General features: G+C 50.8%; 3 protein-coding genes and 4 long non-coding RNA genes across 12 annotated transcripts; 2 read left to right on the plus strand and 5 right to left on the minus strand.

The window, feature by feature from the left end:
• Positions 1 to 2181: 2181 nt before the first annotated feature.
• LOC113596786 (uncharacterized) lies at positions 2182 to 17803 on the minus strand. The gene is made up of 3 exons (XR_003417623.2): positions 16923 to 17803; positions 4849 to 4939; positions 2182 to 3442 (listed from the first exon to the last, which is right to left on the minus strand). It is a non-coding gene; the product is annotated as an uncharacterized LOC113596786 (long non-coding RNA).
• A 2232-nt stretch (positions 17804 to 20035) lies between these two features.
• On the plus strand, positions 20036 to 21203 carry LOC128311717 (interferon-induced transmembrane protein 1-like). Its single transcript, XM_053202678.1, has 2 exons — positions 20036 to 20336; positions 20842 to 21203. The coding sequence occupies exons 1-2, from the start codon at positions 20154 to 20156 to the stop codon at positions 21034 to 21036; spliced, it is 378 nt and encodes a 125-aa protein (XP_053058653.1). The 5' UTR covers positions 20036 to 20153; the 3' UTR covers positions 21037 to 21203.
• A 2551-nt stretch (positions 21204 to 23754) lies between these two features.
• LOC128311718 (uncharacterized) lies at positions 23755 to 24427 on the minus strand. The gene is made up of 2 exons (XR_008290200.1): positions 24230 to 24427; positions 23755 to 24169 (listed from the first exon to the last, which is right to left on the minus strand). It is a non-coding gene; the product is annotated as an uncharacterized LOC128311718 (long non-coding RNA).
• A 1266-nt stretch (positions 24428 to 25693) lies between these two features.
• On the minus strand, positions 25694 to 31076 carry LOC113597885 (uncharacterized). Of its 6 annotated transcripts, none has more exons than XR_003418629.2 (4): positions 28847 to 29563; positions 28565 to 28735; positions 28136 to 28417; positions 25694 to 28012 (listed from the first exon to the last, which is right to left on the minus strand). It is a non-coding gene; the product is annotated as an uncharacterized LOC113597885 (long non-coding RNA). The 6 variants fall into 6 exon arrangements; XR_008290205.1 differs by having other exon boundaries at positions 25694 to 26267; positions 27825 to 28417; XR_008290203.1 differs by lacking the exon at positions 28847 to 29563 and adding an exon at positions 30798 to 31076 and having other exon boundaries at positions 25694 to 28417.
• Positions 29675 to 31358, plus strand: LOC106987952 (proline-rich transmembrane protein 2-like). The gene is made up of 3 exons (XM_053202679.1): positions 29675 to 29902; positions 30194 to 30568; positions 31072 to 31358. The coding sequence occupies exons 1-3, from the start codon at positions 29675 to 29677 to the stop codon at positions 31261 to 31263; spliced, it is 795 nt and encodes a 264-aa protein (XP_053058654.1). The 3' UTR covers positions 31264 to 31358.
• Positions 31359 to 36242: 4884 nt separating this feature from the next.
• Positions 36243 to 37431, minus strand: LOC128311719 (interferon-induced transmembrane protein 1-like). Its single transcript, XM_053202680.1, has 2 exons — positions 37176 to 37431; positions 36243 to 36604 (listed from the first exon to the last, which is right to left on the minus strand). The coding sequence occupies exons 1-2, from the start codon at positions 37359 to 37361 to the stop codon at positions 36410 to 36412; spliced, it is 381 nt and encodes a 126-aa protein (XP_053058655.1). The 5' UTR covers positions 37362 to 37431; the 3' UTR covers positions 36243 to 36409.
• Positions 37432 to 59819: 22388 nt separating this feature from the next.
• On the minus strand, positions 59820 to 65147 carry LOC113596795 (uncharacterized). The gene is made up of 3 exons (XR_008290206.1): positions 64973 to 65147; positions 64231 to 64580; positions 59820 to 60161 (listed from the first exon to the last, which is right to left on the minus strand). It is a non-coding gene; the product is annotated as an uncharacterized LOC113596795 (long non-coding RNA).
• Positions 65148 to 69346: the final 4199 nt, after the last annotated feature.

Here is a 69346-nt window from a genome sequence, read left to right on the forward strand (position 1 = left end):
GTTGAAGGAGAGTTGACACGCAATGTTAACTGGTTTCAGGTGTACAACATAGTGATTCCACAAGCCTGTCCGTTATGCTGGGCTCAGCACAAGTGTAGCTGCCATTTGCCACCACACAACATATGACAACGTCATTGACTGTATCCCCTATCCTATGCTTTTCATCCTCGTGACTCACTCATTCTATAAGTGGAAGCCTGTACCCCCCACCTCCCTTCCCTCTTCTTGCTCACCCCCACCTCCCTTCCTTCTGACAATCATCAGTTTGTTCTCTGTATTTATGAGTCTGTTTCTGCTCTTTGCTTATTTGTTCATTTGTATGTTATCTTATTTTATTATTTTATTTCTTTAAAGATTTTCTTTTATTTGGGTGCCTGGGTCGCTCAGTCAGTTAAGTGTCCCACTTTGGCTCAGGTCATGATCTGGTGGTTCATGAGTTGGAGTCTGGGGTTGGGCTGTGTGCTGACGGCTCAGAGCCTGGAGCCTGCTTCGGATTCTGTGTCTCCCTCTCTCTCTGCCCCTCCCCTGCTCACGCTCTATCTCTCAAAAAATGAATGAAACAAATATTTTTTTATTTATTTTTTTAAAATGTTTATTTATTTTGAGAGAGAGAGCAGGGGAGGGGCAGAGAGAGAGGGAAAGAGAGAATCCCAAGCAGGCTCTGCTCTGTCAGTACAGGGCTTGACACAAACTCTCACAAACTGTGAGATAATGACCTGAGCTGAAATCGAGAGTCAGAGGCTTAACCAACTGAGCCACCCAGGTGCCCCTCCTTTGTTTTTCAGCTGCTACATGTAAGTGAAATTGAAATCAGATGCTATTTGTCTTTGTCTGGCTTATTTCATTTGTATAATACCCTCTAGATCACCCATGTTCACAGATGGCAAGATTTCTTTTTTCTTATGGCTGTGGAATGTTCCATCATCTATACACACCACATCTTCCTTATCCATTCACCTACAGATGGACACTTGGGCTGCTTCCATAACTTGGCTACTGTAAATAATGCTGCAATGAACGTAGGGGTGCATGTATCTTTTTGAATTAGTGTTTTCATTTTCTTTGGGTTAGTACCCAGTGGGATCCCAGGGGACTTACTGGATCACATGCTATTACTGTTTTAATTACTTACTAGTAATTAATAGTAATTAATTACTATTTTGAGGAATATAATAATCGCTTTTTACTTCTTAAACTATCATTACATTTCTGGGAGAAATCCCATTTGGTCTCAGTGTATACTCTTTCTGATATGTTGCTGGATTCAGAGTGCTAGAAATTCATTGAGTATTTTCCATCTATAGTCATAAGGGACATATCAGTTATATCTTAGTGCAGAGCCTGCTTCAGATCCCCTGTCTCCCTCTCTGCCTCTACCCCACTTGTGCTTTGTCTCTCTCTCTTGCTCTCTCAAAAGTGAATAAAAACATTTAAAAATTAAAAAAAAAAAACTGAGCAGCTAAGACTTGTGCATGTCAGTGTAAACACCAGCCAAAACACATAAAAGCAACAAAATGGGGGCTAAGAAGGACAAAAAAAAAAAAGACAAAAAGAATGACAGATGACAAACTGGCAGAATGTTATGGCATGAGGGCACATGGAAGCCAAGTTCTAAAGGGGTCTTGACCCAAATCAAAACTCTCAGTGGGCCCCCAGGCCGTCCCAACAGACTGCTTCCACTCCTCAGGCCAGGAAAGGGAATAGAAGTAAACGGTGATTGGCTCATCCTTGCACTGGATCAGTGGCCTTGTGGGTAAGAGCCATCGCGTAGTGGGGCCAGCCAGGTGGGGACGTGGGCCACCAGGTCACCTGGCGGCAGAGTTGCCCACGTGAGCAGGGTTGTACAAGACCTGCCAAGTCAGAGCTCTGAGTGGGCCCAGCACCAATGCATTAGAGGATGGAGCGGAACATTCCAGACCAAACAGTTTACCCCATGTCATCTACCCACCAATGCCCGACACCCATCCTTCTGCTCCCACCCGGGATCTAGGGGCAAGCACAAAGATGTCAATGTGTTGGTCCCTGAATATGAGTCTTCTATGGTCTGATGAATGTCCTGTAGCGAAGTGTGTTGCATTTAGCTCCTACCAACTTGTAAGAGCTGATTGTTAAATATCAAGGGATTTTTTTTGTCCCAATTAAAACACAGTTGTTGTTAAAATTAAATCATGCGGGAAAATTGTTAGGAACTCCAAAATCTATCGCCCCACTGAATCAATGAATAAACTGCCAAGGTCAACTGAATTTTTTTATTGTGGTAAAGTGTATATAACATAAAATGTACCGTATTTACGTTTAAAATTTTAACTTTGGTTAAGCATACAGCTAAGTGTCTCTACCTACAGGCTAATTATCCAAAATGCAGGTGAACACGGGAGGAGGCGTACCAGCAGAATCGGCAAAAACAGACTCTCTGTGAGATTTCGCTATTTTTCTCCTTCCCACTCATTGGTGCTTGGGGAAGCTGGGGCTCCGGGAGCCCGCCCTGTGCCCAGTGGCAGTCTGAGATCTTCACCTCCACCCAGGAACCAGAGGAGCTTCCAGCTGGCGGCTCTGGGAACTCGGGGGGTAGAGCCGCCTCATGCTAAGGCCACACGGTACTCAGGATTAAAATGCTTCCACGGGTTCAATTACATCAGCTCATCTGGAGCACAGAGGAGAGAATGTAGGAGCCAGCTTCATGTCAAGGCCCAAACAAAACGGGAAACACCTCAGATCTTAGCAGTCCAAGGCCTCTTCCGCACGCTGAGAAAATGTAGGTGAAACACGCCTGTGCTCTCCTTGTGGATGGAAATGTGAGGAAGCCCAGCTATTCCCTCTCCAAGTGACTGCTCGACGCCCGTGGGTCATGGCTCCTGTGGGTCCTTCTTCACATTGGGTCCAGATCCCGTCAGGAGGGAGGCTGAAGCTCCTTCAGCCCTTCACAGTTGGATCAGTTCCCGTGTGGACCCTCGTTTCTCTCAGCTCCGGCCGGAGCCACTGTGTCCACAAACACCACCTGAGCCCTTTCCGCGCTACGTGCAGCCTGCTCGCTGCTGCTGACACAGACTCCCCACGCCCACAAGTGCCGTCCCCTGGCCCGCGGTCTGGGCACACAGGGCTGAGCACTGCAGGTGTGAGGGCAGGGATGAGAGCGGGGCCTGGGAGTTGCTCTGGTGCCCAGATTGTTCCCATGCTTGTCCCCGGGGCCTTTCTCAGGCCCATGTCGGTCCCGTCTGAGGCTTGAAGGGTCTCCCAGCCTCTCCTGCCCCAGCCCCAGTGTGGGGCTTAAGTGTGGCCCCACGCTGTGCTGTGTAGTAAACTGCTCCCTTAACATGGCCACTCCTCAGACGTTGTCCTGTGGGCCACAGCAGCCTTCCTACCTGGAAACACCTCAGAAACTCTTCTCACCATGTGGCTTTTCCGTTGGTGTAGGATTAGTCGATCTATGCACTAGTCAGGGCTGAAGGATGGGAAAAAGGAAAAAAATGACTGAAACCAGCTCCTAAGCCAAAGTCTAAACTGTCGCATAATACAATTCTTTGTCTTTAGAAAACCCTTCTCTTTAGCCCCCATGATGTTATTTTTGACTGATTCTCCACTAAGCTTCAGTAAACAGGAGGGACAGAGTGGACTTGACCCTATCCAAGTAGACCTGGAGGTTGCACTGGTAGGTGGCAAATGACATTAGCAGAGAGCCTCCAGCAAGGAGCAGGCAGCATGTCACGCAGGACCCCGGTCGGTGCTCAGGGTCCACCAGTGGCCCAAGGACACATCTGGCAGAAGCACGTGGACAGAGGCCTGACCACGTGCCCCTCAGTCCTCGGCTGGTGGCCTTCCTGATGGGAGTCCACTCTGGGAAGAGAAAACGCCGACGAGGGTTTATACAACAAAGTGGCGTTCATTCCATAATTGCCAGACATGGCGATGGCAGGACCGTGGGACAGAAAGGCCAGAGGACCCTTGGGGCTCGAGTGAGCTGCCAACCAGCTGGCCCGAGCCTCATGGCCCGGGGTACCTAGTTGGGTGCTCTGTCCCGGACATTAGGCCCGGCTACAGGGCACGCTTTGGCCAATGAAAAATCAAAAGATGTGAAGTGAGCAGTGTTTTGAAAGTGTTTATGCATGGGGTTTGCCCTCTTGCAACTCTGCTGTGGCCACAAACATGCTTTAGGAAGGCGGCTTGCCCCCGGCCGGCACCAACCCTAAGGCAAAGCCATGACTACTGACCTACGGTGTGGTACACCAGAAGTGAATGTGTCTTCCTGCGCTACTGAGGCTTTTGTTAAGTGGCATTATTTTGCAATAGCTAAAATCATATTTAAAAATACAGGCTAAAATGAAACGATACACATAATGTGAAAAGGCAGACCATAAGGAACATAACCCAAAATAATAATAATTATATTAAATGTAAATTGAGGGAGTACTCCATTTAAAAGTCGAGGGGCACCTGGGTGGCTCAGTCAGTTGAGCATCCGACTTGGGCTCAGGTCAAGATCTCTCGGCTCGTGGGTTCGAGCCCCACGTCGGGCTCTGTGCTGACAGCTCGGAGCCTGGAGCCTGCTTCGGACTCTGTGTCTCCCTCTCTGTCCCTCCCCCACTTGTACTCTGTCTCTCTCTGCCTCTCAAAAATAAATAAATGTAAAAAATAAAATAAAAAAATTATTATACTAATACTGGACAACATAGACTTTAAGGGGAGAAGCATTACAAGGGGATATTTCAGGATGGGAAAAAAAAAAAAACAACCCAGCCCAAGACATATCATATTCTAAGTGCAAAGGTATTGAAAGCAGCTAGATAAACAACCAATACACCTTATCTATAGAAAAGACAACATTAAAAGAAGAAAAAAAAATCCGTTTACCTGGAGTATTCCACATATAGTGAAATTATTCCTCGAAAGTGAAGGTGAAATGTATTTTCTCAAACAAAAACAAGGAATTTGTTAGCAGACCCTGTAAGAAACGTTAAAAGAAAATTTTCAGGCAGAAATAAAACTATATAGGTTAGAAATTTTAATCTCCATGAAGAAAGTACCTCAGAGAAGGAATAAACAAAGGTAAAATAAAACATTAATTCTTGTTCTTAGTTGAGTGAAAATTGAGAGTAGCTACTGTTGGGGGGGGCATCTGGTGGCTCAGGCAGTTGAGCATCTGACTCTTGGTTTCGGCTCTGCTCTTGATCTTGCAGCTCGTGAATTCGAGCCCCACATGGGGCTCCGTGCTGATGGTGTAGGGCCTGCTTGGGATTCTCTCTCTCCCCGTCTCTCTACCCTTCCCCTGCTCACGTGCACGCTCTCTCTCAAAATAAATGAATAAACTTAAAACCAAGAGTAGCTCCTAGGTTACGGTGACCATGGTGACAATAGTTGGTTATTATTGCATAAACAAGGCAAAATGAATGATGGCAATATTTTGAGGGATGGGAGGGAGGAGATAGGAACACATCGTATGAGTTCCCTGCACCATCAGTGAAGTAGTACCTGTTATTTGAAGGTGGACACGGTTACAAACGTATAGAGGGTGCTTTCAGCTAGAATGCTTAAAACACACTTTCCACTCCAAATCCTCTCTGCCGTAAAAGAAGGAGCAAAAGCAAAACTTGTAAGAATAAAACTTTTTAGAACTCTGGAAATTAGCAAAATGTTTGCACTATCTGGGTATGATTTAATCAAGAAAAAACTGAATCTGGGGCACCTGGGAGGCTCAGTCAGTTAGGTGTCCAACTTCAGCTCAGGCCACAATCTCACAGTTTGTGGGTTCAAGCCCCCACATCGAGCTCTGTGCTGACAGGGCAGAGCTTGCTTGGGATTCTCTCTCCCTCTCTCTCTGCCCCTCCCATGCTAGTGCACTTTCCCTCTCCCTCTCAAAATAAATAAATAAACAAAAATAAAAGAAAATCTGAATCTTTATAAGAACAGTGAACTTTGTGGTGTTTTAACTCTCCATAATCCCGTCAACCACTCCTACCAACCCTTTGGTAACTTAAAACTGCTGACCCTAAAAATAAAACTAGCAGTATTTTACCAGCAAAATAGCAGAGAATTGCGATCTAAGACAGCTAGTTATGTCAAAACCACAAGCAAGGTGCCCTTCTTCCTCTGGGAATGCCAAGGGCCGCCCAGAGTGGGGGTGGTGGCGAGAGCTCCCCCTGCTGGCCAGGTTAGTGAGGTTGCCTTTGCCCAGTTTCACAAAATCCAACAGCCCCCAAACCTCCCAGGTGACCATAGCACCTGGAAAGAAGTCTGGAGTTTCTTTCCAGAGACTTGGCACTATTTGAGCACTGTGATGACGCCCTGGGATACACTAGTCACAGTGGTCTTCTCTTCTGGCCTAACTCAGAGTTTGCACAGTGTGAACACATTTTCTCCCTGGACGTTTGTTTAAAAACTTCAGGAGCAATCAATTGTTTAACATCATGGCTGCTTGAGGCAGCACAGAGTATTAGGGGGCAGACAGTAAGGTAACCAGAGAGCTTCAGAGGAGAAGCTGGGGGACGAGATGTCTCTAGGAGATCTTTTGAAAACTTCCAACAATTCTAAAGTGGGCAAAGAACTTGAACCAACACTTCTCCCCAGAAGATAAACAAATGACCAGCAAGCACATGAAAAGATATTCAGCATCACTGCTCACTAAGGAAATGCAAATCAAAACTACCATGAGATACCACCTCATACCCATTAGGATGACTTTTACCAGTAAAACTGAAAATAGCATGTGTTGATGAGGATGTGAAAGAACAAGAACTTTCATGCCCTGTGGGTGGGAATGTAAAGTGGTACCCCTGCATTAACCCTAACATAGAGTCACCATGTGACCCAGCAGTTCCAGCCCTACGTAATTACCCAAGAGGAAGCTTATACACCCGTGACAATGGCAGCATTATCCTAAAGGTGGAGACAACAACCCAAATGCCCAACAACAGATGAAGGGATAAACAAATCATGATACATATACCCACTGGAATATTATTCAGCATAAAAAGGGACAAATCCTGACACGTACTACAACTTGGATGGACCTCAAAAACATGATGCTCGACACAAAAGGTTGCATATTGTATGATTTCTTTTATATGCTGTCTCTGGAACAGGCAACTCCATGGAGACCTTTCTAGCAGGTTAGTCGTTATCAGGGGATGGGAGAAAAGGGGAGTGGATACTGAATACTTAATGGGTATAAGATGTTTTTCTGGAGTTGATGAAAAGTTTTGAAACTAGAGAGAGGTGGTGGTTACACAACATTGTGAATACACTAAATGCTGCTAGATTGTTCACTTTCAAAGGTTATTGTATGTTATGTGAATTTCACCTCAATGGGGAAAAAAAACAGAAAGAAATCAACAAAATCTCCAACATATTCCAAGGATTTTAGAAGCCAGGAACATGGGTAGGGTTATGTTCATGTTCAAGAAAGACCTGGCAGAGTTCCGCACTCTCACCTGTGTTCAAGGAGGAAGTGAAGGTGGAGCCAGGCAGGCCCCAGCATGCTCCCAGGGCCCCTGACAAAGACAGGGGCCCTACTGGCTCCAGAAGTGTGAGAAATCTCTGTCCAAACATTACCTCACCACAGATTTCATCAGGGATATCTGTGGTCATAGAGGACAAAGCAAATAGACTTAACAGAATTGCTTCAGACAATAGTACCAACAGCAATAATAACAACAAAAAGGGGGAGATAGCCCCCCTGGGGAAGGGGTGAATCTGGTTTCTGAAGTTACCACATTATATTAGTTTAAAAGTCCAATTTTTGTGAAAAAGAAATAATAAAATCCAGTTTTCAACCAAAGCATCACGATAAATGCAAATAAACAAGAAACTATGGCTGATACACAGGGGAAAAAAAGTAGTCAATAGAAACTGTCTCTGAGCGGGGTGCCTGGGTGGCTCAGTTAGTTAACCATCTGACTTTGGCTATAAGGTCATGATATCACAGTTTGTGGGTTTGAGCCCCACATCAGGCTCTGTGATGACAGCTCAGAGCCTGGAGCCTGCTTCAGATTCTGTGCCTCCCCATCTCTCTGCCCATCCCCTGCTCATGCTATCTCTCTCTCTCAAAAATAAATAAACATTAAAAAAATATTTAGGGGCACCTTGGTAGCTCAGTTGGTTAAACATCTGACTTTGGCTCAGGTCATGATCTCCCGGTTTGTGGGTTCGAGCCCTGGGTTGGGCTCTGTGCTGACAGCTCAGAGCCTGGAGTCTGCTTTGGACTCTGTGTCTCCTCTCTCTGTCCCTCCACTGCTTGCTCTCTGTCTCTCTCTCAAAATAAACACTTAAAAAATTAAAAGAAAATATTTTAAAAAAGAAAGAAACTGTCTCTGAGGAACTCCACATATTGTAATTACTAAAAAAAAGACTATAAATCAGCTATCTGAAATCTGTTTAAAGAACTACAAGAAACCATATCAAACAAAGTAAAGTATGGGCAGGAACTCTCACCAAATAGAAAATATCAGTAAAGAGATACAAGTCATCAAAAAAGAAACAAATAGAAATTATGGAGTGGAAAAGTATCCTCCAAAATGAAAATTTCACAGAACAGGTCAGCAGCATAATAGAGGCAGTAGACAAAGAGTCAGTGAACTTGAAAGTAAGTCAATGGAGATTATCCAGCCTGAGAAACAGGAAGAAGGAGGGAAGGAGAAAGAGAAGGAAAAGGAGAAGGAGAAGAGAAGGAGAAGGAGAAGAAAAAGGGGAGGAGGGAGGAGGAGGGGGAGGAGAAGGAGGAGGGGAAGAAGGGAGGAAGAGGGGGACAGGGCAGGAGGAGGGGAGGGGGAGGAGGAGGAGACGGAGGAGGGGAAGAAGGAGGAGAGGGAGGAGGGGAAGAAGGAGGAGAGAGATGGGGAGGAGGAGGAGGAGGAGAAGGAAGAAGAGGAGTAGAAGGAGGAGGGGGAGGAGGGAGATGGGGAGGAGAAGGAGAAAGAGAAAGAGGGGAGGATGGGGGGAAGGAGGAGGAGGAGGGAGATGGGGAGGAGGAGAAGGAGGAGGGCTCCGTAAAGCATACTAACACATGCATAAGGGTATACCCTAAGGAAAGGAGTGATAGAAGAGAGGCAGAAGTAAGGACTGAACACTTACCAAATGTGGTAAAAAACATATCCAATAAGTGCAACAAGCCCACAAAGGGCAAGTGCAAAGAAATCTGGCCTGGACACAACACAATCAACTCCTGAGAGAAAAATCAGAGAATTTTGAAAGCCCCAAGAAAGAAGTAACCCATCCTGTATAAGGATCCCCAGGAAGACCAGAAGTGATGTCCCACCCAAACAACAGGGACCGGCAGGCAGTGGCATGATGCATCACAGTCAATCAAGAATTCTATGTCCAGCCAAAGTAGCCACACAAGTGAAGGAGAATTCAGACATTTCCATATAAACAAAACCAGAAAGAATTCTAGGCTAGCAGAACTGGCCTACAAAAATACTAAAAGGAGTTCTTTAGGCTGAAATTAAAGAACAGTAGACACTAACTCAAATTCACAGGAAGAAGTATAGGCATCCATAGAAGTAACTGTATTTGGAAATGTAAAAAAACGGTATAAATGTATTTTTGTTTATTTTTTTTTCTGATTTAAAAGGCACTTTCATTAAGAAACATGATAACCTCTGGGACACAGAAAAGGCGGTCATAAGAGGAAAGTATATAGCAATCCAAGCCTTTCTAAAGAAGGAAGAAAGATCTCAGCTATACAACCTAACCTTACACCTTAAGGAGCTGGAAAAAGAACAGCAAATAAAACCCAAAACCAGCAGAAAACAGGAAATAATAAAGATTAGAGCCGAAATTAATGCTATCGAAACCAAAAAAACAGTAGAACAGATCAATGAAACCAGAAGCTGGTTCTTTGAAAGAATTAACAAAATTGATAAACCACTAGCCAGTTTGATCAAAAAGAAAAAGGAAAGGACCCAAATAAATAAAATCAAGAATGAAAGAAGAGAGATCACAACCAACACAGCAGAAATAAAAACAATAATAAGGGAATATTATGAGCAATTATATGCCAATAAAATGGGCAATCTGGAAGAAATGGACAAATTCCTAGAAACATATACACTACCAAAACTGAAACAGGAAGAAATAGAAAATTTGAACAGACCCATAACCAGTAAGGAAATCAAATTAGTAATCAAAAATCTGCCAAAAAAACAAGAGCCCAGGGCCAGATGGCTTTCCAGGGGAATTCTACCAAATATTTAAGGAAGAGTTAACACCTACTCTCTTGAAACTGTTCCAAAAAATAGAAACAGAAGGAAAACTTCCAAACTCTTTCTATGAAGCCAGCATTACCTTGATCCCAAAACCAGACAGAGACCCCACTAAAAAGGAGAACTATAGACCAATTTCCCTGAATGAACATGCATGCAAAATCCTCAACAAGATATTATTAGCCAACCGGTTCCAACAATACATTAAAAAAAATTATTCACCACAACCAAGTGGGATATATACCTTGGAATGCAGGGATGGTTCAATATCCACAAAACAATTAACGTGATTCATCACATCAATAAAAGAAAGGACAAAAACCTCATGATCTTCTCAATAGATGCAGAGAAAGCATTTGACAAAATACAGCATCCTTTCTTTATAAAAACCCTAAGAAAGTAGGGATAGAAGGAGCATACCTCGAGATCATAAAAGCCATATATGAAAGACCCAACGCTAATATCATCCTCAATGGGGAAAAACTGAAGTCTTTCCCCCTAAGGTCAGGAACAAGACAGGGATGTCCACTCTCACCACTGTTATGCAACATAGTATTGGAAGTCTTAGACGCTGCAATCAGACAACACAAAGAAATAAAAGGTATCCAAATCGTCCAGGAGGAGGTCAAACTTTCACTCTTCGCAGATAACATTATACTCTACATGGAAAACCCAAAAGATCCCACCAAAAAACTGCTAGAATTGATTAATGAGTTCAGCAAAGTTGCAGGATATAAAATCAATGCACAGAAACCTGTTGCATTCCTATACACCAACAATGAAGCGACAGAAAGAGAAATCAAGGAATCGACCCCATTTACATTTGCACCAAAAACCATAAAATACCTAGGAATAAATCTAACCAAAGAGGTGAAAAATCTATACACTGAAAACTATAGAAAGCTTATGAAAGAAATTGAAGAAGACACAAAAAAATGGAAAAAGATTCCATGCTCCTGGATAGGAAGAACAAATATTGTTAAAATGTCAATACCACCCAAAGCAATCCACATATTCAATGCAATCCCTATCAAAATAACACCAGCATTCTTCACACAGCTAGAACAAACAATCTTAAAATTTGTATGGAACCAGAAAAGACCCCGAATAGCCAAAGCAATCTTGAAAAAGAAAACCAAACCAGGAGGCACCACTGTAATCATCAAGACAGTATGGTACTGGCACAAGAACAGACACTCAGGTCAATGGAACACAATACAGAACCCAGAAACATATGGCCAACTAATCTTTGACAAAGCAGGAAAGAATATCCGGTGGAATAAAGCCAGTCTGTTCAGCAAGTGGTGCTGGGAAAACTGGACAGCGACATTCAGAAGAATGAACCTGGACCACTTTCTTACACCATACACAAAAATAAACTCAAAATGGATGAAAGACCTAAATGTAAGACAGGAAGCCATCAAAATTCTAGGGGAGAAAGCAGGCAAAAACCTCTTTGATCTTGGCCACAGCAACTTCTTACTCAACACGTCTCCGGAGGCAAGGGAAACAAAAGCAAAAGTGAACTACTGAGACCTCATCAAAATAAAAAGCTTCTGCACAGCCAAGGAAACAATCAGCAAAACAAAAAGGTAACCAACAGAATGGGAGAAGATATTTGCAAATGACATATCAGATAAAGGGTTACTATCCAAAATCTATAAAGAACTTATCAAACTCAACACCCAAAACACAAATAATCCAGTGAAGAAATGGGCAAAAGACATGAATAGACACTTCTCCAAAGAAGACATCCAGATGGCCAGCCGACATATGAAAACATGCTCAACATCACTCATCATCAGGGAAATACAAATCAAAACCACAATGATATACCACCTCACACCTGTCAGAATGGCCAGCATTAACAACTCAGGCAACAACAGATGTTGACAAGGATGCGGAGAAAGAGGATCTCTTTTGCATTGTTGGTGGGAATGCAAGCTGATGCAGCCACTCTAGAAAACAGTATAGAGGTTCCTCAAAAAACTAAAAATAGAACTACCCTATGACCCAGCAATTGCACTACTAGGCATTTATCCAAGGGATACAGGTGTGCTGTTTCGAAGGGACACAGGCACCCCAATGTTTATAGCAGCGCTATCGACAATAGCCAAAGTATGGAAAGAGCCCAAATGTCCATCGACAGATGAATGGATAAAGAAGGTGTGGTATATATAGACAATGGAGTATTACTCGGCAATCAAAAAGAATGAAATCTTGCCATTGGCAACTACGTGGATGGAACTGGAGGGTATTATGCTAAGTGAAATTAGAGAAAGACAAAAATCATATGGCTTCACTCATATGAGGACTTTAAGAGACAAAACCGATGAACATGAGGGAAGGGAAACAAAAAGAATATCAAAACAGGGAGGGGGACAAAACAGAAGAGACTCATAAATATGGAGAACAAACTGAGGGTTACTGAAGGGGTTGTAGGAGGGGGGATGGGCTAAATGGGTAAGGGGCACTAAGGAATCTACTCCTGAAATCATTGTTGCACTATGTGCTAACTAATTTGGATGTAAATTTTAAAAAAAGAAAAAAGAAAAGAAAAGAAACATGATAAATCTGGTGTTTATATCAGATAACATTATATGCAATGAATAAAGATATCATGTGTGTGATGAAAATGTCACAAAAGGTGAAGGACTGAATGCAGGTGGAGGGGGGTAAAAGTTTTGGATATTATTGAAATTAAGTGGGATTATTTCAAGCCAGTTTATTATAAATTAAAATGCTAATATTAATCCCCACAGCAACCACTAAGAAAGTAACTTGCAAAAAATATAGTAAAAAAAAAAAAGTGTGGGGGAAAGGAAATTAAAAGACAAATGATCTATTTTATACAAATAAGGCTATTACTGGGGCGCCTAGGTTGCTCAGTCGGTTAAGTGTCCGACTTCGGCTCAGGTCATGATCTCATGAGTGACGGGTTTGAGCCCCACGTCGGGCTCTGTGCTGACAGCTCGGAGCCTGGAGCCTGCTTCGGATTCTGTGTCTCCCTCTCTCTCTGCCCCTCCCCTGCTCATGCTCTGTCTCTCTTTGTCTCTCAAAAATAAATAAATGTTTAAAAAAATTAACAAATAAGGCTATTACTGAGTAATAAGAAAAATAGAAAATAAGACACAGGGACGCCTGGGTGGCTCAGTCTGTTGAGCATCTGACTTCATCTCAGGTCATGATTTCACATTCAGGGGTTCAAGCTCCACATCAGGCTCTGTGCTGACAGCTCAGAGCCTGGAGCCTGCTTCGGATTCTGTGTCCCCTTCTCTCTCTGCCCCTCCCCTGTTCGTGCTCTGTCAATCTCTGTCTCTCCAAAAAAATAAAATAAAACGTTTTAAAAAAAGAAAATAAGACATAGTACACATAGAAAAACTGGCAATTTCAAGTCACACTTACCTTAGTGATCATATTAAATGTAAATGGGTAAATGCTCAATCAAAAGACAGAATGGTGAAAAAGGTTAGAAAAACATATGTGCCAAGTCATGCCCCACCCAATCCCTAAGCCACCGCAAACATCTCGAGCAGCCTACTTGCTCTGCTCTATCAAACCATTTTTGGACCTGCTGGGGACCACCCCATTCTCCCCATAATTCATCATTATGGGAGAGATACACCTTGGCCCAGCCTCTTGGTGGATGTGTGGACTCATCACATTCAACATTTGAATCAGAAGTTTTGGCGTATGGGGGGACCATTCTGATACTGTTGGGCTAGCCTCTCACAAGTACACACCTACTAGACTTAACATAAGAAAACACATTTTTCTTATGGGCACACGAAATATTCTCCAGCTGGAACACATTAGGTCATAAAACAATTCTCCATAGATGCAAAAGGATTGAAATTGTACAAAATATATTATCTGACCACAATGAAATATAATTACAATTCTATAGCAGAAGATAAATAGGGAAATTCACAAATGTGTAAGTTAGACAACATATCCGGGGTAATAAATCACAAGACAGACTAGAAAGTACTTTGAGATGCATGAAAATGAAACCCAAATGTACAGACATTTTGGGAGGCAGGACGAGCAACTTCTGGGGGGAACTCCTCTAGGCAGAGACTACCGCTTCCAGAGGAGAAGGATGTCAGATCTATACATGGCCTTTCACCTTAAGAAAGTAAGGGGTAAAAGAGCAAAAGGAAAGGAAAGCTGGCAGAAGGAAGGAAATGGTAAAGGTTAGAGCAGGCATAAAGAAAATCAAGAAAACCAGGGAACCCAGGCAGCTCAGTTGGTTGAGCATCCGAATTTGGCTCTGGTCATGATCTCATGGTTCGTGGGTTCAAGCCCCGCGTCAGACTCTGTGCTGACAGCTCAGAGCCTGGAGTCTGCTTCGGATTCTGTCTCCCGCTCTCTCTGCCCCTGCCCCACTTGTGCTCTGTCTCTCTCTCCAAAATAAATAAATATTAAAAAGAAGAAAGAAAGAAAGCCAACAAAACCCAAAGTGGATCGTTGAAAAGATCAACAAAATTGACAAACCTTCAGCTAGATGCACGAAGGAGAAAAAAGTCTCAGATTTCTAAAACCAGACATGCAAGTAGGGACATTACAACCGATCTCCAGAAATAAAGGAATTATGGGAACGCTATGAACAGTTGTTCACCAACAAGGTGGATAATCTAGATGAAATGGAGTCCCACGAACACACAATCTACAAACTGACTCAAAGGGACATGGAGTACAACTCAGCAGGAAAAAGACAAATGACCCCTTTCAAAGTGGCAAAGGCTTGGAATAGACCCTTCTCCAGGGAGAACGGACAAGTGCCAGTGAGCACATGAGAAGATGTTGAGCCTGTTAAGTCACATGGTAACACAAGTAAACATCACAATGAGATGCCATTTTTTATTAGGATGAGAACTTAAGTTTGCCTTTGACTTTTGATGGATTGACGATGATGTGTCTAGGGTGTGAGTCTCTTTGGGGTCATTCTTTGAATTTGTGTAGCTTCTTGGACATGTGGACTAATGTGGATTTCTTTCATCAAATTATGTAAGTTTTGAGCCACCCTTTCTTCAAATGCTTGCTCTGTGCTTTCTCTCGCCTCTGCCCTGGGATCCCTTCATGCCCATGTTGTACCGAAGATTCTGTCCCACAGCCTCTGAGGACCAGTTCATTCGTCTTTATTATTTCTCTTTCTGTGCTTCAGGCAGGATAATCCCAACTACCTGCCTTCATGCTCATTCATTCTTTCTCCTTATGGGTCCAATGTGCTCTCGCCCCCACCGGCTGACTTTTCATGTCACTTATAGCACTTTCCAATGTCAGAATTTCCATTTGGGTCTTTTAAAAATGTTTTCTCTTTACATAGTCTCTGTTTAGTAAAACACTATTCTCATATTTCCCTTTAACTTATTAGACAAGAGTTCTTTGGGGTTTCTCAGTCATATTTTATTCATTAAAAAAAATTTTAGCGTTTAGTTTTAAGGGAGAGAGATACAGAGCGAGTGGGGGAGGGGCAGAGAGAGAGGGAGACACAGAATCTGAAGCAGGCTCTGAGCTGTCAGCAGAGAGCCCAACGTGGGGCTCAAACTCACGAACCGTGGTATCATGACCTGAGCCAAAACTGGATGCTCAACCAACCGAGCCACCCAGGCACTGCATCTTTATATTTTAAATCTTTGTTGAGTTACCCAATGTCTCAGAGACATTGTCTCAGGGCCCCTCAGAGACAGCTTCTGCTGAATGCTTCCCTCAGCATGTAGGCCGCGTATTCATGCTTCTTTGAATATCTGACAATTTCAGTTTGAAAACAGGACGTTTGGGTTTTTTTTTATGTTTATTTAGTTTTGAGAGACAGAGAGAGAGCACAAGCAGGGGAGGGACAGAGAGGGGTACAGAGGATCTGAAGCAGGTCGATGTTGACAGCAGGGAGCCTAACGCAGGGCTCGAACCCATGACCGTGAGATCATGACCTGAGCTGAAGTCGGAGGAGGCTCAGCTGACTGAGCCCCCCAGATGCCCCTAAAAGCAGACATTTTCAGTAACATAATGTGGCAGCCCTGGTTATCAGGCCCTCTGCGCAGCAGGCTTTGTGGCCCACACTCTTGTCGATGTCACAGTTGCTGTTTAGAGATGTTCTTGCACTGACTGGGGAGGCCTTTGCTTCTGTGCTGAGTGTAGACACTGAGTTTCTGTGCAGTTACTCTGGTGGTGAGCTAATGTGTGCACAAAGATTAAATGCCTGCAACCAATAAATCTCCCAGTGTTTGCCGAAGGGTTTGGGGGCTGCGGGAGACACACCTTCAATTCTCTAGCAATTCATAAGCCCTCCCTGGTTTTCACTTCCCGCTCATGCAGGACTTCAAGGTCAGCCTGAGGTGCGAAATAGTGTGTGTGTGTGTGTGTGTGTGTGTGTGTGTGTGTGTATGATTAAAATTTATAATCCCTACAGAAAAGGATGTCCCGAGAGAGATGCTAAGCTAACATGGCAAAATATTAAAGAAGTGAATGGGAATGACTCACGGGTGAATGAGTACAAGGAAGACCCCAGGCCCCAACAGGAAATGCCTCTGTCACCCTCCATGTCTGCCCCAAGGCTGAGCTTTGTGCTCAGGGGGTCCGGAGTGTCCACAGCCCGGCATCCACCTGGCCACCTTGCAGAGGAGGTCTGTCCCTGGAGCTGCATCTCAGGAAGGCTGGGCAGCATTGTCTGACTCCAGGAGAACGTACCCACTGCAACCCCTTCCCCGGGACTAGCAGACCCAGTACCGGTAGAAGCCACTGGCTGTGATGGAGAGTCCGGAGGCAGGAAGGTGGCAGATGGCGTCTGTAAGGCTTTCATCGGCCTGGGCCAGTTTCCACCAGTTTCATGCAAATCAACCATTTTGGAAATCTCTGAGATGTTCACAGGCAGCTGTAACCACTGGACAGAAAAAGCTGATGATTTCCAGAACAAGGTCCGTGATTCCTAGAGAGCCCCACCTACAGGATGGAAATTCTCACCAGATTCTGAAATCTAACCTGAGGACGAAGATCCCCAGGTACACCGCAGGGAAGGGTCAGGGCGGCCTCAGCCTCTGTCTCAGAATCTGGGGAGAGGAAGCATGCCCCCCCCACCCCCACAGGGCGGCCCTCCCTTCACTGGGCCCAGGAGTCTGCAGCCGCAGCTCAGGGCGGCCACCAGACCACAGAGAAATGCCTCTGATAAACTCCCGGGGGAAAGGCTTCCAGCATGGCAGCAGGAGCTGGCATACTCGCCAGGGAAACTGCTGGTAATTGTTCAAAATAACCACGTAAAACCTCTGGCAACGGCCCTAAAGATAGGCAGCAAGTGAACAAAGATCTATTCGAGAACATCTATGAAAATGTAGACAGAAAGGTAAACCTGTGCCATAGCAACCAAGAATAGACCCTCCCTCTCCTTCCCTCTCCCCACCAGGTCCTAAGGAGCAGACTTTTCTGGAGCAGCCAGGCACAGGGTTCTTTACCTGGCACTCAGCCGGAGGGAGGAGGAGGAGGAGGACTTCATGGCCTCTTATCCGGCCCAGCTGCCTGAGGCGGAGCCCCAGTTGGGTCAAGTGGGAGACTGGGGCTCCCTTCTTCTGCCCAGCTCCCAATTATGGAACAGAGGCTCTTCCTGGGGCTTGAAGCACTGAGAACATGAGCCCCCGATTGTCCTTGCTTTGGGTCATGAGATAGAGGCTCTCCATGCCAGGAGAGGAAGCTGCTTTCCCTCCAGTGAGCACTCAGCTCCTAGATGGCTGGTGGGGGAGGGGGTCCCTCAGATAGAAGCCGACCTTTGTTCCCACCTGCAGCTCCAGGGAACAGGCTCAAAATCTAGCTGAGGAAGAGGAGCAAGCCATAAACAGACACTAAACATTAAACAAGCAAATAGCAGTCCTGGAAGGTGGGGGCTGGTACCCAGGGCTACCACCACATACTGTCTGAACTGTACTGGTTCCAACAGACACTGAGGAGGTGAGCAAAGAAACGTGAAAATATGGCCCATACCCCAGAGAGAGAGTAGGTAGCAGGGATTGCGTGTGACAGAATCAAATGTTGGCTTTAACAGGAAAAGACTCAAAACAGCCCTTACAAATATCACAGAGCTAAAGGAAAGATGCTTTAGGAGGTGAAGAAAGGTGCGAGGCAACATTATACAAAACAGAGAACACCAATGAAAAGGTATAAATTATTTTTTAAAAATATGAAAAATCAGTAGCTGAAAAGGGCAGTAACTGAAGTTTAAAAATCCAACACAAACAGACGTGTGGTCTGTGGTGACGAAAAGACCCTGGAGGTTTTCTTGAGGTTTTCACTCTGGGCTTCACAACAGGAAATAAGATGCAGAAACTGGAAACCAAGATCTCGCCTTGGCTGTTTCAGAAATCGCAGCCACAGCCCCCAAACTGTAGGCACAGGTGAGAAGAGGCACAGGTCACTTACCAGAACCCCCCAAGGTACTGACTCCCCGGGGGGACTGAGGACCAAGTCGAGGGAGTAAAACTCCTACAGCTCCAGGGGGCTGAGAAAACCACATTCTCAGAGTGAAGAGTACAGAAAAGCCCCTGATGCTTCTGGCGGGGAAGAGAACATGAACATTTTAAAATACGCCCAGAGTATTCTGTCCTCCTTAGCAAAGACCTGGCCTCAGGGAGAGCCTAACCAACGTGGAGAAGAGAAATACCCCTCCAAGCCCTGCTGCTCCTTCCCACCTACACGGGAAAAGAAAGGTCACAGGCGGGGGGCAGCCTCCTAAAAACCTGAGACCTGGTCACGGGGGCGGCGTGGGGGGCGGGATGCCTCCCCCACAGCAAGCACGGGCATCCTGGACACTGGGGCTGAACACTGGGAAGCCGACAGCCTTGTGGGGGACGTGCACCGATGGGAATCCTTGTACCCGCAGCTGTGAGATAGAACCGTGCAGCCAGTAGGGAAAACACTATGGCAGAGTTCTTCAGATAATGAAACAGAATCCACTACTGAGCACTGAATGAATGAAACACTCATTATTAATAGTAGCCAAATAGCAGAGACAGTTTAAATGTCCAGCAAGTTACTACTGGATGCAAAATGTGGTATATCCATATGACAGAGTATTACTTGGCCATCAAAAGGAAAGAGGTAGTGACAGATGCTAAAACAAAATTCAGCTTCAAAACAATATTTGAAGTGGAAGAAGGCATTCAGAGAACCACACATTACACAAAGCCATACACATGACACTCCAGACGAGGAAAATCAAGAGAGATGCCAAAGAGATCACTGAATGCCAGGAGCTGGGACAGGAGGAAATCAGGAAGGACTGAATGATCCATATGGGATTCGGTTTCTGTGTTACAAAAATGTTCTGTGATTAACTATGAGTAATGTTTGCACATCAAGAGTGTACAAGAAGCCACTAAATGATACCGTAAAATGGGGAAAGCAGCAAGTTCTGTTATGCGTTTTACATGAATAAATATACAAGGGGCGCCTGGGTGGCTCAGTCGGTTAAGCGTCCGACTTCGGCTCAGGTCCTGATCTCGAAGTCTGTGAGTTCGAGCCCTGCGACAGGCTCTGGGCTGACAGCTCGGAGCCTGGAACCTGCTTCGGATTCTGTCTCCCTCGCTCTCTGCCCCTCCCCCACTCATGCTCTGTCTCTCTCTCTCCTTCAAAAATAAATAAAAACATTCAAAAAATTTTTAATCAAGTAATATAGAATACGAGTTACATAAATTATAGTAACAGAAAGTAAAGACGAGGTAAACACAGCTCTTCGTCCCACCATGCTCTGGTGGAAACTGACACTCAGTAGCTGGCCGACTTCCTTAGTGCCCGCCAGTTTCACCCACATGCAAAACAGGAAAGAGAAACTTCTGAGAAATTAAATGTACCCTGGAGAAGGAGGGGCCCTAAGCACCCTATCAGGGTGCACACCACACCTGCTCCCTCTCTGCATCAGAAACTCATTTCCCAACGCTTGTTCACCTGGGACGGCTGCTCATTCCAAAGCTGGAGATGTTAAAGGACAATAAGGTGGACATCCTGGAGGGGCCCCAGAGCCCAGCTCCCATGGCCACCACCGTGATCAACATCCAGACTGAGACGTCCGTGCCCGACCACATCGTCTGGTCCCTGTTCAACACAATCTTCATGAACTGGTGCTGCCTGGGCTTCGTGGCCTTTGCCTACTCCGTGAAGGTGGGTGTGTGGGTTGGGGGGGTTCTCCCAGAAAGTACAGGTGAGCCTGGGGAGGTCCGCCTGCCCCGAGGGCATGTGGTGGGGGGGGATGGGGAGTCCATGCGTGGTAGCAGTGAGGCTGCAGGAGGGGCCCGGGGATGGCCAGGAGTGGCCTTTGTCCCCAGTTCCCAAGGACATCCCTCAGACTGAGATGTGGCTCCAGGGCTCTCCCAGAAAGAACAAAGGAACTCACCAGAAGCCGCCTCTCAGTGGGAGAGGCCAGTGACTAGACCTATGCAGAGGGAGGGGGCACCCTGGGGTCTCCAGGAGAGGCTGAGAGTCTGAAGAAGGAGCTGGAGGCCCCAGCAGGGACGGGACCCAAGGGGCACTGTCCTGCTCAGGCTCTGGGAAAGGGGGGTGGGTCCCCAACCAGGGCGAAGGGCATGTGGAGGCTGCTGTGGACGGGGACCAGCCTGGCTCTCGCCAGGACCCGCCCCTGATCCCCCTCTCCATCTCCTCTCCCCAGTCTAGGGACCGGAAGATGGTGGGTGACGTGATCGGGGCCCAGACCTATGCCTCCACCGCCAAGTGCCTGAACATCTGGGCCCTGGTCCTGGGCATCCTTCTGACCATTGGATTCATTGTTCTTCTGGTGATTGCCTACTTGACGGCCTACAGTATCATTTTAAGGGTTATGCAGAATAGCAGAGGCCACCACTAGCTGCTCATGGCAGGAGACACCAGTCCTCCAGCATCCATTGTGGCTGTGCTTCCCATGCTTCCTGGGCTGTTGTGTTGGGCCCGTCCCTCAGCACCCACCCCTGTACCCTGTGCTTAAGCAGACTTCCCTGACCACAACTGAACTCAATAAAGTACCCTTGTGTGTGACGGTGCGGTGACGTCCCCTGGGGGGGGGCCCTGCCGGGAGTCGCCAGCCTGCCCCTGAGACCGAGCCCACCGCCCCCCTTGCCCAGCTGTGCAGCTCTGGCTGGGGCAGGGCATGTCCTCAGCTGGTGCTGGTTTCTGGCCTCCTGCTGGGAACAACAGCTGCACCGGGGTCCTAGGATCGGGGACCCTGGCGCGAGGAGGTCCCGTGTGCAGAGCACCCTTGGGCCTGAGGGTGAGGGTCCCTCCCCAGGTGTGTGGCAGGGTGGTGCTGGAGAGAACGGGAACGGGCAGCTCGGGCCCTCTGGGATGGCCGTGGGGTTTGGCACCTGTGGGCGCAGCGGACGGAGCCGCGGGCTCCCAGCCCCTCCTGGGAGTTCTAGACTTCGCTGCACTCGGCAAGCCCCCCAGCTCTGTCTTTGCTCCTCTGGGGCTGGGGGTGGGGACAGAGCTCTCCACCGTGGGCTGACTGCAGAAGCCGATCATCAGACCTGGCGAGGAGGCCCCATGGACAGGAAGCCTGAGGGGAAGGACTCACTCCCTCAACCCAAACGGAACCGGCCCTGCAGGGGGAGCGACTGCCCCTGCAGGGGGAGCGACTGCCCGGTGCCCCAGGAAGGGTCTCCCAGCCGCTGGGGCCTCAGGCCTTGGTGTGAGCTTTTGCCAGAGCCCAGGCTGCACCTGGGAACCCGGAGGCCATCCTCAGCCCTGCAGGAAGAGCTTGCCCCAGGCAGGCATTCCTGTCCCAGACCCCAGAGGGACTGGGTGGGGTCGCACTGTGGTGGCCAAGCCCCCAGGCCCTGCACAGCCACCCCGGAGAGGCTGGCTGGCGAGTCCCGGTGGCCACAGGCGGGGGTCAGGGAGGGAGCCCCTCGTCTCCGTGTGCTTTGCCCGCTGGGACAGCCAGGCTCGCCTGGGTTCCTGCAGTGGGGCCAGGTCAGTCCCTGCGGCTCCCCTCCCGTTGACGTCTGCAGCTCTTCACACTGGGTTCCCGGTTCAGTCCCCGCACAAGGTCCACACCCCCGGTGTCCACCTGTGCACACCCTGTCCCTGGGCGGGACTCTGGTTGGGGTGCCCTGGGTGAGCCGTGAAGCGCGCAGGGGTCCCAGGGGTGTGAGCGGCAGTGGGACGGCCCCAGGCAGGTGGGGGGTGGAGAGGGGACGCTGGTGGATCCGGCCCTCTGGGTCCCAGAAGGGCTTGCTCCAGATGGCCCAGGGGCCAGCCAGCGTCAGGGGAAGGGCCGGCCATGTGCTTCAGGCCCCCATTCCCCAGCCGGATGGGCTGCGTGGGTCTCACATTGCCAGATCAGGCAGCTCTCAAAAAGGACGGTCATATTGGGCATAACCCCATCTGAGCTGCAGTGACCTGGGTCTACGGTCCTGCTAGACAGGTGACCCTCTCTTGTAGCCAACAAACACTCTTGATGTCCAGCTTTTGCAAATCACAGGTGAGGGCCGAGGCATCATGCAGTAAGGTCCTGGGTACTGACCGTGGGCTTGCAGGGGCCCAGCGCTGCACAGCCCTGGTCCTCAGAGCCCCCCTCCAGCTCTGGCACCGACCTGGCCAAGGCGTCCTGGGTCTCCTGGAGGTGGGCGGTGCTTGGGTGGGGGTGGGCAGTGGGAGGTGGGGGTGGTGTTGGCTGGCCAGCTGGTGGGGTAGAGGGAGATGGGCGGGGCCGCGCAGGTGGGAGGCATCCCAAGTTTTTCCAAAGAGCACTTGGGAGGGAATATTCTCTTCCGGCTTTTCGTGGACTGATCCCAGGAGGGAGACAGACTGGCAGGACTCCTGAGATGCCCTGTTCAGTCCTGACTGGGGATGAGGGTAGGGAGGACAGATGTGCTCCCAGAAGCTCCCAGCCACGAACCCCTGGGTCCCTTGGTGGAGGAGCCACGCATGTGGACAGTGAGGCCTTCCATGCCGGGAGCCGATCCATCCAACCTTCCTGATGGCACAGCCCGGGCAGCCGGCGGAAGGGCAACGCACAGCGACCCTCCGAATGGGAAGCTACTGGTATCCCTCCTCTTACTCATCATGGCCATCCCCATGGTCCAATTGGCACTGATGATTCAAAAGAAACCCATGGGGGCAAACTCGGGGATATTTTCTGGGGATGGCCCCCAGGACAAAAAAGAAACCTTATATCCAGCCGGTGCCACCCCCGCCTGCCCGTCGTCCCCTACCTAAAGGAAGGATAGCCCCGTATGTTTCCCAGCCAGGGAGGGGGGCACACGGGTTCGAAAGCCCCACTCCGGCAACAAAGCAATGTCTCTATGGCTACGAGTTGCTCCAACCCCTAGGCCCACTTGGCCCCCAGGAGGCATTCCAGATGGTAACTGGACCCGGTGGGTTAAGGTACAGAATGGTTCATTAGTTCCCAGGTATACGTTGTCTCTCTGGGAGCGCATAAGGCGTGGGTTCCCAGCCCTCTTGGCTCCCTCCAGGCACCCCAGACCAAAGCGAATACTTTTGTTCCTTCTACCGCAAACAGTTCAAAGGAACAATTAAGAAGTCATGTCCCTGTAAACGTTCCACTCGAGGTGTTGAGAGCTAGATGACCCTTCACAAAAATAGCAAAGCAAATGCTTTATAGACTATAAATAAACGTAGATACATAATGAAAATAATATGAAGAAATTGCTCGATAAGCAAAGGCCAGGAGGGAACGTTACAAGAAAATAACCATGAGGTTCCTTGATGGGCGATTACAGAAAGGAACGTGTTTAGAATTAGGTAAAGCCGAGAAGCGTAGGTGACGCACGCTACAAGGAAATCGCTAACAAATATAATGCCAGGCTTGCCACAGTAAGGCGGCCAGTCGGACACACTGCTGTCGTGTCCATTTGTTATTCTCGCCGAAGCCGTTCATCCTTCGGGAACCCCTGGACCTGCTGGGGCTGGACTCCGGCACCTTCCGGAAGGCTTGGGTCTGGTGTGGGGGAATGAAGGTAAGCCCTTGATGGGTTTTTTTCCTTCCTGCCTACCTGCCTTCCTTCCTCTCTTCCTTCCTGCCTTCCTTCCTTCCTGCCTACCTGCCTTCCTTCCTCTCTTCCTTCCTGCCTTCCTTTCTTCCTCCCTTTCTGCCTTCCTGCCTTTTTTCCTTCCTTCTTTCCTGTCTTTGTTCCATCCTTCCTTCCTTCCTCCTTTCCTTCCTTCCTTCCTTATCCTTCCTTCCTCCCTTCCTGCCTTTCTGCCTTCCTGCCTGCCTTCTTTCCTTCCTCCCTTCCTGCCTTCCTTCCTTCCTCCATTCCTTCCCTCCTCCTTTCCTTCCTTCCCTGCTACCTTCCTTCCTTCGTTTCTGCCTTCATTCCTTCCTTCCTTCCTGCCTTCCTTCCCTCCTCCTTTCCTTCCTGCCTGCTTGCCTTCCTTCCTCCCTTCCTGCCTGCCTTCCTCCCTTCTATGTAATAATACAAGTGTCTGACTCAGTCATTTATTGCAGAGGTTCCCATTTCGAAGATGGCTGTCTCCAGTGAACACACTGAGAGCACGCAAACAACATGATGTGCATGGCCAGCTGCGACACATCTTGATTGGTTCTGATAATGGACTATTTGGGCTGCTTGTCTTTTCTTTTCCTGTGCTTTAACTTCCTGGGGTTCTGTTTTGGCAGCTCACATGCGCTCTCTCCTTCTCCCTCTTCCCTTCCCCCTCTACATCCCCCTCCCTCCAACCCACACCCTGAACTTGTTTTGTGGCCACACCTGTGCTGTGTGATTTCCAGGCCTGATATTTTTAAAGTTTTTCAGAGTTTCCTGAGAGTCATAGCTGGAGGGTTTCTTGCAATCCTAGGAACCACCAGGGCAGGTCCAGGCACAACACTGGTTGTTAAAAAGCTGAGACCCAACAAAGCAGGTAGACGGTGGGGAGAGCCCAGGGCTGAGGGAAAGTCTCCAGGCCCCCCCCCCCCCCCCGCCGCCACACCCCTCAATAGGGAAGTGGGATAGCAGCTGACCCGGCCTGACTCAAGTGCCAGGACAGGAAGCTCCCCCTACCTCCTCAGCGTCAAGCCCTGCCCTCGTGTAACCTGACACTCTGTCCCTCATCCACCCTCCTGGTACCCAGCCAGTTTACAACTTTTGAAAGCTAGGAAATAGAAACTTTGGAGAAATCGAAACTGCCAGGGGAGGGAGGAGTCAGAGCACCCTTCAGCATCCGGACCGCAGCCGCTCATCTCGGATGGTGAACCCCAAAACTCTTGCCTCTCTGGTAACTGCCTAAAAGAACCCATGTTGAAGGTTTTTCACAGAATGAGAGCATTTACCGAGGATGAATGTTATCTGAGTGACCCCTCTGTATACCAGGGCAAACATATCTACACTTACTGCCCTTCTCTTGAAGCCAAAGCCCCTAACCCTAACCCTCACCCACACCTTGACCCTCACCCCTAACCCTGACCCTGACCCTGACCCTGACCCTGACCCTAACCCATTCCCGTGCTCTAGATGGCATAGACCTTCCTGTTTTTGAACCTTTCGTGTATGTGGGGTTTCTAAACATACAAAATTAAATTTTATTTTCTCCTGTTAATCGTTCTCATGTCAACTTAGCCAAAATAGTTTTTGAAGGGTAGAGGGAAGTTTTTCCACGCTGATGCTGAGTGTCTGCCCCACAGAAGCCTCTGCCTTCTCCAAAGGGTCCCAGAAGAGAGAATGTTGGGAGCTCCGGCACATGCGGGGATACAAAGGGCCTCTCTGATCTGGAACGTTCCACTGTGTCCTCTAATGCATTGGTACTGGGCCCACTCAGAGCTCTGACTTGGTGATCTTATACAACCCTGCTTACGTGGGCGGGTCTGCCACCAGGTCAGCTGATGTCCATGTCCGCACCTGGCTGGCCCCACCACAAAGGTTCTCACGCAGAAGGCCAATGACACCAAAATCGTTGTCAGAGGGAAGGGAGGTGGGGGGTACAGGCTTCCACTTATGGAATGAGTGAGTCACGAGGATGAAAAGCACAGGATAGGGGATACAGTCAATGACGTTGTCATATGTTGTGTGGTGACAGATGGCAGCTACACTTGTGCTGAGCCCAGCATAATGGACAGGCTTGTGGAATCACTATGTTGTACACCTGAAACCAGTTAACATTGCGTGTCAACTCTCCTTCAACTTAAAAAAATCAATCAGTATAATACTCCATATTAAAAGAATGAAGAAAAAACACCATGTGATCATCTCAGTTCCTGCAGAAAAAGTATTTGACAAAATCCAACAACCTTTCATGATAACACACACACACACACACACACACACACACACACACACACCTAGAAATAGAAGGGAAATTCGTCAACCTGATAAAGGACGTCTATGGACAACTCACAGCTGATGTTACACTCCATGATGAAAGACTGAAAGCTTTCCCCCTAAGATCCAGAACGAGGCGATAATGTGTGCTCACTCCACGTGCAGCCGACATTGGACTAAAGGTTCCAATCAGGGCAACAAGGCAAGAAAATGAAAAGTGGGGGCATCCAGATTGAAAAGGAAAAACTAAAACTATCTCTACATGCAGATGACATGACCTTATAATAGACAATCTTAACAAAATCACTAAAAAAATTGAAGAGATTAGCAAAATTGCAGGGGACAAAAGCAACACATGCAAATCACCAACAACGAGCAACCCTATGATGTAACCAAGGAAACAGTTCCATTTACAACAGCATCATAACCCTAAGATGCTTGGTAAGAAATTTACCCACAGACTTGCAAGACTGGTGTGCTGGAAGCTACAGATGATTGCTGAGAGGAATTAAAGAGGCATAAATAAACAAAAGCCAACCCACGTGCACACCCCTGAATTCTTGATATGGTTAATATGGCAATACTGCCCAAATTTATCTACAGTTTTGATGTAATCACCATCAAAATTCCCACTGCGTTCTTTGTTGTTCTTTTTTTTTTTTTTCTTTCCAGAAATGGTCAAGTGGATCCTAAAATTCACATGGAATCATCAGGCCAAGACAATCTGGACAAATCAGAACAAAGATGGAGGCCTGCACTTGGTGATTTCAAAACTTCCTATGAAGCCGTAGTAATCCAGACAGTGTGGCACTGGCGTGAGGACAGGCATACAGGCCAACGGAATACAATTTAGAGTCCAGTAATAACCCTGTACTTTATGGTCAACTGACATTCAACAAGGGGGCCAATACCTTTCCAAAATGGCGCTGGGCAACTGACATCCATGCGGAACGGAATGGAGATGGACCTTTATCTTGCGAAGTATACAAACATTAACTCAAAATGTTTCAAAGACCCAATATAAGAGCTAAAACTACAAAACGGTTACACAGACAAAACGGTTCGATTAGGCAACGGGCTTCTTAAACATGAGACAAGCAACAAACAAAAATGGATAGATCGCACGTCGTCAGTGAATTAACACGTTTGTGCCTCAGAAGACTCTCTCAAGAAAGTGAGAAGGCGACCAGAAAACTCGGAGAGAATTCTTGCAATTCCCATATCCGATAAGGGACTGGTGTTCAGAATGTAAAAGAACTGTTACAATTCAACCAGGAGACAAACAGCCCGATGAGTAAAAGGACAAAGGCTTGACCAGACGTTCTGCAGGCCCATGAACGACCCCCAAGCAGGTGAGAAGGGTTCTCGTGGCAGCGCTCACCAAGGACACGCGCCAGACCACAAGGACACAGCACTGACAGTCAATGGAGCGGCCCTAACTTGTTTACGGTACCCCCAAGGGTTGGTGAGGACAGGAGAAGTAGAAGCTGTCATACATGCTGTGGAAAGAGTCTGGCAGCTCCTCAGAAAGTTCTGACATGACTCAGTCCTTCCACGCCTGGGAATGCACTGAAGGGCGGAAAAACGTGTTCACACAAAACTTGCACACAAGTGTTTCCAACAGCATTATTCATAAGAACCAAAAATGTCTGTAAATTGATGACTGAAGAAGCAAATACATGGTACCCTTACCATACAAGACCTGTCACCTATCAGAAGGAAGGCAGTTCTGATTTGTGTGGCCACGTGGGTGAGCACTGAAAGCATGAGCTCAGTGAGATAAGGCCAACGAGAAGGCCACGGCCTGTAGGCTTACAGGCCTACACGGAATGCGTGACAGAAGGGAAATCCAACCACACAGAAGGCGGAGAGGCCCTTCTAGGAAGTAAGGTTCAGCAGATGTGGGCACTGCATCATGGGTACCTGGTTTCGTTTGCTACGGGGAAAACACTCAGGGCCACGTGGTTGTGAGAGCTACACAGACCGAGAAATAGGAAAAGCCACATAAATTGTGCACTTTTGATGGGTAAAATGGCAAACTTTTGTGTTATGCAAATATTACCTGATTAAAAATTAAATCATATACCCTTTAAATTAAATAAATGAAAATAAATGAGGCACCTGGGTGGCTCAGCCGGTTAAGCATCCGACTTCAGCTCAGGTCATGATCTCATGGTTCGTGGGTTCGAGCCCCATGTGGCGCTCTGTGCTGACAGCTCGGAGCCCGGAGCAGCTTCGGATTCTGTGTCTCCCTCTCTCTCTACCCCTCTCCTGCTCACACTTTGTGTCTCTCTGTCTCAAAAATAAACAAACATTAAAAATTTTTTTAAATGGACAAATGAGAGTCAAAATACATATGATTAGGCAGAACACATCCCTCGGCAAGCTGTCAGCACGTTTTACCTTCGTGCACGAGAGGGGACGGAGAGGGGACGTCTTTAGCAGCCACGTGGAGGGAAGGGACACACAGGTGAGCTACTGCCTGCCGTCTCCGCTCCACAAGCAGGGGCAGCGTGTGGGTGGCTCCGAATGACCTCGGTGGGGGTTGCATCCCACAGACACCGGCCAGGGCAGCACATCAGGGCTCAGACTGGTGGCACCCCGCTGGGGCCTGCAGGCATCAATCCGTCCCAGCCCCTCACTGACCTCACCCCACGCGGGGCCCCGGGGCCAGCTTCTCTCCCTCTCCGCCCTCTGACTGCCCATGTGCACACGGGCTCGCTTAGTGGGGACAGCCCTGAGGGCAGTGGAGCCTCACAGGGCCCTCGACAGGCAGGGTTCAACGCAGGTGTGGGTTCCAGGGGACACCAGACGTGGTAAGTGCAGGAAGCAGCTGACACACGGGGAGGGGACCCAGGGAGGGGCCCCAGTGCCCGAGACCCAGACTTGAGGCTGGTCTGGGGGCCTGGACGCCACGGGGCCTCCAGGGTGAAGGCAAGAGCTCCTGGGAGGCCAGGGCCTGGCCATCGGCACCCACAGCGCGCGGGCCAGGACCACAGGCAGTGAGAGAGCAACTTGACCCTTTACTCTTAGAAAGAGCCGTGTCCTGGCGACAAAGCTGACCTGAGTCTGTCCTGAGAAGGGGGGCATGGGCCTGACAGTGGAAGAAGATGACCGGGACTTCCTACCATGACCCCCCAGACAACACCTATGTGACATGATGGGGCAGGAGGGAGGGAGGAAGGATGGGGCGTTCAGGAAAGCTGGCCCTGTGCTCCCAGCAGCTGCCAAATGGCCCGGATCCTCCTTTCTCCCACCACAGCCGGCTCCCGGTTTCCGGCACCCTTGGGAGATGCTAGAGGCTCCCTCCAGGGCAGGCGACACAGGCTGCTGGGTCCTGACCTGCCAGCGCCCCCCCCACCCCACCCCCCGCCCTGCCGCCCCACCGCTGGAACGTGGACTTCAGAGCCAGGAAAAGTCAACAGAGTCCAGACAGAGAGGAGGCCTGTGACTGCTGAGGTGTGGGCTTTGGGGCTTCGGGGACTCTCTCTGGGGGCTGCAGTGTGGAGTCCTTATGGGAGCCTGCAGAAGGCTTGGGGCTGGGGTGGGGGCAGGGTGGGGAGACTCACATCTGAGGAAAAGTCCCCAGGGCCCACACACACCCCTGACAGAGGCTGTGGTAGGGGAGCGGAGACAGGACCCAGGACCCGACGTGAGAGCCGGGACAGGAAGCCCTCCTGAGACCACAGCCCTTCCTCCCGCCCCGCCCTGGTGTAACCTGACACCCAGTGCTTGGTCACGCCCTCCTAGTGCCCAACCAATTCCCAATTCCCCAAACACCATGAAAAAGAAATCTTTGAAGAAATCGAAACTACCCGGGAGGGGAGAGCCCTGAGCAGCCCCAGCATCCGGACCGCAGCATCTCCGTCTCGCACCATGAACCGCAATGCCCAGCCCTTCCTTCCTGGCACCCACGCTGGTGTCCCCCCAACTTATGAGATGCTCAAGGAGGAGCATGAGGTGGCGGTACTCGGGGGGCCCCAGAGCCCAGCTCCCATGGCCACCACCGTGATCAACATCCAGACTGAGACGTCCGTGCCCGACCACATCGTCTGGTCCCTGTTCAACACAATCTTCATGAACTGGTGCTGCCTGGGCTTCGTGGCCTTTGCCTACTCCGTGAAGGTGGGTGTGTGGGTTGGGGGGGTTCTCCCAGAAAGTGCAGGTGAGCCTGCGGAGGTCCGCCTGCCCCGAGGGCATGTGGGGGGGGATGGGGAGTCCTTGCGTGGTAGCAGTGAGGCTGCAGGAGGGACCCGGGGACGGCGAAGAGTGGCCTTTGTCCCCAGTTCCCAAGGACATCCCTCAGACTGAGATGTGGCTCCAGGGCTCTCCCAGAAAGAACAAAGGAACTCACCGGAAGCTGCCTCTCAGTGGGAGAGGCCCGTGACTGGACCTACGCAGAGGGAGGGGGCGCCCTGGGGTCTCCAGGAGAGGCTGAGAGTCTGAAGAAGGAGCTGGAGGCCCCAGCAGGGACGGGACCCAAGGGCCCTGAGCCCTGCTCAGGCTCTGGGAAAGGGGGGTGGGTCCCCGACCGGGACGAAGGGCATGTGGAGGCTGCTGTGGACGGGGACCAGCCTGGCTCTCGCCAGGACCCGCCCCTGATCCCCCTCTCCATCTCCTCTCCCCAGTCTAGGGACCGGAAGATGGTGGGTGACGTGATCGGGGCCCAGACCTATGCCTCCACCGCCAAGTGCCTGAACATCTGGGCTCTGGTCTTGGGCCTCCTTCTCACCCTTACGTTCATCATTCTTTTCTTCACTGGCTCACTGGTGGTTTTCCAAGCAATTTCAGAAATGATGAAAGGTTATGGAGGGTACTAGCAGTTGTCCATGGCCTGAGGCCGTCACTCCTGTCACAGCATTTTGTATACACGTCAGTCTACAACTGAATTCAATAAAGCGTGTGTGTGTGTGTGTGTGTGTGTGGGTGGGTGCTGTGTTTGTACCTGGGAGGGGCCCCATTGAGACTGTTCAGCCTGCCCCTAGGCCCATGTCCCCCACTGCCCCCCTGCACCCAGCCCTGTGTCCTTTGTGTGGTCCCAGGCACATCCTCGGGCCTTGTGGGTATCTGGCTTCAGGCTGGGGGCAACTAATAGACAATAGTTGTATGTAGGGGCCCCTACTTCCCAGAGGTCTGAGCCCTAAGCAGAACGGGTTCATTTGTGGCAAGGCGGCACTGAGGCCAGAACGTTCTTAGCTTCCAGGAATGTGCTGGCTGGGGAGAGTCGCAGGGCGCCTGATACAGGGAGTCCACAGTCCACTTCTGGAGCTTCAGCCCCAGCCGGCCGTGCCCTCGCCCTGACTGGAAGTCAGCTCCCTAACCCCCTCTGTCATGACCTCCACATTGTGGGCAATGTGCGTGGCCCGGTGCCTACCCAGCCCACACCAGCTGGACAAGTGAGGTGGAACTGGGGTGGTGATAGCCTCCCCTTTCCTCCCTTGTACACCCAGACCCCAGCTGGGGCTCACCCACACCTCTGCCCCTGCTCCCACAGTGCCCTAACTCGAGGATGCACCAGGCCGGTTGGGGTACCCTGGGTGGAGGAGGGCACCTGGGTAGATCTGCCCCTCCGGGGTGGGGAAAGACTTGCTTCGGCCGGCAAGGGGTAGGCCCCAAATCCCTGCCCAAAGGGCAGGGCGACTGTGACCTTCCCTGACCCCAGAGCCCGGAAAGGGATCCAAGGCCTTGGCCAGGAGCTGCCCAGACCCTCTTGTGCCGTGAGCACATCTGTCCTTCCTACCCTCATCCCCCCTCAGGACTGAATCTGGGCACTTCAGGAGCCCTGGCCGTCCAGCTTCCTCCTGAGATCACTCCATGCAAGGCCAGAATAGAATATTCCCTCCCAGGTGCTCTGTGGAAACACTTGGGATGCGTACCCCACCAGCCGGCCCCGTCACCCCCACCCCCCACCTCCCCACCTCCCAGCACAGCCCAACATGGGGTAGGGCCCCTCAAGTTGTTCTCTCGCCGCCTGCGGTCCTGGCCCGCGCGCTGTGGGTGCCGATGGCTGGGCCCTGGCCTCCCAGGAGCTCTTGCCTTCACCCTGGAGGCCCCGTGGCGTCCAGGCCCCCAGACCAGCCTCAAGTCTGGGTCTCGGGCACTGGGGCCCCTCCCTGGGTCCCCTCCCCGTGTGTCAGCTGCTTCCTGCACTTACCACGTCTGGTGTCCCCTGGAACCCACACCTGCGTTGAACCCTGCCTGTCGAGGGCCCTGTGAGGCTCCACTGCCCTCAGGGCTGTCCCCACTAAGCGAGCCCGTGTGCACATGGGCAGTCAGAGGGCGGAGAGGGAGAGAAGCTGGCCCCGGGGCCCCGCGTGGGGTGAGGTCAGTGAGGGGCTGGGACGGATTGATGCCTGCAGGCCGCAGCGGGGTGCCACCAGTCTGAGCCCTGATGTGCTGCCCTGGCCGGTGTCTGTGGGATGCAACCCCCACCGAGGTCATTCGGAGCCACCCACACGCTGCCCCTGCTTGTGGAGCGGAGACGGCGGGCAGTAGCTCGCCTGTGTGTCCCTTTCCACCACGTGGCTGCTAAAGACGTCGCCTCTCGTGCACGAAGATAAGACATGCTGACAGCTTGCCAATCTGTTTTCAGAATGATGGCTTTCGTGGTACGTAATTTATGTGATTGATAATGACAAGATTTAATCTTAGTTGTGGAGCCCCTCTCCTACAGGGCATCTCTCAGGCTACCGAGCCTGGATTTCATCCTGAAAGTGACATGTAACCTGTGTGCCCAGTTGTGCATCCACATCCACAGACCTCTATCCAAGCCCCCGGTCCCACCTTCCCCTCCGTCTCCAGCTGCCCCTGGAGCACTGGGACACTTTCTCCATGTCTATTCTATGAGCGTCCACTTCTCCCCACACCCACAGGGTGGCCAGTGCCTGCCTGCAGCTGTGCTCCCAGGAACCATTCCCTTCCCGTGGATCCTCAGGACACCCTTGAGCGAGGGGGTAGGTAGAGCATTAGACCGCAGGACACCCTGGGTGGGTGTGGGTACAAGCCCCAGCTCTGTCCAGATCTCTGCTCACACCGAGCTGACCCCTGGAGCACCGGGCTGGGAAATCTTCCTTTTCCATCATCTGGTTCACAGGGGCTCTCCCCGCAGCCCTGGTGGGAGCAGAGGGACAGGCGTGCACAGCAGTGGTGGGTGACACGGGGGTGCAAACTGCCCGTTTGATCTGGAACGTTCCACCTCCACCCTCTCACGCATCCCTGCTGACTTGGCGGGGCTGAGACAGCCCTGCTCGTGGTAGGCAGGTCTGCCACCTGGTGGCCCGTGTCCGTCTTTAGAGATCTGGGCAGGTCACTGTCCACACATCCCAGCCCTGAGGACGACTGGGTCTACATCTGGCACAGCAGCTGACACGGGGCTCCCGCCGGGCCGGTCTGCAGCACTCCACTGTCTCTGCCAAGGTCCTGGGTCTGGGGGTCAGACTGGTGAATGAAATGGGGCTCTGGTGGGGGCCAGCACCGCTGCACCCGTTAGGTTCGAGGGTGGCACTGATTTCTGCTGCCCTTCGGGATGAGACACTGTTCTTTATTTCTCTCCCGGCGGGGGGGGGGGGGCAATTGCAGACGTCTCCACCTGGCTGGCCCCACCACCATGTCTCTGACCCTGAGGGCCACTGATCCAATGTGAGGATGAGCCAACCACCCTTTCTTTCTTTTCCGGTAACTCGTCTGAGGAGTGGAAACTGCCTCCGTCCTGGGGAGTTCCAGGGGCCCCCCTGAGAGTTTGATTTGGGCCTGGAGCCCCTGATTCTTTGGACCCGATGTGCCCGACCTGAAAAAGAGGCCAGGATGAGGCTTTGGCTGTTGAGATACTTACCTGGGCCCTGAGTCCAACAGTATTTAAGAAGTGCGAGTCTCATGTCTTCAGGGTCCGGTACAAAGAACCCAGCCTGTGCTGCCGTGCGGACGCTCTGAGGGATGTGCTTTGGCCCAGGAACCTCGGGCGGCATCATCCTTCCCCCGGGGTTCCACGCTCTTTCACTCCCTGGATCTGTTCTGAGACCAGCTCACAGTGCGGGCTCAGGGACCTGCTTTCCCATCCCAGCCCCCTTGGCTGGAAGAAGCTGAGGAACATCGTTTGCCTGTCCTTCTCATGGCCACCGGGCCATCCCAGCAGGCAGTTATTAAGCCCACTTGACCTTCACATCCTACCGTCATTGCTGTTTCCCTGTCAGCCATGTCCCACCGTCCACAGCACTGAGTGACACGGCTGGCCCTCCTCACCCTCCATCTGTGACAGCGGTGTCCTACCGTCCTGCCTGGCACAGCCATATGGTGGCTTCTCCAGCTTCACCTGCTCTGTCCTGGGATTCAGGACTAAGTCTGGGCAGGAAAGTGGGAGACCGGGAATGAACTGAGGAGGCTCCAGGGAACGTGGGGTGTGAGGCCCAGTAGGTGCAGGGACAAGCAGGAGAGCTCTGAGCAGGACAGGCAGGAACTGGAGGTCGGGATACAAATGCGCATAGCTGGCCAGGTTCCACCCACTGCGTGTCCCAAAGGCTGAGCCCCCTGTCCAGCTGGGCAGGGGCCTGGGGCACGTGGCCGGCCTTTCCCCTGACCCTGGCTGGCCCCTGGGCCATCTGGAGCAAGGCCTTCTGGGACCCAGAGGGCCGGATCCACCAGCGTCCCCTCTCCACCCCCCACCTGCCTGGGGCCGTCCCACTGCCGCTCACACCCCTGGGACCCCTGCGCGCTTCACGGCTCACCCAGGGCACCCCAACCAGAGTCCCGCCCAGGGACAGGGTGTGCACAGGTGGACACCGGGGGTGTGGACCTTGTGCGGGGACTGAACCGGGAACCCAGTGTGAAGAGCTGCAGACGTCAACGGGAGGGGAGCCGCAGGGACTGACCTGGCCCCACTGCAGGAACCCAGGCGAGCCTGGCTGTCCCAGCGGGCAAAGCGCACGGAGACGAGGGGCTCCCTCCCTGACCCCCGCCTGTGGCCACCGGGACTCGCCAGCCAGCCTCTCCGGGGTGGCTGTGCAGGGCCTGGGGGCTTGGCCACCACAGTGCGACCCCACCCAGTCCCTCTGGGGTCTGGGACAGGAATGCCTGCCTGGGGCAAGCTCTTCCTGCAGGGCTGAGGATGGCCTCCGGGTTCCCAGGTGCAGCCTGGGCTCTGGCAAAAGCTCACACCAAGGCCTGAGGCCCCAGCGGCTGGGAGACCCTTCCTGGGGCACCGGGCAGTCGCTCCCCCTGCAGGGGCAGTCGCTCCCCCTGCAGGGCCGGTTCCGTTTGGGTTGAGGGAGTGAGTCCTTCCCCTCAGGCTTCCTGTCCATGGGGCCTCCTCGCCAGGTCTGATGATCGGCTTCTGCAGTCAGCCCACGGTGGAGAGCTCTGTCCCCACCCCCAGCCCCAGAGGAGCAAAGACAGAGCTGGGGGGCTTGCCGAGTGCAGCGAAGTCTAGAACTCCCAGGAGGGGCTGGGAGCCCGCGGCTCCGTCCGCTGCGCCCACAGGTGCCAAACCCCACGGCCATCCCAGAGGGCCCGAGCTGCCCGTTCCCGTTCTCTCCAGCACCACCCTGCCACACACCTGGGGAGGGACCCTCACCCTCAGGCCCAAGGGTGCTCTGCACACGGGACCTCCTCGCGCCAGGGTCCCCGATCCTAGGACCCCGGTGCAGCTGTTGTTCCCAGCAGGAGGCCAGAAACCAGCACCAGCTGAGGACATGCCCTGCCCCAGCCAGAGCTGCACAGCTGGGCAAGGGGGGCGGTGGGCTCGGTCTCAGGGGCAGGCTGGCGACTCCCGGCAGGGCCCCCCCCCCCAGGGGACGTCACCGCACCGTCACACACAAGGGTACTTTATTGAGTTCAGTTGTGGTCAGGGAAGTCTGCTTAAGCACAGGGTACAGGGGTGGGTGCTGAGGGACGGGCCCAACACAACAGCCCAGGAAGCATGGGAAGCACAGCCACAATGGATGCTGGAGGACTGGTGTCTCCTGCCATGAGCAGCTAGCGGTAGCCTCCCTGTTGCCTCATAGTATGCATTATGTTTACTGAAAACACCAGTGCTCCAGTGAAGAAAAGAATGATGAATATAATGGTCAGAAGGATGCCCAGGACCAGGGCCCAGATGTTCAGGCACTTGGCGGTGGAGGCATAGGTCTGGGCCCCGATCACGTCACCCACCATCTTCCGGTCCCTAGACTGGGGAGAGGAGATGGAGAGGGGGATCAGGGGCGGGTCCTGGTGAGAGCCAGGCTGGTCCCCGTCCACAGCAGCCTCCACATGCCCTTCGTCCCGGTCGGGGACCCACCCCCCTTTCCCAGAGCCTGAGCAGGACAGTGGCCCTTGGGTCCCGTCCCTCCTGGGGCCTCTAGCTCCTTCTTCAGACTCTCGGCCTCTCCTGGAGACCCCAGGGTGCCCCCTCCCTCTGCGTAGGTCCAGTCACTGGCCTCACACCCCATCAGGGCCGAACAGCCTTCGACTACCTCGTGTCCATTCTGGACAAGACTTGAGTTCGGAGTCCAAAGTGTGGAGGATGTAATTTCCCTAATTATTCTGGGAAGGAGACCTTCTTGGGGAGGGTGGGGACATAGGGTGACCCTGCCATTCCCATGCCCTCCCATGCGGCCTCACCCTGTTCTCTCACTGGGAATAGTCACACACACGCTCACGCACACAGGGGCTTCCCGCACACCAGGTACCCTCGGGGCAGACGGACCTCCACAAGCTCACCTGCACTTTCTGGGAGAACCCCCCCAACACACACACCCACCTTCACGGAGTAGGCAAAGGCCACGAAGCCCAGGCAGCACCAGTTCATGTAGACTGTGTTGAACAGGGACCAGACGATGTAGTCGGGCACGGACGTCTCAGTCTGGATGTTGATCACGGTGGTGGCCATGGGAGCTGGGCCTTGGGATGCCCCCATTACAGGAGGATCATGCTCCTCCTTGATCATGTTTCAGTTGGGGAAATGCCTTGTGGGCACCAAGGAAGAGGGACAGGATGTGGTTGGGATGCCAGAGCCTTGACCTTTTGTAGGGTGAGGCCCGGATGTGGGTGGTCCCTGCTAGAGCTCAGCCCCATATCAGGGTCTCTCTCCCCGTCTCAACTCAGTACTTCTGCTTTCTCAGAAGTTTCTTTTTCCTGGTGTTTTGTAACTGGGTGACTTGGTCGGGCACTAGGGACCTGGAAGGAGCACTGGGTGTCAGGTTACACCAGGGCGGGGCAGGAGGAAGGGCTGTGGTCTCAGGGGGGCTTCCTGTCCCAGGCTCTCAGGTCGGGTCCTGTCTCTGCTCCCCTACCACATCCTCCATCAGGGTGTGTGGGCCCTGAGGACTTTTCCTCGGATGTGAGTCTCCCCCCCACTCCCCCCACCCCAGCCCCAAGCCTGCTGCAGGCTGTCATATGGACTCCACACTCCAGCCCCCAGAGAGAGCCCCCCGAAGCCCACACCTCAGCAGCCTCCAGCATCTCCTAAGGGTCCCAGAAACCAGGAGCCAGCTGTGGTGGGAGAAAGGAGGATCCGGGCCATTTGGCAGCTGCTGGGAGCACAGGGCCAGCATTCCTGAGCACCCCACCCTTCCTCCCTCCCTCCTGCCCCATCATGTCACCTAAGGTGCAGGATCTTAAGGGAAAGATGTAAGGGTTAAATTGTAGTGTAAGGGGAACGGGTAGCTTGAGAGGTAACAGCTTTGTGTTGACACTGTAGCTTGAAAAATAAAAGCTTTGTTTTGACACTGAAGGTTAAGAGATAACAGCCTTGCTTTACTCTTGTAAATTAGGCTTCACCAATTAAGGAAACAGAAGTTCAAAGAAAAGAGCATCAGAGGTAGGGTCAAGGAGATCCACTGGTTGCAACTTAAAGGCAGAAAGTCTAATCACCTCATCTGGGAACTGTTTCTAACTCATCTGGGAACTATTTCTTTTATCTGTTCCCAGGTGATGATCAAACGATGTGATCGGCTATAAAAACTCTGTACCGCGGCTGTTGGGGGCCGCACTCCGATCAAAAGTGTTGGTCCCGATCTGTCGGCCTTGCCTCTCATTGCAATAAACTTTGTTGTGACTGTCACTGGTGCCCATAGCATTCTGTTTCAGGAGTCGTGTGGATGCAACAAAGGGTGGAGAGAAAACACACAGAGAGCCGACTCCTCAAGGGGCTTGCCCCACTGCTGGTCCTTCCTGAACTTACACACTTCCCTCTTCCGCCTCAATCCAACCCCCACGGAAAAATGGGGTCATCAGAGAAAGAGAAATGTCTTACCTGAGGTAAAGCAATTTCTGTAACTCAGCTGCTAGATGGCCACACTGTCTCCCGCCCTCCCCACCCCCAGCCCACCTCTGCACACCAAGAACAGGGCGGATGGAGGCCTCGCGCCGCACCCCCCCCCCCCCCGCCCCAATCCTGGCTCGATGCCACTGAGCCACCAGTGCCCCTGCTCTGCTCTCTGTGGCCTCAGGCCAGGCCCATCCCCTGTCTCCTCTGGAGCTTCCAAGGCCCTCAGTGCCTCCTCCCTGTCCTGTCGTGTGACCACACTTGGCGGCCCTGTTGTCCTCACTGCCCTACTGGTGGTCCCCAACCCAGGTTGGCTCCCACCCCTCTGCGGCTTCGAGGCTGGCCTCACTGTGGCCACAGAGTGAGTTCCAGTGCAGAGCTGCAGTAACTATAAAACACACGTCCTTTTGAAGCCTTGGTGAGAAAAAACCTATTTATGAGATATGTATTTCATTGATAGCATTTTATATTGGTCATATGTTGAGATATTTTAGGTTTATTTCTTCAAATAAAATAGATCATTAAAATAACTCTTACGCAGGGGCACCTAGATGGCTCAGTCGGTTAAGCGTCCCACTTGGGCCCAGGTCATGATCTCCTGGATCATGAGTTTGAGCCCCGTGTTGGGCTCTGTGCCGACAGCTCGGAGCCTCGAGCCTGCTTCGGATTCTGTGTCTCCCTCTCTCTCTGCCCCTCCCCTGCTCGCACTCTCTCTCTCTCTCTTTCTCTCTCTCTCTCTCAAAAATAAATAAACATTAGGGGCGCCTGGGTGGCTCAGTTGGTTAAGCATCCGACTTCGGCTCAGGACATGATCTCACGGTTTGTGGGTTCGAGCCCCGCGTCGGGCTCTGTGCTGACAGCTCAGAGCCTGGAGCCTGCTTCGGATTCTGTGTCTCCCTCTTTCCCTGTCCCTCCCCCATTCACACTGTCTCTCTCTCAAAAATAAATACACATTGGAAAAAAACTCACTCATTTCCTTTTGCCTTTTTATCTATTTTTATTTTTTTTAATGTTTTATTTATTTTTGAGAGAGAGAGAGAGAGAGAGAGAGAGAAACGGGGTGTTACGGAACCAGGCTGGAACGCTGGCGGAAAAACCAAGCGGCACTCAGAGAGATCTGGGTGGATCGGAGATTTATTTAACACTGGCGGGCTCAGAGGAGACCATTTCTCCAAAGATCTGAGCCCCAAATGCAGGTGGGAAAGGTAATTTATAGCATCATCTTCCACATTCGTGGCAGCTTTGCGCGCGCGGCAAACAGGGCAGGAAGAACCCGGAAGAGGAGTCTCAAGCTGGGAACTGGAGCTTGTTTTAGTCCCTTCAGCTATCTTATGGTGCAGAACTTTACTTATTTTCCCAACATTCCCCACTTTGATGCCTTTTTAAAAATCTTTTATCAGGCATCACTTTTTAGCTCTAGGGGTTGGTACCCTCGGAGGGCTAAGATGCGTGCTGCACTTTGGCAGCAAGAGCGTCTTCAATGAAACATACCAGGGTGTTTAGCATACAGGGGCCAATGGCCACAAGCAAAATTATGGAAAGGAGGGGCCCTTCCAGGGCAGGGAGCCAGGATGCCCAGTCTGTGAGATCCCATCCTCTCCATTGAATGATATCTTCCTGTTGTCTACACGGAATTCTTTCCTTGAGTTCCTTAACCCTTAGTCGTGACTATTCCTGACTGGTTTACAAAGTAACAGCATTCTTTTCCAAGGAAGATGCAGGCGCCCCCTTTCTCAACAGTGAGGAGGTCAAGCGCCCACCTGTTCTAGAGGGCAACTCCCGCCAGGGAACTTATTTGGCTTTGTAAGGACACTAGGGAGTTGGAGTCGGCCACTGTTGGTCCCACAGAAGAGCCTTTGTCTATGTTAATGCCTATCCCCGTGGCTATTCCTGCCCCAGGCAGATGGTAGTAACACAGCTCATTTAGCCTAGGCCTTAAGGCTGAAGGTTATTCTAAACACCAACTTTTATCCTGAGAATTATCAGTCTCTTCCCCCACCCCCAAGCTAGACGCACATACATCATTGTAAACATCATTGAAAACACTTCCCCAAAATGGCATTGGCAACCTCCTTCCTGGCAGGCAAACCAGCAGACCGAAAGAGGTCACAACAGTATGAGCTTTTAAGCCCCTGATTTCTTCCATTCAATGTGCCCCACACTTACAAATGGGGCCCAGATTAGAGGAAATCGATACCAACAAAACATCCTATCCATAAAGAGGAAAGTGAGTGCGAACAGGAACATCTCTCCATTTCCCCAGCTTTCTGGGGCAGCCTCTGCCAACCTGATGGCAAGGAGTAACAGTCTACTTATCTTAACAGGCCGGTGATTCCTCAAGCTTCTGCCATGCGTAGACCAGCCAGCTTCCGGGGTGTGGCTGGAGCAGGGCTGAAGATCGGACTTGGGCCAGTCTTCCCAAGTGTGGGGCTCCTCAGGCCTGGCCCTCTTGACTCTGGAGCGGTGGACCCCTGGAGTGATACCTGTACGAGGCCCAGTCCACAGTCTTTGACCTCGACAAGTCCCCTGGTGAGAGGGGGCGTAGACATGCAGACAGCCCCTCAGCACAAAGTGCAGGCTTACATCCTGGTCACTTTGGCCGGTGATGATGGTGCCAGCTTTGGCACGATGGGGCAAGACCGGGCCGTTCAGGAGGGAGTGGTCACCGGTCCTCTCCAGGTCCAGGGAGTGGGGCCCCGATGCGGTCAGGTGGCTGGCCAAGAGTCCCCCTTGGCTCCTCGATAGCTGAGGTGTTGACCACCCGCTTGGAGCCACACCCGGGGCTGGTGCGGTCCGGGAGGCGGGGCTGGGGAAGCGGCTAGGGGCTGGATCTCGCGGCTGAAGGACCTGCTGCAGCCTCCCCATGGTGATCCGTACCACCCCAAGCTCTCGGGGTACTTGGGGGACACGGCAGAGAAGGCCTCCACTGGCAGCTGCAGCACCATGGAGTCTCAGGCCACCCGGGCAGACACAGTGCCCCTGGGCGTGCCGGTGGCCGGTGATGACATCCAAGATGCTCAGGAGGCTGTTGGCGCTGTCCCCAAGGACCACTTCCTTCCCATCAGGCCCTGGCAGACGCAGCTCCAGCAGCCCATCCCGCACCACATAGGTCCTGGCATCCGGCTGGCCTGGCCGGAAGACGTAGTCACCCTGGCTGAGCCGCTGGAAGACCATGTGTCGGCAGAGCTCCAGGAAGAGCAGCTTCTCAACGCGGCCCAGCACCCGGACGTCCCTGAGCACGTAGAGCGTCTCAGAGGGCAGGTGGGAGTTATTCGGGTCACCCTCATCAAGTCAGCTTCAAGCACCGCGGGCGGGTGCTCCTTCTGTGGCAACGATGGCGCTTCCTTCTGGATGCCGGGATCCATGATACCTGGGGCCAGCCGGGGCTGGGGATTCCTGAACTCATTCGCAGTCTGCATTCCAGCAGGAGGATGCATACGGCTGTGACCATTACCTCGACTCCATCCCCAATCATCATGTCCAGCACCTCCTTATTAGCTGCTTTCTCAGCGGCTCTGTCGCCTAGACGGTTTCCTTGTGCTGTAATGTTGTCTCCATTCTGGTGTCCTTTGCAGTGTAGAACTGTTAACTTCGGAAGCCACACAGCCTCGAGGAGCTTTCTTCCCTGCCTCGGCAAAGGCCCTTTCCTTCGTAGATTGCCTTCTCTTTGTGTGTCTACAGTAGCAAAGGCGTACTGGGACTCGGTTGAGTCACTTGTCCTTGAGAATGGTGAGGGCTCGGATCAAGGCGTGTCCCTGCGTACGCTGCCTTTCGAACGCCCTCTGTGATGAAATTTCTACCATCACTGAACAAGGTGAGTGAGGTCTGGGTTCTGTCCAGCCTGGTCACGCAGATCTGGGCAGCTTGCAAATATTTTATTGGTCACCTCAGAACAGCCGTGAACTGGTTTCCACTCCTCACAAGGTAGGAAAGTCGCAGGGTTCAGCACCTGCACTGTTTAAGAGTGACCAGTGGATTCTCACAGAGGAGCCCTTGGTATTGTGCTACCGAGAGTTGGAGAAGCATGAGAGTTTCTTCTCATGCACAAAGAGATTCCACACTGGAACAGTGTGTGGCCAGCCAAAACCTGCTGGCAAGGGGCCCTCAAGGATGCCCAGTGATACATCGACCTCATCACCTGGAATCTGAAAGCAGTAATCCCCCCACCAACCTACCACACAGCTGTCTATCGACTCTCCTCCCCCCCAGGACGAGCCCAGTTCTGGCTCTGCAGGCATTGGCAACGAGAGGTGAGAGTCCCTGGGCCTCTGCGGCCTTCCTTTTTCACTCAGGGCTGAGAGCTGCCACCTCTCCCAGGCTGAGACACAGCAAAGTTCTCTTAAATGAACACCAAAGCATAAATCCACTCCACCATCAAGAATCACCTTAGGGCGCAGTCTCAGCCTCCTCCTTGGGGCTTCTGAAACACACATCTTTCTGACCCAAGCAGGTACTGAGATATGACTTCACGGAATGAATCAAACCCTCAGCCCTCCATCACACTGTGTGCCTATGGGCGGAGAGGCATCCACACCCCTAGCTGTATCTGGAGATGTAGGAAAATGCAGGAGTAAGGGGCAGGGGACAGAGACAGAAGTGGCTGTACCACCTTTTCTCAAAGTCACTTTAAAAGGCTTCTCTATATTCGGCAGACCAAGGGCTGATGCCTGCCCTGAGGCAGCCTTTATCTCTAGAAAGGCGGCTTTGGCTTCTGTCCGGAGGGTTCTCGATCTGGTCCTACCAAGAGATTATAGAGGGGTCTTGCTATTGCTGAGAATCTGGGAATCCAGATTTGGCAGAATCCCACAGCCCCCAGGAATTCTCATAGCCCCCTCTTAGTTTGGGGCTAGGGTAGGAAGGTGATGACCTTCTTTTTTGTCTAGCCCTAGTGTTCTTTTTCCATGAGACCCAATACCCTGAGTTTGACAGTACTTGGAGAGGGCTCTTGTGCCCTCTGTGCAATTCTCTCGGGTATTGCTGGCAAAGAGGAGGTCCTCCACATGTTGGAGAAGGGTGCAGCATGTGGCCTCCCTTGGAAAGCCAGCGAGGTCTCCGGCCAGTGCCTCCCCACAGAGGGCAGGAGAGTTTTAAACCCCCGTGGGAGGTGTGTCCAAGTCAGTTGCATCTGACGCCCTGTGTCTGGTGTGGTCTAGCTGCAGAGGGTGTACGGGTTTGGGACCACCGAGTGCAAGACTTGAACTGGTCGGTACCCTCCTCCTGGCTTCCTGACTGGCAAGAGCAAGGTGTTCAGGATGATTGGCATTCAACCAGAATGCCTGATTTCTTCCATGCCTGCCCTTGCCTCTTGTTGGGGGGCATTGCCGCTGTCTCTGCAGTTGAGCCCCTGGGATTTACTCTACAATGATGGGCCCGGTTGTGGGCAAGTGGTGGGGGGTGGGGGGAGGGGTTGTCCTCAGCCCACACAGTGGGGAAGGCAGACCTGAAGGGGGGAACTTCATATGTGTGGCCCCTGAATTCACATAATCTATTCCTACTTTGATGTCCTTTCTCCTTGCAGAAGGCACATTGTTCTCTTGCTAAGGAGGTTTTGAGCCTCCCCCCTCTTGGAGGCTGGACCTTCCTGTCTTTTAGTTGTGGCCCTCTTGTGCCTTGTGGTCAAATGGGGTATAAACCTCACATAGCCTCTCATAATAATCCCCGGGGGATTCCCCTTGGGCTGGGCATATTCATGGGCTTCTTCGCCCCTGCTAAGATCCCCCAGAGGAGAGCCTCTTGGTATCTGCGGCTGTGGACCGGCATCTGGAGACCACCTGCACCTGGCGGAGGGCGCAATCTGGCCACTGGTTCCAGAGGAGAGAGAATCTGCCAAACCTGGAGGTGATGGGGAGACGAAAGGCGGCAGAGTATTGGGAAGCAGGAGGTTCATACAGCGGGGACAAGATTGGTTCTTCCTCCGGCTCACCGGTGAGAATTTGTGGAGGTCGGGACTTACACAGGAACTGATCAGGGTAACCTGGGTCTCTGGAGACAACATGCCAGATGCAGCAGACCATTGGGACATCCAAGGTTCTCTCAGAGGGCCCTCCTCCACCAAAAGTGGGCCATTCTAACTCACATAGGGTCCTTAACTTGCCGGGGGTTATCTTAATTCCATAGTCTCCCGAAATCTCCTGCTTTGCTCTGTCCCGACCCCATGACATTCCCATGAGGCAGAGTTGCAAAGACAGACAGAGGGATAGGGGTGCCCCCTCTAACGAGGAGACCAGTCAGATGCACATCTGGCCATGTCCTGAAAGAACTTAGGTGACGCTTAGCCGTATTGGTCTCAGCTTTGTGACTTATAATCGGAAACTATTCCCATGCCGCCATAGACTGTATGCCATTCACCACGGAATCGCAGACGGGCCCACTCAGACTCCGTGGGCTTTTGGGGACCTTAAGGGTGTCCATCTGTGGAGCCACAGAATCAAATTCGGCAGGCAAGCCAGACCGAGTCGCACATTCACACTCACATACACACCAGAGGTTATGACATTCCTTCCCATGGAATGTCTACAGATGAGACCACTGGGGTCTCCAGGGAGTGATCAGGTCCCCCTTCCACCACTGTGAGTGGGCAGGACAGGACAGAATTGGGCCCCGGCCTTACCGATATCCGACGTCGGGTCCAGATCCTCGCCTGCCAAGTCTCGAGTCCAGTGGGAACGGCGGAGGGGGGCCGACCCAAGGTGACCAAGTGGGAGACTGCCAAAATCCAGGCAGGGCGCGCCTTCTCCCTTGCGACCCCTCATTCTGTCACCGCCTCGCCGTTCTCCCAAACTGGTGGCAACAATGGGCCAGTGAGGTTGGGTTTCCCAGTCAGGGATCCAAATATGTTACGGAACCAGGCTGGAACACTGGCAGAAAACCCAAGCGGCACTCGGAGATCTTGGTGGATCAGAGATTTATTTAACACTGGCGGGCTCAGAGGAGACCATTTCTCCAAAGATCTGAGCCCCAAATACAGGTGGGAAGGGTAATTTATAGCATCATCTTCCACATTCGTGGCAGCTTCGCGCGCGCGGCAAACAGGGCAGGAAGAACCCGGAAGAGGAGTCTCTAAGCTGGGAACTGGAGCTTGTTTTAGTCCCTTCAGCTATCTTATGGTGCAGAACTTTACTTATTTTCCCAACACGGGGAGGGGCAGAGAGAGAGGGAGACACAGAATCCAAAGCAGTTTCCAGGCTCCAAGCTGTCAGCACAAAGCCTGATGCAGGGCCCTAACTCATGAACCATGAGATCATACCTGAACCGAAGTTGGATGCTTAACCGACTGAGCCACCCAGGTGCCCCTCCTTTTGCTTTTTTAAAATGTGGTTACTGGAATATTTAAAATTGGGTTTGTGGAAAATAAATTCAAAATGAATTAAAGACTTAAGTGTGAGACAGGGAATCATTAAAATCCTAGAGGAGAACACAGGTGGTAACCTCTTTGACCTTGGCCACAGCAACTTTCTTCTAGAGATGTCTCCTGAGACAAGGAAAACAAAAGCAAAAATAAACTATTGGGACCTCTTCAAGGTAAAAAGCTTCTGCAGTCAAGGAAACAATCAACAAAACTAAAACGCAGCCTATGGAATGGGAGAAGATATTTGCAAATGACATGTCTGATAAAGGGTTAGTAACAAAAATCTATAAAGAACTTATCAAACTCAACACCCAAAACACAAATAATCCAGTGAAGAAATGGACAGAAGACATGAATAGACATTTTTACCAACAAGACATCCAGATGGCCAACAGACACATGAAAACATGCTCAACATCACTCAGCATCAGAGAAATACAAATGAAAACCACAATGAGATACCACCTCACACCTGTCAGAATGGCTAACACTAACAACACAGGAAACAACACGTGTTGGTGAGGACGTGGAGAAAGGGGAACCCTCTTGCACTGTTGGTGGGAATGCAAGCTGGTACAGCTGCTCTGGAGAACAGCGTGGAGGCTTCTCAAAAAACTAAAAACAGAACTACCCTACGGCCCAGCAATTGCACTACTAGGTATTTATCCAAAGTTTACAAAACCACTAACTCAAAGGGATACGTGCCCCACGCCCCCGTGCTGATAATAGCCGAAGTATGGAAAGAGCCCAAATATCCATCCGCTGATGAATGGGTAAAGAAGACGTGTGTATATACAATGGAATATTACTCAGCCGTAAAAAAGAAAGAAGCTTTGCCATTTGCAATGACATGGATGGAGCTAGAGTATTATTCTAAGGGAAATAAGTCAGTCAGACAAAGACAAGTATCATATGATTTCACTCAGATGTGGAATTTAAGAAACAAAACAAATGGACAGAGGGGGGAAAAGAGAGAGGGGCAAACCAAGAAACTGTCTCTTAAATACAGAGAACACACTGATGGTCACCAGAGGGGAGGTGGGTGGGGGATGGGTTAGACAGGTGATGGGAATCATGGAGGGCACTTGGATGAGCACCGGGTGATGTATGGAAGTGTTGAATCACTACATTGTGCACCTGAAACTGATATTAAACTGTATGTTAACTACATGGAATTTAAATAACAACTTTAAACAATAAAATAGGTTTGTGGCCTCCACCCTACCAAAGTCACGCCGTGGACGGTCTGTTGGTGGCAGATAAGAGGACGTGGTCCTGGCAAGGTGTCATCAGGCATTTGGGAGAGACTCACACTTCCCTGCTCTCATGCGTCTTTCACGGATGGGCCAGAGTGTCTCCCCGCATCTGACTCTGGCCCAGGGCAGAGAGGTCACACAGCTGCCCATCTGCCCCCCAGTGCCGGCAGCAACTTGTCAGATTGCCTTGGAACCTTGCTCACAACAGGACGTGCTCTTCCTATTTAAAGTCTTGGGAATTTTGCAAGACTTTTTCTAATGAATTTCCAAGAGCAGATAAGCAGAGGGAAATAACAAACCAGTAACAGAAAAATTACCTGGCTTTCTAACTGCATAGGGAAAGAAGACTGATATTTCTGCGAACCTACCCAAATGACTACTCTATCAAACCAAATATCTCACATGTGCGGGGTGCAGGAAGACGTCTCTTCTTCCTCTTGTGAAGCCCACATTCTGGAACTTCATGAATTAGCGTTTTAAGGGAAAAGGTCTCTTACTGGCCAAACAAGCAGGGAATAAATAGGGTTTCACTTCACAAAGAAATAAGGAGCAGATGGCATTCGGCCTCCATAAAAGCAATCTGAAAGACTCTCCCTTAGTAGGCTCCCGGTCTCCCTGGAGGTGCGGAGTCGAGAATACGGTATCATCCAAGGCCACAGCCCCGCCCGTCCCCAGCCCAGGCTGCGGTGCTGGCTGCACAAGAGGTGCCTTCCAAAGCTGCGGTTGTGCAGTGCGCCTCAGGGTCAGTTGGACAGGCAGAGCTTGGAGACGAGGCCTGGACAAGCACAGAAGATTGGGACAGACATGACAGAAGACCTGGAGACCAGGGCAGAGGGTGGAGAGTGTTCCTCGGTGAGTTTCAGGGGTGGGGGGCTCTGCTCTCTTGCACACCCACACACCCGGCCCTGGAGGCTGGGGGTGCTGGTGGTTCGGCCCTCCGGAGCCCCCCTCCCGTCCCCCGAAACCTGCCAGGTCCTTGGAGCCCCATCAGCTCCACTCTGCAGAGGTCATCTGTGCCAGCCACCAAGACGGCAGCTGTCTTTGCGCTTCGCGATGGCAGGAAAGCCCTTCCCCACCCCCCTGAAGTTAGTCGAGACCGGGACTCTGCTGCCAGGGAAACAGGGTTCTAAGTGAAAGGGCGTGTCTTCCAGGCAAGAAGGATGGCGCGCGGTTCACCACGTTCCCGGGGCGCTGGGGCGCTCGCGGAAGCAGAAGCTCCACCCTCGGTCCCTGAGGGCAGCCCACGGACCCCCTGGCAGTGCAACCCCACATTTGAGGGGCAGCACGAGCAGGAAACAAAGCTTTCTCTGAAGTCCCTGAGACTTGGGATTGTTCGATACCACAGCACAGTCTAGCCCACCCTGACTTTCACAGGGACTTGATGCCATCTCGTAAAACTTTGAAAATGCGGCCTCGGCCTCCCGCCACAAAGACACTGTTCTTGGGGTGGAAAGACTGACCCACGTAAAGCCGTGTGCAGCTTGACTGGGCCGCAGGGCCCAGATGGCAAACCTTGCCCCCTGGGTGTGTTGTGAGTGTATTCCTGGATGCAATTAACATGTGAATCGATGGACCCGGTGAGGCAGGAGCACCCCCCCCCCGCGCCCCCCCCCCGCCCCGCCCCTGCTCCCCTGTCGGGCGGGGTTGGGGGGGTGCTCCTCCAATGTGTTGGAGGCCTGACTAGAACACGAATGTGGAGTAAGGGAGAATTCACACTGCCCGCCTCGCTCTGAGCTGGGACTTCCGTCTCCTCCTGCCGCGGGACTCCAACTCGGGCCGGAGGGCACGCTGGCTCCCGTGGGCCTCCAGCTTGCAGGCGGCAGACGGTGAGCCTTCCGAACCACAGGAGCCGACTCCCTGTGTGACTCATTTCTCTGGGGAAGCCAGACTAACACAAGCAGTGAGGAGAGCAGACGGTGAGTCGCCCGCCCTGTGCCGTTCGGAGGAAGGACTGCAAATAATGATTTATAAGAAATAGATATGTGTCATCAGACCGCCAAATACAGTTCTCAGGCACATCTGGTCTTCATGCACAGCTCCCGAGAAAAGGTGACACAGGGTCTTGTTATTAGTGACGGTGCTGCTGGACCCACCCACGGGCGGGACGGTTGGAGCTTTCCATGCCCCCAGAGGTTGAATCAGCAACGGCCAGTGACTTAGTCAATCATGACTATACATTAAAGCCCAAGAGGACAGATTTCTGGTCCTTTTTCTCTTTTCAGACGTCCTCCACACGGGGGACCAGAACTCTCCCACGTGCCACCAAGCTCCACAAGTGCGGACGCTCCTCTGGGAGACTGTTGATTCGTGCCCTCGGTCACACCCTTCAACACACTGGTCACCATAAGGAAGTGTTTCCCTGAGTTCCGTGAGTCGCTCTAGTAAAGTAAAAGAACGTGAGGTGAGGGTTGGAGCCTCCGGTCCGTCAGGATCTCTGGTGACGGCCTGGGGCTTGTGACTGGCATCTGACGTGGGGCCGGGAGCTGTCTTGCAGGACTGATTCCTCAACTGTGGGGTCTGACACTATCTCTGGGCAGACAGTGTCAGAACAGAGTTCTCTGACACCCAGCTGGCATCCAAGAATTGGTTGGCGCTCTGGGTGGGGGAGCACCCCCATGTTGGAATTCGGTCCAGGAATCCGGACAGACAGACCAAGAGCCTAAGAAGCGGGCAGCCCCAGGGTAAGATGGGGGACAGCCCTGTGCACGGCTCACCGCTGCCTGCGTCTTTGGCCTCGTGCACTCAGGACAGGACCGGCTGCTGACTGAGCAGGAACAGAGAAACCGAGAAAGCCCAGACCACCGTTAGAAGAGGCGACAGTTTTCTACCTTAACCAGTAAAAGATGAAATGGCAGACTCCTGAGTTCTAAGGCTGAGTGTTGCTGCGAGAATCCGATCAGTGGTGTGGCCCGGGCACCCGAGCCTCACAAGCCGGGCACCTGCAGTCCGGGTTGAGGGCGGAGGGTGATAAAGGGAAGAGACACAGCACAGCTGAGCACCAGGAAAGAGGGAGCTAACGGTGTGATTCTTGGCACATGAACCTGACTGAAATTAAACCGACATCTTAAAAGTTGATTACATACATGGAGGACTTCTATCGCCCCGAGGAAGCTGTGACCCCAGTTGCCCAGCACCCTGCTTTGAGAGGGTGCGGACGAGGGGTGTGGGAGCCCCTCCTGGGGGCATCCCCTCCTGGGGGCACACTCCAGGTCCAGGCTAGGACCGTGCCCACCTGGGGTCAGGGGTTCTCACCACAGCCACCTGGAGGGATTTCAGAATTCCTGCCTTGGTCCCCCCTCCAACCAGTGCCGTCCCTGCTCTTCGGCTGAGTGCCGGGGGAGGGGGGTGGCGGGGGGGAGGTGACTGGTTTGTCTTTTCAGTTCTGAGTTCTCCCACTTGAGAGGAGACACATCTGGGCTGGAAATGGCGACTCTGATCACTTTTGATCTTCATAAAACTGGAGACTTCGGGATGGTGCTGTCAACATGTGATGGTCCTTAGTCCTGTCCGCCAAACACCTCTGGCTCTCCTGGGCTGGGGTAGGGTTGTATCTCCCCGTCCCCTGGAATCCAGGCTGTGACTCCCTGGGTGCCCTTCCTCCTGCCCCAGTGACCGCGGAGACACATGTCAAGGTAGAACCTTCTCTGGTCCCTGCGTGGCTCTGCAAGAGTGCAACGAGGGCGGGACAGAGGTCCTCTAGGCTGTGTGCTGCGCAGCCTCGCGCAGCCGACCCTGACTGAGGCACCTGCCTTGGGGTGCTCGTCAGCAGCCCTCAGATTCTCTCCTGTTCCTTGGAGATTTTAGTCTTGGCCTCACACGGTCCCCAGATCTTTTCCAGGCAGAATTTGGGGACTTCAGAAACACAGTCTGTGACGAATCTGCCCCCTGAGATACCGAATCCGGGCTCTTGGGTGCACACACTGTTAGCTTTTCTCACTGTGACACTTAGCAAATATTCAGCAAAGTGAATAAAGCATAAAAGTGGGGGCGCCTGGGTGGCTCAGTCGGTTGAGCGTCCGACTCCGGCTCAGGTCATGATCTCACGGCTTGTGAGTTCGAGCCCCGCGTCGGGCTCTGTGCTGACAGCTCAGGGCCTGCAGCCTGCTTCGAATTCTGTGTCTCCCTCTCTCTCTGCCCCTCCCCTGCTCACACTCTGCCTCTCTCTGTCTCTCAAAAATAAATAAACGTTAAAAAAATTTTTTTGTTTAAAAAAAATAAATAAAACATAAAAGTGCACCTAACGAGCTGCTGGACTGTGGTGCCCGTGCAACTACGGCCCAAGTGAAAACCACTGATGCCCCAGCAGGCACCTGACCCCTGCGGTAACCTCCCCGCCTTCCTGCCAGGGTCACCGCTCTCCGGACTTTATGGTGAACCCGTTCTTGCTTTTCATCCAAGTTCTAACCCCCAAGTGTGGGTTACACTGAACCTAAGTGAGTTCAGGATAACCCCAAACACTGTGCTTTAATTTTGCTCATTTGGACTCGTGAATGAACCCTTGCTGAACCTCCCTTCACCCGGTGTTACAGCCGCGAGCCTCGCCCATGTGCGGCTGTGGTCCATTTCTTCTAATTTCCATGTCGTGCTCCATGATCTAAATAAGCCACAGCTTGTCTGCTCTCCTGTGGATGGCCAGTGGTACTGGCGGCCGTGGCTGTGTATTTGTGTTCAAGTGCCTTTCCTGCACGTGGATCCGCATTTCCGTGGTATGTGTGGCAGGTCAAGGGATATAAATGTCTCCCACTTCAGTGGACCAGGCCACGTTGTTTTCCACAGTGGCTGCTGTGACACACATTCCCACAGCTGGCCCTGGGGGTCCCTGGACCCTCCCAGTTCTACAACAGTAGCCACTCAGGGCGTCGTGAAGCGATATCTCTTTGTGGCTTTACTTTGTGTGTCCCCGATGATGCGTCAGGTTGTAGCAAGTATCTATACGCAATAAGGTTGCATAATACATGGCCACAAAACCTCAGTGGTATACACCAATACATGTCTGTTCTTACTCAAGGGTCTGTGAGATCTCAGGACTCCGGGCTGGCCTAGACTAGCCTCCCTTGGCCTTGCCTCAGCTCCCCCGTCACTCTGGTCAGCTGCAGATGGGAGGGGACAGCTCCTCTCTCACAGGATTTTTGTAAAGTAGGCTCTACACCCAACATGGGCTTGAACTCACAACCCTTAGGTCAAGGGTCTCGTGCTCTACTGACTGAGCCGGCCAGGCGCCCCAGCACGGGCTTGTTCTTATGGCCAGGTCAGGGTCCCCACAGAAGTCTTGGCACTGGCCTACCTCATGCCGTGTTGTGTTAACCACAGCGCGTGGGGAAGGCCGTGGCTGCAGTGACCCCCAGCCTGTTGGGGGAGGGGGATGGAGACTTGGGGCACGGGCTGCAAGCCACCTACCAAAGAAGCTTGGCCACTTTACGTGTGCTCCGTGGCCAGCTGCTATAGAGACACAGGCAACTGTCCGTGGACTTTGTACCCAGAACCCTCCCCAGACTCTTGCTAATTCTCACGGTATCTCTGCGTTGTCTGGCATTTATTAGTTCATTATTTTGTGTCTTCCTTTGAAAGCTTGAATTTTCCCACACTCTTCCTATTATTTTAGTGGTTACTTCATAAATGATGACATAACTCTGGTTTCTCAGAATCTGAGGCCATAAGGTGTTTTTATATGCTGGACACACGAGGACCTTGGGATCTCTCAGTCCCACTGACCTCCTTCCGGATTATGCGTCGTTGTTGTGCTTTTTTTTTTTTTTTATTTTCTGACATACCAAGATGTGTCCTTGTTTGGTGTGGCGGATACTGAGTCCGCATGGACACACACTTCGTGTCCCTGCCCTTCACCAGTCCCTCGGTGTTTTCCATCCAGACTGGTTTCCTTCTGGGTGAACAGCTCCCTTAGTGGGAGCTGGTGACCAAAGCCCCTTGACTTCTGTTTTCCGGAAAGTATCTTCATTTCTCCTTCTTTCTTGAGTATTTGTAGTTGGCGTAGAGTTTCAGATTGGCACTGAGGATGCCGTTTCGCGGCCTTCTTTCCCAGCTGTCACTGATACTATAAAATCAGCTACAGTGTAAGTTTTACCCCTTATTTGAAAATCTGTTTTTATCAGGCTGCTTATAATTTTATGTCTTTGGTTTTCTGCAGTTTTGCTATGATGTTTTGAGGTGTGGCTTCGTTTCTATTTATCCTGGGAGAGACTTGAGTTTCTTAAATCTGGGGTTGACTGTCTTCCCCAGTTTTGGAAAGATCTCAGCCATTAATTATTCGAACATGGATTCCCCGCCCCCCTGTTCTCCAGTCCTCCTTCTCCTGAAACTCCAATTAAACACACGTGGGAAGCTCTCACTCTGTCCTCAATATCTCTTACACACCCATCGTGTTTCTTGCACATCGTGTCTGTGCTTCTGTCTGGATGGTCTCTTCCTCCGTCTTCTTGAGGCGAGGCCCTTGAACCTCCAGTATTCACCCCAACAAGTTCCCCGGGACACATGCGACCCAAGAGCAACAAACCCACCCACTGAGTTCACCTTTTGTCCCCCGGAGCTCAGTGAGCTCGCCGTCTAGAAGTCCAGCACCCAGGGTTTCCGTTGTCTTTTGCCGCTGACCCTCGGCAGTGTTTTCTGGTCTCCCTGGGTGCTCCCTGCAGAGCTGATTTTAGGCCTGGGATGATTACCTGCCCCCCCCCACCACCACCACCACCACCACCCAGAGAGGGTCCTGATGACCCTGGAAAGCACCTGCAGTTACCAAAATCTGATTTCAGAGGTTGTGATTTCTCCGTATTTCTGGATCTTTTTTTCAATTGCATCTCCTGTGGGCTCTTCTAACAGGAGTTACTTCTATCGTAGTTTTCATATTTACTACTTACTTCTCCGCTTCTTTTTTCCTTCGTTGTTGATATTCATGGGATGAATCATTTTTATGACTTTTTTAAATGACTTTTTATGTCTTTTTTGACTTTTTATGACAATTTTATGACTTTTATAAAAAGTATACACATATATTTATTCAGCAAATATTTACTGAGCACCTACTTCGTGCCCAGAATTGTGAGCAGTGGACACACACCACGTGCTGGCCGTGGATGGCTGTTCTCCAGACCCGCGCTGCCCTGAGCACAGGGGTCCAGCCGCAATCACTCTTGCGGTGCCTTCTCAGGTCCTGGCTGTCACACTCCTTCCTGGAGGCGTCGCCCAGAATTTTATCTGGGGTTTATATGGCCAACTCTCCTTCACTTCTGCCCCTTGCTCCTTCCTTTCTGTGGGTGGTTGTTCCCAGGACAGACCTTGCAAAGGCATTCAGTCCACTCACTTCGACGGCTCCCACTCTTCCTGTGTTTTTTTCTCTTTCAGTTCCTCAACCAAGAACATTTTCTATGTCTGTATTCTACGGCCTCCTGGAAATATTTTTCTTATGCTTTTGCATTGGAATGCCAACTTAGCTGGATGTCAAATTCTAGATTTGTTTCTTTCAATTCTTTAAAATAACACTTCTCATGTGGTTTGAGGAGAAATCTGGTATCAATGATTCTTGTTCCCTTACAGGTGATCTGTTCTTTCTCTACGGAACTTTCTCTTTCTGGAAAGTTTGCTTTTGATGCAGGCTGGCCAGGCCCAAGGACCTGGGGGGCCCTCAGGACCGGCTTCGTGCAGGATGGAAATCAAATGCGAGCGGAGAGGAAGGGAGGAAGTGACAGCAGAGTTTGTTGAAGACAGAGAGCGTAGGGGCGCCGGTGTGTCTCAGTTGGTTAATCGTCCAACTCTTGGTTTCAGCTCAGGTCATGATCGCACAGTTTGTGAGTTCAAACCCCACATCAGGCTCCATGCTTACAGGATGGAGGCTGCTTGGGATTTTCTCTCTCTCCTTTCTCTCTCCCTTCCCCCGCTCATACACACACACACACACACACTCTCTCTCTCTCTCTCTCTCTCTCTCTCTCTCAAATAAATAAACATAAAATAAAATAAAATAAACACTTAAAAAAAAGACAAAGAGTGTAGATATGACAGAGTGTCCAGAAGACTTGGAAAGGAAAAGGAGTGTGAGTGTCTTGGAGTTTGGGGCTGTCGTTGAGGGTGGTGGCCTGGCATACAGCCCTCTCAACACTAGGAACTGGGCGAACCAGGGCCAGGGCTCAGGTGTCCTCCATAAGCTGCTTAGGCCCTGGAGTCAGGGGTCTTGGACAATGTTTGTGAGGACATTGTCCACCCGGCCACTTCTTAGATGTCACCTGCTGTGCTGGAAGACTCCAGAGAAGTCCCTAAGTCCCAGAACTTCTCAAGGACATTCGTTACCTGCACGAGAAGGCGTGTGTAGGGTGGGGGTGCAGGTGCTAACAAGAATAGAAGTGGGAAAAGGAGCGAGAAAGCGGGTTTTCACGGAGTCTCTTACTGTTCCTGTCTCGCGTCGATACTCTGAATTTCATTGGTGTGTGAACTGAGTGTGGTTATTTCCTTGCAGACCTTTAGCCTGAAGCCCTTCGTCTTCCTTTAATTCTGGGACCTTTGGCTTCCTCGTTTCCTCACGTACTTCGTCTCCATTCTCCTTTTCCTCCGGTCTGGGACTCATAGCATCGACACGCAGGCTCCCCTGCGTCGCGTCTCTGTTCTCCCGTGTTTCCTCCAGGAGAGCTCTCCATCGACCTCTCAACACACGAATCTGCTCTTCAGCTGGGCCCACCGCCTGTTTCCAGTTCTGGTCATCAGAACAGGGACAAAAGCCAGCACTTCCAGAGCACTGAGTCTATACCAAGCACTGTTCTGGATGCCTCACATACATTAATATATTTAACCCTCATAACAGCCCAGTGAGATAAGTGTTGTTATCATCCTCATTTTAGAAGAGGAAGTGAAGCACAGAGAAGTTAGGTAACCTGTCCAATGTCACACAGCTGGGAAGCAGCAGGGCAGGGATTGGCACCAAGGCACCGGGGTCTGAACTCAGCCACTCTGCGGCCTTGCTCATTCTCCGTTTTGTATTACTTCTTTCAACACGCCTAACATCGATTTTCTTTCCTAACTTTTTGTTTTGAAGCAATTTGATTTATAGGGAAAAAATGCAAGAATAGTAGAGTTTCTCAACCTCCCTCACCCAGATTGCCCTGTTGGCAGCATCCCGGGTAACCATAGTACCTTGATCAAGACCAGGGAATGAACACTGTTGTAACACTACTAACCAAACGAAAGACCTTATTCAAAGTCCACACGCTTCTTCACTAAGGTCCTTTTTCTGTCCCAGAGTACCGTGTTGCACTGAATGACCAGCTCCTCTGTCCTTCCTTGTTTTTCATGATCCAAATACATGTGTAGGGTGACCCCCAGTTGCCGGAGACCAGCTCCAGCAACCAGGGGCTCCCAAAGGAAGAACAGCGTCGGTGAAAATAAAACAAAACTAAAATAAAAAACTAGAAAATACAAAACTAAAATAAAAACTAAAACTAAAATAAAAAACTAAAATAAAAACAAAAAATAAAAATGGACACAGACGACAGCAGTGTGTTGACCTGGCCGATGTATTGCAGTAAACGTGGCCTTGTATATGCTAGTGATTTCCTTATAGCACACGTCATCTATGTTTTTCTAACATTACCTAATTTTGAAAATGTTCCTACGTGTAAACAACCTTTAAGAAATGACACGGTGATTTTCCCCTAACTTTCCCACATACCCTTTGATTATAGATTAATTTCTTACATTATTCCATTATGCATCTGCGTTTATCTATAATCCAGAAAGCATTTGCTTTGCTGTTCTCGTGAAAGGCCCTCCATTTCTCAACGCCTCAAGTGGAACAGTTACAGGGACATGACCTCCTAACCACGTGAGGCCAGAAGAACAATGTGTTTGCCTCCGTCTGAGGTGCCAGAAAGGGGCTGAAAAAGCCTTAGAAACCCATGCCTCATACATTCTCAGAGAGACAATGCACCTAGGAACCAATGAACCGACTAGGTTCAGTCATCATCTGGAATGCCTCCTGGGGGCCAGGTGGGCCTAGGGATTGGAGTCACCTGTGCCCAGAGATACACTCCTCAGTTGCCAGAGTGAGGCTTTCTATGTCTCTCCTTTACAGACCCTCTTTGCTGGCAAAGGCGCGAGGCTATCCTTCCTGTAAGTAGAGGAGTCTCCATAGGGGATGGCAAGGGCTAAACGTAAGGCCGCACGATTTCTTGCGGAAACTTATTTTCTTCCCTAATGGTTCTTTTCCCAGGGGGCCTGCCGAGGGCAATTCCCCAACAGACAATACCCCAGGTACTTTAATAAGGCCAAATTACCTAAAAGCGGGAGTACAAGAAGCTTCCCTGTCGGCGGGCCGCCCTGCAGTCACCAATCCGTCCACAGCACGGGCCCTGCCACTCAGGCTGGGACAGCTCGGCTTCCAGCACCCAGTTACTCTGTACAATACTTCTCAACTGGCGTTTGTGTGGTTTCTTATGTTTGGGATGAGTGTGTGCATTCTTGGCAACAGTCCTACAGAAATGATGCTGAGATGTTCTCATCAGACCACGGAGATCACGATACTGATGTTTCACTACTAGCGATGTTGACCTTGACCCCCCGTTAAGGTGTGTCTGCTGGGTATCTCCACGTAAGGTTACTATATTTCCTATGTGTGTAATTAATATGTTGAAGAGATACTTTAAGACCATGAAAATCACATTTCTTCCCAACTCTCACCCACAATTGAAGCATCCACATCCACCGGTGGTTCAGGCCAACAACTCTCATTGTGGGGTGTACTCAGTTGGTGATTTTCTGTTTTCGTCTTTCCTTCTCCATTTATTGATTGGATTTGTGCCGTAAGGATGAGCTTTCCCTAACCTTTCACTTGTTGATTTAATCAAGTACCTATCTAGGTTAGTGAGGATGTACAGATATAGATTTTATTCTCTGGCTTACAATTCAATATTTTCATTGTGTTTTTGCTGAACTTACTCAGCTTTTGCTGTAAGGAGCTCCTTCAGGCTGGCACCTGTTTTCTTCCAACAGCCCCTCTTTGGTTTTGTCTGTGGCTTGGGGCACTCCTTCTCGCCTGCCTTTCAATCAGCCATTTCTCCAGGCTCCCTGGTTCCTTCGGGAGGATGGTTCCATCCCTGGTCTTGGGAACCAAAAAGTCCCCATCCTGCCCCAGCTGCTCTGTTTTCAAATGGATTATCTCCCGAGAGAAGTGGATTGATAAAAGGACCAAAAGTCGGGAGGGAGGCCACCTGCCTGACTGGACTTGTGGCCAGAGCTGAGCGCTTGGAAAGGACTTTGGAGCAAGACTGAAAACAGAAGTCCATCAAACTTTGAGCCCTACAGCTGCAGCAGCTCCAAGGCCAGAAACCCCAACAACACCTGCGCCTCCCAGGGCGCCTTCTGGGGCTCCACCGTCAAAATGCTGGCCCAGAAATCGATGCCTGCTTGGTAATCAGCTGGGACGCTGGAAAACAGATCCTCAAAGGGTTTCTGAAAACATTTCAACACCAACACCAACTCCTACTTTTGAAGGAGGGCCCCTGCCCAAGCCGTGTAGAGCAAGGCCAACAGGCCCACAGCCACCACTGAGCTCAAAGCACACAGGCTCATTAAGTGACCATCAGCCCTATTACATCGGACCCATTACAGCCAAGCACAGTTCTTAAGATTACCATACAAGGGAGCATTCCATAGGCCCTCACACTCCTTCACTCTGCCCCTATAACTATGTCTAGGCCATGTCTTTGAAATATAAACCTCAAGGAGATCATTATTATCAGAAGGTGAACAAAAGCAGGAAACTTTATTTGGAACTTGGGCAAATTAAAAATGTTAAGTGTTTTTTCCAAAATATTAATAAAAGGCTTTAGCCATCTGAGCAGGTGACCATAACTTATTCCATCTGCCAGAAACACAATTTGCATAAAAAAATGTATTATAGCCAGTGAGTTTTGTATTATTGTACCTGATTCATGGCTACAATTTTGGAATGGAGGGGCGCTCAGGTGGCTCAGTCTGTTAAGTGTCTGATTCTTGATTTGGGCTCAGGTCATGATCTCACAGTTCATGAGACAGAGCCTCATGTCGGGCTCTGCGCTGACAGTGTGGAGCTGGCTTGGGATTCTCTCTCTCCCTCTCTCTCTCACTCAAAATAAATAAATAAGCGATAAGATGAGAAAAGATGAGATGAGATGAGACGAGACGAGATAAGATAAGAAACTTTTGGAACGGAAGCTGTCAAGTCCTGTGTGTATCTGTCTTTATACGTGTATGTTGCAGTTGCCTGGTATTTTTCTACCTCTAGATGATATCGCCAAGATTAATTTAAAAGAGATCTATTTAATTGGCTTAAAGAAAATTAAGTACTTATATAAATTAAGTATTCCTAAAATTCTCAGGTATATAATAGAAACTAACCCAAACGCTTTTCAGGTTCATGATCTGGAAAAATACTCAGTAGTGAAGCTAACTTAAGTTTGTTGGAGGCTGGCTGGTCCCAGGACCCAGAGGGGGGTCCACAGGACCAGCCAGGAGGGTCTCCGGCCTCTCTCAGGATAGAAATTAAACATGAGCCAAGAGGAAGTGAGAGCACAGTTTATTAAAGACACAAAAGAGTCTGGGAGACTCAGAAAGGAGAGGAGAGGGAGTCTCACCTTCGCTTGGGGCCTGGGGCACATGTCTTCTCAGTAACCCAGGAACAAAGATGAGCATCTAGGCATACTCCATAAGTCACTGGTGCCCTGGAGCCAGGGCTCTGGGTGCGTCGGTGGTCTTGGGAGAACGTTCCTGACACCTGCCTGGTCCCTCCTTAAGTGTTACCTGTTGTGCTGGAAGATTCCAAGGAGGTCACTACCTCCCTGACCTTCACGAGGGTACACGTTACCTGTATGAGAAGTTGTGTGTAGGGCCGGGGTACAGGTCCTAGAAAGAATAAAAGGGGGAAAGGGAGCAAAAATGAAGTTTTTCATGGGGTCCCTTCAGCTCCCCTGTGTCAGACATGTCTTCTGAACGATCAGCATTGAACGTGATGTAGACACACAACTTTCACTCCACCTGGGCTCGTTGGTCCCTAAGTGCAGGGCAGCTCTGTTACATTTGTCAGCAAGAAAAATAACTCAGGATGATGAAATTTTTGTAGGTAATCTGAACATAATTGTTGAGAACCCATGGATTAAATAGATGTAAGCGGGATAAAAGTTTTAAATAATTTCCCCAAAGCTTTTGGTAACCGGAAACCTTAAAGTTTTGCTAAGTTAAGTTAAATGATGGATAGTGACTGAATATCTAGATCATTTCCAAATAAAATAAAATATTGAAACGTTAGTTACTGAATATAGGTTTGTCCAATTTGGGTTCCTGTTACAGAGAATCTAACGATATTGGGTCCGTTAGTGTGCGTGTTTGCGCCACACTGGAAATAACACCAATGCAGGACTGTCCTCTTGAAAACATGCCCATAAACTCGCCCATCTGCCGAACCCTCACATCGCAATCACTGGTTCCTTGTTTTCACCAAAAATTAGGGCTCCTAAGGGTTCAACATTCTAATTAACATCTGTGATTAAAACTGCTACAAATAAGGGAAACATCTCCATATGCAGGGAAAATGGGATGTGCATTTTTGGTAAAAGAACACATGAGGAGGGGCGCCTGGGGAGCTCAGCCAGCTGAGTGCCTGACTTCGGCTCAGGTCATGGTCTCACGGTTCATGGGTTTAACCCCCACAGGCTCTGTGCTGACAGTGTGGAGCCTGCTTGGGATTCTCTGTCTCCCTCCCTCTCTCTCTGCCCCTCCCCAGCCCCAACTCTCTCTCTCTCTCTCTCAAAGATAAATAAATAAATATTTAAAAATAATAATAATAATAATAATAAGTGAAATGGACAGAAAGTTGTAAAAGGTCTGTTGAAAAGGAATTTTGTGAGAGGAATTTTATGTGTGATGAACTGGAAGAGATTGAATGAATTTGTCCTCAGGGTTTGAAAAACAGCTTTAAGATCCATAGTATACTTCTGTAATTATGTAAACCTGGGACATAATTTTCTTTCATCTGCCAAAAGGCATCAGTCTGCTCCTCATAAGAGATTGTGAAATGGTTCCCTCTAGTTTTCCAAATTATTTGCAGAGAAAACAAGGATTCTATCTTTTGCCAAAATAATGTCCCATGTGTCAGCCCTTTGCTCACTAGAGGAGACCTAGTCCTCTGGATATGGAGAGGGGTAAGTCTTGGGGCACCTGGGTGGCTCAGTCGGTTGGGCATCTGACTTTGGCTCGGGTCATGATTTCACGGTTCATGATTTGGAGCCCCGTGACAGGCTCTGTGCCGACAGCTCGGAGCCTCGAGCCTGCTTTGGATTCTGGGTCTCCCTCTCTCTCTGCGCCTCCCCTGCTCACGCTCTATCTCTCAAAACTAAATCAATGTTTAAAAAAAATTTTTTTAAGGGAGCTAAGTCTTGCTCAGGACTACGGAAGCTTCTGTGCTTGCCTGGGAAGCCTTACTCACTTTGGTTAGAGGGACAGCTAAACACTGTTTCACAGCGACCTGTGATCTTATTTGACTGTTTGAAGATCTTTTGATCTTTTTGACAAACTTTCCCAAATGCAAATTCTACGTGATGTCTTTTCGACCTTGAACTAACTTTGAGTTTTACCAGAGGGTCCCGGAAATATCTTAAGATGTGTTTTCTTTCCTTATTAAAGGGAGATCTTATACTAATTCAGCTCATCTGATACGTTAAAATCCACAGGAAGCATTGTCAAATAAATCCTAAACCTTCTTTACGTTATGTCTGTGTAGGTATACGTTACAAATGTTCCGGAAATTATGTGAAATTTCTGGAAACCTGACCTGTCCCGATTTAATGCCATCGGTCATAATTTTAAAACGTATGTCACGGAAATAGTCCCCCTTGTCAGCTCCACCACAGCGAGCTCCCGCCAGATATTACCAATGGGCGTTTAAGCCGTTCATCACCTGCAGACAGCTGCTGCTCGACTGCCATGCTTTTGCAGCCCGCAGGATCTAGAAGAAATTCACAGAACAGACTCTGGCGAGTGCTCTGGAGTACGTGTCCCCGAGGACTCCAGGATCGCACGGCTGAACTGGCTTTCAGCACACTATTTCTCGGAAGCTACCTATGATTATAGCAATTCAGCAAAATCTTTGTGAACAAAGCTAAAACAGTGACTTTTTCTCCCTACGCAATCCCTCCAGAATTCAGACACTCTTGACTACTTTTCCTTGTGGCAATACACGTACTTAGTTGCATACATGCAATAGCCATCTGTTGTCCTTGTAGATGGCCCGCTGCCTCCATGGCTAAGGTCCTACTGGAAAGGGTCATTCCTTCCTGCCCCCGCCCGTTGAACCTCATGGTTCCCAGGGAGCCCACTCTGCTAGTTGGATTCTTTGACCAATTTGTGCTGCTTGTTCACCCTCACAACACCCTCACTGTGCAAGACACCCTCATCCTCAGGGCTAATCAAACACACTAATGGCAGCATTTAGACTCAGCTGGCAAAATTCATAGAGAGCCTCCAAATATCCTGGCCAGAGGCACGATCACTAGTCCTGAATGTCAGGGTTATCCCTTTTGGAACTCAGAGTCTCTCACCCTTTGAGATACCCCAGGACACCCAGTGCACCTGGTTCCGGCTTCTTCAGACCCACAGCTAATAAAGGGAGATATGCTTTAACATTGGACGGTCTTAATTGCTTCTATTAGAAATAACCATGTTTTTTTTAATCTTTATTTTTGATAGAGAGACAGAGCATGAGCAGGGGAGGGGTAGAGAGAGAGAGAGAGAGAGAGAGAGACCCAGAATCCAAAGCAGGCTCCAGGCTCCAAGCCGTCAGCACAGAGCCCGACGCAGGCCTCGAACTCACAGACCGCGAGATCATGAGCTGGGCCGAAGTCAGATGGTCAACCGACTGAGCCACCCAGACGCCCCAAAATAATCATGTTTTGAGAGAGCAATCTTTTTACAGAGATGAAGACCTTAAGCCTCACATCTTACAACCCAGAGATTCTTCTACCAGAAAACACAGCTGCCTGCTAGAAGACTCTGCAACCTCACTGGAAAGGCCCCTGTCAGGCACCACCAGCCAAATTCCAGGCAATAGACTCCAGGCCCACATGACGCACTGAAGACAGCACCGAACCCTGACTGGCCCTGACAGGCCACACCACCTGGTGGCCTGCGAGTAAAGACTTCCCGGAGTTGAAGCAGGCAGCACCTCATGACGCACTTCCCCCAGGTGACCGACCAGGAGTATGTACCCTTTCTTGCTTTGGCTCCTCGTTTTATTTTCTCTCTCTTTTGGGGGCAAGACAGGGCTCCTATCCACGTTTCCTAATCTATTACAAAAAGGGAAAACCTTTCTTACTGGTGGATCTGTCACCAGAAACTCCTATGTGTTCACAAAGTCTGAGACCTCTTGTTCTTACTTGCAACTAATTTCTCTTTAGTCCCAAAGGCCGCTGCTGATTATCCACATAAGCCCACGGATGTTCCCTGCAGGCGAGACTAGGCCCAGGAAGACCTTGGACACCTTGGTCCAGCTTCACCCCGATCACAGCCTCGTGGCTCAGCCGAGTCCCTGCATCTTTGCCCATCAGATAGCTTCCTGATCTAAGTGTGATCTCTCTGCCCACACGCAACAGACATACAAATGAGTTTTCACATCTTTGCAAGGTTTTTAGAAAAGACACCTTTAGGAAGAGATGGCCTCACAGAGTGTCATCCGGACTCCCCTGACCCATAGCTTGGAAGGATCAATCAGGAAATTGTGGCTAATGAACCTATCAATAACCAGGAGTCCTCAGCGCTCCCCCTGGTTTTGGTTTCGTGTGTGGCGGACAGTGGCATACGAATTTTAAGACAGCTGGCAAGTTGGAGGTCAATAGTTATTAGGCCATTTAACGGTCCCTGCTAACAGCTATAACAAACGAGAAGCTTCCCATTGGCTTACCGCACTTAGGTGGAGGCATACCTGATTCAGTGTTGGCCTCCAGCGGGAGTGTCTTTCTTCCGTGGCTGGAACAGTGCTGATGAACACGTGGTCAGAAATCTCTCCCTGACATTGGAAGAACCGGCCAGCTCCACGGCCACAGCAGCGGCAGCCCAGCGGCCAAAGTACTTTTGGACGGCCACATAGCCTCGATTAGGATCTGCTCAATGAGCAAGGTGTTTGTGCGATAGCGAGTTCCACCCGCTGCAGGATAAATGCCTCTGGAGAAGTGGAAATTCACAGTCAGGGAACAACCGATCTCCCCGACGTTTCGTGGTCTTGATCTATTTAGCTGCCCGCCTTCCGGTCTGGGCCCCTCCTTTAGAATCACCCTGCAAACAGGATCCGTCGCGTTACTTTTAATTCTGCTTTGCATAACTATTTTTGAACTTCGTACCTGCCGCCCGTCAAGCCTCTGCAAACAGGGCCGTGGCCGCACTCTGCACCCGGTCCTAAGGGTCGACCTGCTGCCAGCACGTGCACTGCCCCTTTGCAGACCTAAGTTCGGTCTGCAGCAGAACTGACCTACTGTCCTTGAGACCTGCAGACCGCAGGCCTCGAGGAGTGAAGGCCCAGACTCTCCCGGAAGAGAAGGCCTGACCACATTTGGAAACAGCTGCCGCAGACGCCAGCCAGTCTGCCCGGGGTCATGTCCACACACGACTGCGGGCTGGGCACCTGCTTCTCCTGCACCCAGCCCCCCTCCCTCTTCCCACGCCCTCACCTGGACGGGGAAGATGGTCTTTGGGCCTTTAGTCCGTCCTCTTCCCAGGTCGCCAGCTTCCTGAATAAAGCAACCTTTCCTTCCACACATCACTTCTCTCTCGAGTGCTCATTGTCAAGCGGTGAGCAGCTGAACCTCACTGAGTTCGGAACCGGTTCTCTGTCCGGTAACAGGGCGACGCTGTCTCAGTGTTTGTGGGGGCAATGTCCATAGACTGCAGGGTCCACAGTCTCCAGCCTGTGCACCCGTCCTCTGACAGGGCACAGGGCTTCCCAACCACCCAGGGATAAAACCACTAAATGCAGAAAAGTTGATCTGATTAACGATGCTTTCAAGAAAGATCTTGATGGGGCACCTGGGGGGCTCAGTCGGTTGAGCGTCTGACTTCGGCTCAGGTCCTGATCTCACAGTTTGTGAGTTTGAGCCCTGCGTTGGGCTCTGTGTTGACAGCCCGGAGCCTGGATCCTGCTTTGGATTCTGTGTCCCTCTCGCTCTCTGCCCCTCCCCCACTCACACTCTCACTCACTCTCTCTCGAAAATAAAATGAAACGTTAAAAAAAATTAAAAAAAAGAAAGAGCTTGATCAAAAGGGAGAAATGTTAAATAAAGGAAACCTCATTTCTTGTGTGTGATAGTGATTTTTTTAATTTAATTTTTTTTTTAATTTACATCCAAGTTAGCATACAGTTCAACAATGATTTCCGGGGTAGATTCCTTTAGCCCATCCCCCCTCCCACAACCCCTCCAGTAACCCTCAGTTTGTTCTCATTATTTATGAGTCTCTTCTGTTTTGTCCCCTTCCCTGTTTTGATATTCTTTTTGTTTCCCTTCTCTTATGTTCATCTGTTTTGTCTCTTAAAGTCCTCATATGAGTGAAGTCATGTGATTTTTGTCTTTCTCTGACTAATTTCACTTAGCATAATACCCTCCAGTTCCATCCATGTAGTTGCAAATGGCAAGATTTCATTCTTTTTGGTTGCCCAGTAATACTCCATTGTATATATAGACCACATCTTCTTTATCCATTCATCCGTTGATGGACATTTGGGCTCTTTCCATACTTTGGCTATTGTCGATAGCGCTGCTATAAACATTGGGGTGCCTGTGTCCCTTTGAAACAGCACACCTGTATCCCTTGGATAAATGCCTAGTAGTGCGATTGCTTGGTCATAGGGTAGTTCTATTCTTAGTGTTTTGAGGAACCTCCATACTGTTTTCCAGAGTGGCTGCACCAGCTTTCATTCTCAAAGGAAACGTCATTTAAAATGGAGTCGAGTGGCACCTGGGTGGCTCCGTCGGTTAAGCGCTGACTTCAGCTCAGGTCATGATCTCGCGGTTCGTGGGTTCGAGCACCGTGTCGGGCTCTGTGTTGACCACTCAGAGCCTGGAGCCTGCTTTGGATTCTGTGTCTCCCTCTCTCTCTCTGCCCCTCCCCCACTTGTGCTCCGTTTCTGTCTCTCAAAAATAAATAAACATTAAAAAAAATTTCTTTTTAATAAAATGGAGTCAAGGAGCCCAGAAGGGGGGCCGCTCATGCCCACCCCTCCATGCTGCAGCCTGCGAGACGGCGCAGGAGGAAGATAATCCTGACAGGAGAGAACGTTTCTCACACCGGGTCCGCGTCTTGCCTTTAGAAAAAGCCGGAAGGTCTCGCTGCACCCAAAAACCACACACTGACCTCCACCCAGAGCCACCAGACACTGCGCAACCTGGGGCTCGTGTTCCCCTCCAGTAACCGTCTGCCCACAGCAGCCCTGCCTGATTTGCCCTGAGCCCTGATGGCAGCGGACTTCCCTTCACTCTCGGACCTGCCTGCGGTTCGCCACAGCCCTCATGCCCCAGGTCACAATTCCTCTGCTTTACCAAATGAAGTCCTTTTGCTAAAATAACTGTCTATTTTATTTTTAAGATTGACAAGCACAAGCCCAATATTCAAATTCGGTTCCTTACAGTCCTTCCCTCCTGCTCAGGGCTCGTATCTTTAATTATGTGAGTCGCGCTTTCTTTTTGATGTTATGGGTCGATGTCACACACTGACTCAACCGGGTGCTGTTTAAAGTCCCCTCCACTGTGGCCATTCCCTGGGGATCCTCCAGCCCTGTGGCAGCTTCCATCCAACCCCCCCAATCTGCCAAGGCAGGTGCAGAAGTGGGGGCTCAGGTTGGAGGGGGTGTCCTTCTGGCGTCGGCCTCTCCACACCAGAGAGCTGGGGAACAACAGAGTCACAGCACACAGTGAGGCCGCACACACGGTGTGGCTTTCCATGACGTCAGCTCCGTTCGGTCCTAAAGCGGGTTCAGGATGCCAAACTCAGTGACATATTCCACCGCGTGCTTAACTTGGCTTCTTATGCAGCGCACGGAGCAGAACATAAGTCACACGACACAGAAACACCAAGGGTGGGAAGTCAGTCTGTGGGTGTGAAGCCGAGATCCGGCCACAGTCGGGTCCGGATCAGCTCTCGGCACCCACCACGTGTTACGATCAGGCTGCAGAGGGTCTAGTTCTGTTCGGAGATCCATCGGGCAGACCCTTCGGCAGCAGCCGCCTCTTTGAAGTGGTCAGACATAGAGGGGTTGTGTCTGAAGAGCCTGACAGTTTGCTGCAAAAACCATTCCTTTTTTAGGGGCACCTGGGTGGCTCAGTGGGTTAAGTGGCCGACTTCAGCTCAGGTCATGAACTCGCAGCCCGTGAGTTCGAGTCCCACGTCAGGCCCTGTGCTGACAGCTCAGAGCCTGGAGTCTGCTTCGGATTCTGTGTCTCCCTCTCTGTGCCCCTCCCTCTCTCACACTCTGTGTCTGTCTCTCAAAAATAAAACAAATAAACATTAAAAGAAATTTTTTTAATTGTTCCTTTTTTAAAGGGATCTAATCAGTCTTGGGCCCCTGCAGACCCCCTCTGGTCCTGCTGGCGGTCAGTTCTGGGGCGTCATCAGCTGGTGCTGGTCTCACAGCTGCGGTGACCTAACTACTTGCATCATTGTTGGACACGGGCCCCTGCTTGACACGAGTGACTCCATCTTGCTCTCTACAAACACCTTGCACTGTTTCACCATCTGAACCAAGCGTGGCGTTTTCTTCTCTGTCCCTTTCTCCCTGGGCTGCCCCCAGTCTCTCTGCTCCTGGGGAGCCCCGGGTCTTCCCCCCAGAAGACCTCTGGGAAGCAGCGTGATCTGCTTCTTACTCTGTGTGGGTGCAGGCCTGGTCATGTCAAAATCCTGCTCCTCTGTGCCCTTTTCAAGGAGAGAGACTGTGGGTGTTTGCTGAAGCTGAAAGCTGCCCCCTCCGCTGGACGCCCAGAAACCGGTGCCGCCCTCCCCACCCCTCCTCAGGCCTCCAGAGGGCAGAGCCACAGAGACAAGGGGAAAGACTTCAAAGCAAACACACAAACAACTGTTGCAATGGTTGACGCTGATCCTGGAGCCAGTACCCAAGTCTCACGGCAGCCGGAAGCCAGTAGACAAAGGTTCCCTGTGTCTGAGCAGGTTCTGAGGGGCAGGAATCCATCCCAGCAGCCAGGGTTTCCACCTTGCCGGCCCCAAGGGGGCCCCTAGCCAGGAAGTCACGTGGGCTGGTAATCAGAAACAGAACAACAAACTGAAGCAACAGAATCCCTTGTTTTTAGTGACTAAGTTGTTTTTCCCCAAGGACTTCCCCATGTCCTAGTACTTAGAACCTCTTTGGATGTGAACCTAGGAGTCTTAGTTCCATTTCTTTAAGGCTTAGCTTACTGAGGGAAAGGATTAACTCCCAAATGAGAATTTCTCCTGTATACTGGATATTGGAAAAGGGTTTACATTCAATTCCGGGCATTTTGAACGCTGTTCTAGAATCTGAGCTTCTTCGTGCTGCCCTGAGGTCTAAAAGCAGAACTTCTGGGGCACCTGGGTAGCTCAGTTGTTCGGCTCTCGATCCCAGGGTCCTGAGTTGGGGACCTGGGTTGGGCTCCACACTGGGCATGAAGCCTACTTAAAAGTAAATAAATACAAATTAAAAATTAATATTGCAACTTCTGTTTCAATGCTCTGGATAATGACCAGAGGAAACATTTTCTAAAGGCCTGAGGTACAAGGAAAGCCATTTGCATTTCTAAGTCAGCACGGCTGCACGTAAACTGTGTTCAGACCAAAAGCCTGATTTAAGGCCTGCCGTGCGAGCATCGTACACCAGCTTTGGGAATGTGTGGCCTACAGGAAAGCCTTCTTGTCCTGAATGAGATTTTGGGGGTGATGGTGGGGTTCGTGGGGTCTGGAGCCAATGGCCAGGAAAAAATTCTTAAAGGCGTCTTTGGTGCAAAAAGGTGATTTTATTAAAGCACGGGGGACAGGACCTGGGGGCAGAAAGAGCTGTGTGTATTTGGGAGCTGGGGAGAGTT

This window comes from Acinonyx jubatus, chromosome D1 (assembly GCF_027475565.1).
Source record: "Acinonyx jubatus isolate Ajub_Pintada_27869175 chromosome D1, VMU_Ajub_asm_v1.0, whole genome shotgun sequence".
Taxonomy (NCBI): Eukaryota; Metazoa; Chordata; class Mammalia; order Carnivora; family Felidae; genus Acinonyx; species Acinonyx jubatus.

Excerpts from the sequence above, each read along its gene's own strand:
- LOC128311717 (XM_053202678.1), top strand. The coding sequence starts at position 20,154 with ATGTTAAAGGACAATAAGGTGGACATCCTGGAGGGGCCCCAGAGCCCA. Across the intron at positions 20,337-20,841 it reads CCTTTGCCTACTCCGTGAAG|TCTAGGGACCGGAAGATGGT; the intron begins GTGGGTGTGTGG and ends TCCTCTCCCCAG.
- LOC106987952 (XM_053202679.1), top strand. The coding sequence starts at position 29,675 with ATGGCCCGGATCCTCCTTTCTCCCACCACAGCCGGCTCCCGGTTTCCG. Across the intron at positions 29,903-30,193 it reads GGAGGCCTGTGACTGCTGAG|TGCCCAACCAATTCCCAATT; the intron begins GTGTGGGCTTTG and ends ACGCCCTCCTAG. Across the intron at positions 30,569-31,071 it reads CCTTTGCCTACTCCGTGAAG|TCTAGGGACCGGAAGATGGT; the intron begins GTGGGTGTGTGG and ends TCCTCTCCCCAG.
- LOC128311719 (XM_053202680.1), bottom strand. The coding sequence starts at position 37,361 with ATGATCAAGGAGGAGCATGATCCTCCTGTAATGGGGGCATCCCAAGGC. Across the intron at positions 36,605-37,175 it reads CCTTTGCCTACTCCGTGAAG|TCTAGGGACCGGAAGATGGT; the intron begins GTGGGTGTGTGT and ends TCCTCTCCCCAG.